Raw genomic sequence first — 72,089 nt, forward strand, 5'->3', positions numbered from 1 at the left:
GTGTTATAATCTACTGCACATATAACTGTACATACTCAGTGTTACAATCTACTGCACATATAACTGTACATACTCAGTGTTATAATCTACTGCTCATATAACTGTACATACTCAGTGTTACAATCTACTGCACATATAACTGTACATACTCAGTGTTATAATCTACTGCTCATATAACTGTATATACTCAGTGTTATATTCTACTGCACATATAACTGTACATACTCAGTGTTATAATCTACTGCTCATATAACTGTACATACTCAGTGTTATAATCTACTGCTCATATAACTGTATATACTCAGTGTTACAATCTACTGCTCATGCAAGTGTACATAGTGTTATGACCAACTGCACATAAAACTCTACAAACTCAGTGTTACAGTCTACTGTTGATAAACCTGTAAATATTTAGTGTTACAGTCTACTTCTCATGGAACTGCACATACTGTTTTACAATCTACTGCTCATGTAACTGTACATACTCAGTGTTATAGTCTTATATGTTATTGTCACTTTATTCCTCCCAGAGGGAATTTCATGATGAGTTGTACATAATGATCTGTAACTGTACATACTATTTAATACCTACTGTACATAGTGTTATACTCTTAGTAAAAGCTGCCATCATTGTGTACTATTTGTTCTACAGGGTGGACTATCCGCCTCCACATAGAGCACAAGTGACACAATGAGTTTTGGCGTCTCTGTGACGTCACCGTATTGTTAAAAACCCAGAACGCGGAGCAGCAGCCCACATACTACCTTCTATTAAGTGTCAAACTTCTCCACCACGTAACTCACCGCGATCAATTTCAACTTCAAAAGTGTCAACACACCAGCGGTATTTACCTCAAAACACGTTTTGGATCCATTCCTACATGATACACGTTCACGAATCTGATCTTCAGTTTAATTGATTAATGTTCGAGGATTCATCGTTAGTCACGTGCTAGTCACGTGCTCACCCAGAACATCCGGGAAGCTCTATCTAGAATGAAAGTAGTTTAGCTTCAGTAAACTTTCTAAATCTTAACGTCACATAAACACGATAAATACCCATTAAAATTACCTTTAGCTGCTGTAGACAAAAGGATCAGTCCAGTGAGTAAAAAAGCATTCATAAAGACCGAACCGGCAAAATCCCGACATCACACAGGAGCTAAACTGCGTGCGCCACGCCCCAAAGCCACGCCCCCTTCGTAATGGAATTGTGTAGAGCAGTGGTCCCAACCCCCGGGTCAATTGGTACCGGGCCGCATAGAAAGAATACATAACTTACATTATTTTCGTTTTATTTATTATTTAATTCTGAAAGATGTTTTATTTTGGAAAACTGTCTGTCTATGACTTGATGCATGTCATGATGCCTCGGTCACATGACTTACCTCCATCCGCTACCTTCTTAAAGGGGCTCCGGCCACTAACACATAATACATTACCGCTAAATTCAAACCCCCAAGCGAGCAAAATTAACAAAAAACAACGCGTTCATTATTGTATTCAATATATTGTCAGACATTAATCCGGTCGGTGGCGCAAAAAAGTTTGGGGAAAAAAAACCAAAACACTGGTGTAGAGGACAATAGTCACCTTCAGCATAATCTGAAAAAAAAAAGAAAACACTTATTGTTAAGAGAAAGAAAAAAAACATATAAATGATTTGTAATAAAAGCTGTTCTTTTTTCCAGATTCAGCAAATTGCCTAAAAGGAAAAACTAGAAAAGACCTACAGAAATGCAAAAGTCAAGAAGAAGAAAGCTGTCGCTTCAGGACATTTATTGCGATTGGCCGGATACACTTGATTTTTATACTAACAACGAACACAGAGAATTGTATGATGGATGCTTTTTTTTTTAAATAACCACACACACACACACACACACACACACACACACACACACACACACACACACACACACACATATATATATATATATATATATATATATATATATATATATATAGTGTTGTGCTCGTTACTAAAAAATAGTAAAAAATTTGTTGATTACTTACACCGAAAAGTATTGCGTTACTGTTAAAAGTAACTTTTTAGTTACTTTTTTAAAGAACGTTCTTTAATGATCCCATTAATGCCCTTTTACGCGTTATGGTCTATACAAACACAAAACTGACCTAAACACAAAGTCATTTTTAAACACTATTTTATTGAAGTCAAAGCAGCACAAACTGAATATATCACAAGGATTTCTGAAATAAATAACAAAACAAGCTGAATCATATATTCACAATCAAAAACTAAAGTGGCTTCTGCTGTTGTGTTGAGCTCTTAAAAATGTTCCTTTCACAGCTGAAGTATGAAAACTATCAACAATGTAGAACACCGGGTTAGCTTCTAGCTACTAGCTCCTCAGGCATGGAGGTCCTGAAGCAGCTTCAACAGATTGGAGTTGCTGTTTATCGCAGTAGATACGAGCTTCGAACCAGAGAGACACAGCTTACATTTAACTTAAAAGTTTTTGTCTTTATGCTTAACTAAAGTGAAATAATGATCATATTTCCACTTTGAGAAACTCGTCTTGCTCTCGCCTCGAATCTCGCCATTACTGCCGCACAGACCTGAATAAATGGAGACACGCCCACAGCGCGTCTGCTTCGTGTATACAGAGGGTAATCCACCAATCCTACAATGCGTCTTCTTCGTGTTTACAGTGGTTTATCCACCAATCCTACAATGTAAGCAAGTTAGGATGTAGTCTACACTTCAGCCGAAATTAATTAATTTAAAAAAGTAACGGGTAACGCACCATACAGTAACGGAAACGGAGTTACTTTATTTTTAAAAGTAACGCGTTACAGTATTAGTTACTGTAAAAAGTTTTTAAAAGAATAACAATACAACGTACAAGATCCAGGTACAAAAACTGAATTATACAATTAACTATCCACAGTTAACAGAATAAAAAATAATTAGAAGATATACAGTATAAGCAAACAACAAAATATAAGTAATTAAATAACACTAGACAGACCAACAAACAAACAAACAAATAAATAAATAAGTACATAAAGGGAGGGAAAAAATTGTTGGGACAATAACAGGATATTTGTGGTTTTCTATTAGATTCAACGAGTTCAAAAGGTTTTGTATTTCACAGAGAAAAAGCTATATTTTTGAAAGAGATTTAGAAAATTTACATTTGTGAATGTAGAACTTGGCCAATTAATATTAAAGTTGACATTGTATTTAAGTGGATTGTTATTGTGGCTACAAAAGATAATTATATCCTTTTAACGTGAAATTAAATGAATACTGAATAAAATTATAAATGTAATTTTCCAAGTACCACACTACAAGTAAAAAAAATAAGGAATACATTTTTTTACTGTTGGTTGCAAGTTGTACAAAGAACTGCAATGGCCACATATTTGCAATTTTGGAATTGACAGGATAAATACAGTGTAATATTTATAATATTCCTGACCTTGTTTGAAATAGGATATTTGTATGAATTTTTTTTTTTTTTCCCAATTTATGTTATCAATTACTGAAACCCAAAATAATTTACATATTGGTGTATATATATATATATATATATATATATATATATATATATATATATATATATATATATATATATATATATATTTGAGTTTGATGTTCTATGTAAATGTTTCTTTTTCTTTTTCACAGAAATGGCAGTGTTGAAAACCAGCTTCTGGCATATGAAGGTGTGTTTAGTTTTGATGGTTCTGCCTGCAGTGTTAAAGCCAGTACAATCACATTACTGCATTATACATTTCTATTAAATAAACATATAATGTGATTAGTGGATCTGAGCACCTTTTAATTTTATTTAGTTAATTATTTTACAGAAACCGACACCAGACAAAATCTGGAAATCCGAGGCCTAGAGGGCAAAGTCAGTAGCCCCAAGAAACTCATGCCCATAGTTGAGGTACATTCTACTTATTTCACATGCAGACATCATTCAACTCTTAGTGAGAATTGTGACTAAATAAAACTAAATGCAATTAAATTGGATTTGTCAGTTTACTTTTTTTTATGAACCTAAACAGAAAGAACTCTTCAAAAGGGAGAGCGAGATGAACAAAGGTAATACTGAAATCTCTGTTTGAGTTTCTGTATATTTTGATTGTAGAGAAAAGTGTTTCTCTATGCAGACTGAGAATGAGTGAGTGTGTGTGTCTGTGTGTGTAGTTGTTATATTAAATATCAGAATCAATTATAAAAATCAGGGCTGTCAAAATGAACGCAGTAATAACGTGTTAGCAGAAATTCAGTTTATCTGCACCAATTTTATTAATTGCAGGATTAATGCAGCGTGCATTTCTGTGAATATTTTTATAAAAAATATAAATACAAAAATATAAAAAAGGCAGAAATTAAAACCTTCAATGCAACACATTTATTTACTTTATTCATCTATTTCTTTACTTAGATATATAAAATAAATAAATAAACTCCACCGGAAAGCAAGGTTTCATTTGGTGATTTGCAAAAATCTTTTGTCTTTATTTCCTCTATATTGAGTTTGGTTTCACTAATAATAACCATACATTTGCATAAAGCATTAATATATTTGTCTATGCCCTTGTTGATTAGAGTATTAAAAACTTGGAGTATTAATTTGAGGTACATTTAGAACAGATAAAAATGTGCACTTAAGTTGTGATTAATTGTAAGTTAACTCATGAAAATCATTCGCTTAATCACAATTAAATATTTAAATTAATTGACAGCCTAAATATTAATCTGAAGCAAGGTCCAGTTTCCAGCACTAAAACAGGTAGTGGTATGGCTACTCTTCACTTAAATGTCAGAGCCCAAACATCTTTAACTTGAGTAAAGAATAGAGTCAGAACTTTTACCAGAGTATTTTAAAACATGAGTATCTGTACTTTTACTTAAGTAAAGAATTTGTGTACTTTTGCCACCTCTGTTTTCTATAAAATATTCTCGTATGGCCGCCTCATGACCCTCTGTTCTTTTGAACATGTATTACTCTTGACAAATCTCCCTTCAAAAAAAGATATGTTGTGCTCATTACTGCTTCATTACTGCTAATTTTATTCACACCTTAAACACTTCCTTCTATATACTGTCTTTGTTGTGTACCATTTTTACAGACGCTAAAACCAGTCAAATTCTTGAAATCAAAGACCTGAATTTCAAAGTCACAAGCCTCGAGAAAAGCATCTGTTTAATGAAGGTCCATTTTTTAAATCTTATTTATTAAACTTTTAGTGAAAATTGTGACTAAATAAAACTACATGCACGTGTGTTGGATTTGTCAGTTGATGTTTGTTTTTGATCTTTACCAGGAAAAACTCTCCAAACTGGAGAACGAGTTAAACAAGGGTAATACTGAAATCTCTGAAAGTGAAAGTTTCTGTATATTTTGATGTATAAAGTATTTGCATCGACTCTGAATGAACTGGTTATTGTCATTACAGAGAAAAAGAGTTCCTCCAATGAGCAGAGAAGTATGCAATGAAGAAAGAGTCGACAATGCAAAGATTTTAACCATCCTAATGAACCTAAATTTGTAACAATCATTTTTTGTTGTTTATTTTATTGTACATGTTTTAATTTATATTTAATGCAGGCCTTCAAAATGAAGAAAAGTCTTTGACTCATCTGACCCACATCTCAGCATTCCATCCAGTTCCTTTTGCTGTTTTGGAGTTTGGATCAGATCCTCCCAGGCATGCCATTCGTGTTCCAGCAATTTTGCCCTCCAAGCAGGAGAGCTCTGAACAGAGGCACAAATATTCCATCTTAAGAAATAAAACCATTAACATCTCTGGCCAAGCTTTTACCAAGACAAACCCAACAGCAAAGAGAACTGGCTCAGACAGGATTGCTAAAAAGCCTCGACTTGATGCTGCTTCAGCTGATCCTGCAAACACAGCACACATGACACAATCTCTCATCTCCAGTGCATTAGAAACAGTGCAAAAGTTTTGTTATGATGTTTTACCTAAAGACAGGATTCATGCACTTCTCAAAGGTACAAGTGACCTTCCTTTTTTGAGAGATGAAGAGAAAGCAATCATTTTTCAGTTTTGTGTAAACCAGGTCAGTTTGTATCTTCTGTTTTATTTAGTGTGCGTGCAATTCAAATTACTTTATTCGTTAGCTGTGGATTTGAGTTTTATAATTTTTTAAAGTGAATCCAATGTTCTTAGTTGATGTTTTTAAACTAAACAGTAGATATGATTTATCATGTAAAATTTGTATTCCCTAATATTTGTTTTAAATACATGATTTGAATACATGTTTAATTAAGTTGGATTTTAGATGATCATTTTCTTCCATTTCATTTAGTCCTCAGCAGAGACGTTTCTCTCAGTGATTTTAAACAAGATCAAGGCAAAGAGAGAGTCTATAGGACCTGATCTCCTGCAGTCTCTCTGTAGGGTTTATGTAGGTGTGTGTCAAAAGAGAAGAGACCATCACAAAGCACATGCCCTCGCCTACAGATTTCTTAAAGAAGGTGAGATTATATTGACATTTCATTACATATCTACTAAAAATGATCTGGACAATGATACAGAGAAGCCAATTGTTGTTGGTGATGTATTTTTTTCTATACAGTGTATTTTCAGTCTGTGATAATGTTTTGTTTTCTTCAACAGAATTTCCTGATTCCACCAAACTGATTATGGCGATGGTGACAGCATGGCCAAGTCTTTTTACCTATGACAGCCCTTTATGCCGAGCCATTCACATAGTCAGCAAACTAAAAGCCAGAGGAAACATATTAGATTTGCTCAGCAAGTATCTGCACTGGGATGAGGTAAGTAGATGAATCTCAGTGTTCCTTTAAGTGTCGTTTTGAATTACTGGCAAACCAGAACAGTCATCAAACATCTTTTTTCAACTGGACTTTTTATGTATTTTGCTGCATTAATCTACTTTTGATTTCCAAGTGTAAGTGTAATCTAGTGGTACAAATTCCTTATAAATCCATGTTGAACTAAATCAACAAGTAATTAGTTATTTTCTTTATAGTTCAAGAGAAAAGTGTTACTGGACTTCACCATTGTAGGATATTTTACTAGCCCTACATACATGCAGAGTAGAGACGATATAGAACCATGTGACACTGTGCCTGCTACTGAATAAACAAACTAAGTACTCGCACACGCACCACTCTAGAGAATTATTGAGTTCACCACCACAAGGGTCTTTAATAAAGGGTGCTACTTTACATGTCTATTTTATATATCCTGAGGTCATCTGGAAGTAATTTTCTACGACTCTTCTTATATTAGGGTTAATAAATCGAGGTTATAAAAGGAGCAGAATGCACTTTTACAGGACAACCTCAGTATTTAAAGGATCTGCAATTGTGATTGTCAGCTTTCAGTTACCACCACATTGATGCAAACGTTGTTTTATTGAACTTTTTATTAAAGAAAAGATGTGTATTCTACCAGGAGCCTCCAGAACCCATCTACAGCACCATCGCTAGCACACTGAAGGCTCTTCTTGAAGACAGCAGTCTGACCTTTCAGAAGAACAGCTGGTTTGGTGATGATCTCTGCCCTGCTGCCTGGGACTACATATTTAGCCTGGATCTTCTATGTGCACAACTGGGCTGGACATGGACTTTTACCAATATTATACGGTACTGAATGCAAAATGTCTTCATTATATTTCATTCTCATCTTCCTAGGTTCATTTATAAAATGTTATATAAATTGGAAACCTGCAAATATGACAGACTCAAATGAGAGTGCATGATAATGAGGCTAAAATATTGCAAATTTTCGATTCTTGTTCCATAAACTCACAATTGATCGTAGAACCACAATAGCCATTTTTATTACTGTCACAAAAAGACTTAATATATAATTAATTTTTTTTTTACTAGAAATGAAATTTGGCTGATCCTGGACACTTTGCTGTTGCAAACAAGATCAGAGAAAACACCGTACCGAGACGTCTCTAAAGCAGCTGTTTTCAGGCTACTTGGTAAGTTTTCTGTGAATCCTGCTTTGGAGCATCATCTCACATAATTTCTGGATTCTTCAGTTTTTTGCTTGTGGTCTTTGTCCATGTCAAACAGGGCGACTTGGACAACTAGGCCTTAAGGAGAATCAGACAGTGTCAGTGCGAAATCTTTTAAAAGGCATACATACGTTTTTAAACCAAAAACTCTCAAAAGGTATTATTTATCTTTATTCTCTGCTTTTTAGTTTTCTTTCAACAGGAAAGTGCTTTAGCAAGTCCTAATTTTATGATGGATTTCAGATATGCCATGGGAGGTGCAGCTCGCAGTGGTCTATGCCACTCATGATCTGGCACCCTGCAACCCCAAAGACACTCTAAAGACTTTAGAATCATGGCGGCAAAAAATCAGACAGCCTGTTCCTCCAGCCATCACCAAGTGCTTTAAACAAATAGGCTTCCTCTGTCACCAAAACTATTAAAAGACCAAATGAGGATGGGTTCCCATTTTGAGTCTGGTTTCTCTCAAGGTTTCTTCCTCATAACATCTAAGGGAGTTTTTCCTTGCCACAGTCGCCATGCTCATCAGGGATAATTGCACACCATTTACCTTAACTGTTGATTTCTGTAAAGCTGCTTTGAGACAATGTCTGTTGTAAAAAGCACAAGTTGACTTAACTTGATCACTTTTTAGATTTATTTTATAGAATAATCTTATAGCAATTCATTTCTAAAACCTTCTATACAAATAAATAAAATACATTTTCAGTACAGCATTGGCTGTTGTCAAAGATTATATTAGTTTATATCTATGTGGAAAAAGTCTGTATGCTACTGTATAGACCTGATGGAAGAAGTCAGTCAGTTTGGATCAGGAACAGCAGATGTGTATTTCGGTCACCAGCTGTTCAGACTGTAAATTATGTCTGTGCAGCAATGCACAGCTCCAATCATCAAGTTTACTAGTGACATGACCGTGTTGAGTCTCACAGCAGGAACGACAAGACGGCTTTTAGACAGGAAATGCAGTGAATAATGGACTGGTGCTGACTCAACAATCTTGGTGTTTACCTGTGGAGAACCTCACCTGGTCTCTCAAATCCTCCACCATTTCTCAGATTTCTCAGTACACACACAAACACACATACACAAACACACACAAAATGAAAACATTCTATACAACTTTGCACTTTTCTTTCTTTTTAACCTGCTGCTAAAGAAACAAAAATGTTTGTTTACATATGCAGTATTTATTATTATATGCACAATAATTTATACACATGCACTTCAGTCCTGTAGTCCTGCATAGTCTTGATTATTAGTTTTGTGTTGTTTTGTGTAGTTCTGTCTTGTTTAATGTAACACCCTGGTCCTGGAGCAGGATTGTTTCCTTTAACTGTGTAATGTACCAACTGTATATATATGTAATTTAAAAAAGCCACTTGACTTCAGTGGCATTTTTCTTATTCTGCTACATTTTGCACTAAATGTATTTGTAGGGTTTCCACCCAATGGCCCAATGACGGAATCCACTGGTGTGGGTGAAGGTATGCTGCTTGTTAGTCCTTCTCGTGCGGCTGTAAAAGATTACTCAAATAGATTGCACTTTTTTTACATTAATCCAATTTTAACCTCTAATCTGACTCCAATTTATAATAAAGATTTAACTTGAATATCTCTAATTCAAGCTGATCACCCTATTGGTTGTACTTCTTCTTTAATTTTAATAGATTAATCTAAGCATTCCGTCTTTTCAATTAATAATTTATTATGGTCCTGGAGTCGCTTAGAACCTTGTGCTCAGCTAACGATACCTGCTCACAGAGGCACATTGGCCAGTCTGAATCTTAGTCAGAGGATATAACGGTAAACTAATATTCTTTAAGTAGGCTGCTCACTGCTTGCTCATTCATAAAGAACTATTGATTTAGTTACTTGGTCATAACTTGCTAAGTCAGTGATAGCCGCTAAACATGCTCACGGACACAAACTCCCCAGACTGTCCCTTAGTCAGAGGATATAACGGTGAGCTAATATTCTTTAAGTTGGAAGCCAATGCTTGCTCATGCATAAAGAATACTGTATTTAGTCATAACTTGCTAAAGTCAGAGATGGTCAGAAATCAGAAGGTCCCAGACGTTGTGCTCTATGCTCCATCCGTTCATAAGCCTTCAGTTTGTACTATCCTGGTCACAGATTTGCGGTAACGCCAGACTACATAATCCACTAGATATAAATTATTTCAGGAAATTTCAGAGTTAATCAATAATTTTACATTTATATGCCACACTGTAAATTATTTGACTGTAAATTCACAGTAAATTACTGGCTTACAAGTTGCATTACTTTCACAGGAAGGCACTGTCAGGAATCCCCCTGCCACGCCCCCTTCGGAGGCTGTCTTTCCCGGGGATTCCCTGACGCACCGCTTCTGTTCTCGTGCGTGCCCCGCCCGCATGCAGCTGCTCGCAATCGGGCTTCACGACGAGCAGCTGAGACTCATCTCTGTTTCCCCTTACGCCACCCATATAAACCCCACGCTGACCATCACGAACTGTCGGTTATTGAATGTACATGTGTGTTGTTTCGTTTTGGTCTGTGCAGGTTCCCTGTGGCTCGCTGCTCCGCGTATGCTTCCCATGCTGCGCAGTGTCTACTTCCTGATTCCTCGTTCTCTCCACGGCGGCGTGTGCGTTTCCCGTCGCTCCTAGAACTTCTGACACTTCTTCTCTGCCGCCGCGCCGCACCCTGCACCGTGGATGTTATTGTGTTTGTTTCTTTTGTATTTCGGACTGCACTCTGCGGGTGCTTTATGTTGGCTCTGCCTTTTTGTATGAATAAAACGCCGGCTTATATTTCTGCCTCTGCCTCCATCTACGCCGCGTGACAGAATGACCGACCCCTGAAAAGGAATAAAGGACTGGAGAAAAGAGGAAAGAAAAGGAAAGGACATGATCGGATTAACGCCGTGTTCCCACCGCAAATCGCACCTCGGTAAGCGGGTTCGCTCGGCCGCGATTCCGAAACAGCCAAGCCCCGCCCCCAGGAAAACCCGGAAGCTCGCGGGCGGCTCTCGGTCATGTTCGGCAGTGCCACACCCCTACGATGACGTCATGGGATTCCCAAAGCGCTTCTCTGGCCACAGAGCAGAATAGGGCAATTTTTTACGGAGCGTACTTGACTTTATGGAGTTGAATGCGTTCCGCTACCCAACGGAGAGAACCAGGGTCGCTTCAGTCGTGGGACGTGTATAAGGGGTGAGTTTGGCACGTGCACCCGGTTCCTACAGCTTCTCACCAGGGGACTCGGGTTGGTCACGGCTGATCTTCAGCTCCTCTCACCCACCTCTGATAACACGGTCCCATCCCAGGACCTCCCAGAAAGCTCTGCTCCGTCCCAGGACCTCCAAGAAAGCTCTGCTCCGCCCCAGGACCTCCAAGAAAGCTTGGCTCCGCCCTAGGACCTCCAAGAAAGCTTGGCTCCGCCCCAGGACCTCCAAGAAAGCTCGGCTCCGCCCCAGGACCTCCCGGAAAGCTCGGCTCCACCCAGCTTCAGGTCCCTCTAGAAAACTCCGCCCGGCTCCAGGTCCCGCCAGAGAGCTCCGCCCAGTTCGAGGTCCCGTCAGAGAGCTCCGCCCAGTTCCAGGTCCCGCCAGAGAGCTCCGCCCAGTTCCAGGCTCCGCCAGAGAGCTCAGCCTCGCTCCAGGCTCCGCCAGAGAGCTCAGCCTCGCTCCAGGCTCCGCCAGAGAGCTCAGCCTCGCTCCAGGCTCCTCCCGAGAGCTCAGCCGCTCCCCTCCAGGTTCCTCCCGAGAGCTCCGCCTCTCCGCTCCAGGTTCCTCCCGAGAGCTCCGCCTCTCCGTTCCAGGTTCCTCCCGAGAGCTCCGCCTCTCCACTCCAGGTTCTCCAAGAGAGCTCCGCCTCTCCGCTCCAGGTTCTCCAAGGGAGCTCCTCTCCGCCTCCGAGCGACCCCGTGGGCTCCTCTCCGCCTCCGAGCGACCCCTAGAGCTCGGTTCAGCTCCAGTGTCCCGAGGAGTGCTCCGCTCAGCTCCAGTGTCCCGAGGAGTGCTCCGCTCAGCTCCAGTGTCCCGAGGAGTGCTCCGCTCCGCTCCAGCGTGCCGGGGAGGGCTCGGTTCCGTCTCAAGACCCCCGTAAGGGCTTGGCTCCGCTCATGGATCTCCAGGCGAGCTCCTCTTCGCTCCCAGGCTGCGCAGCAGGCTCCGATCCGCCCCTGAGGGTCCCAAAGAGCGCCTCTTCACCCAGGGGTTTCCCTGTGTGCTCACCTCGACTCCAGAACTGCGAAAGGGAAGTCGAACCGCTGCCCCTGGGCTCCACCGAAGGCGACGGCTCACCCCACAGTCCTGCAGAAGGCGAAGTGATGCCACAGAGCTCCTCTCCGGACTCCTCTCCGGCGACGTCTAGCTCCCGAGCTCCTCCCCCGGCGACGTCTCGCTCCCGAGCTCCTCCCACATGGCACTCCAGGGGTCGTCTAAGGGCATCGCTCCGCCTCTGAAGACCACCGAGGGCTTCGCTCCATCTCCGGCCTCCGTCCAGGGGGTCTACCAGCCGGTAAGCCTCGCTGTCTACTCACCCCTGCCTCCGGCGGTCTGTCCCTTCCAGGTCCCCGTGGGTGGGAAGGCTCCGGTCCAGACCTCCGGCAAAGGGCGTCTCACAGCTGCCGGCCTCCAATGAGGGCGTTGCTCCACCTCCAGTCTTCCCCGTGGGCATCGTGCAGCTCCTGGTCCCCGTAGGTGTCGTCTCTTCATCTCCAGTCGACACCTGGGGTTTTGCTCCGTTTCTGGCCGCAGCGCTGGATGGTACTCCGCTCCTGGTCCCCGTAGGTGACGTCTCTCCATCTCCGGTCAACGCCAGGGGTTTTGCTCCATTCCTGGCCGCAGCGTTGGGATGTGCTCCGCTCCTGGGTCCCGCGGTGTCCATGGTCCCCTTCCGGCTCTTCTTGCAGGGGGTCGCTCCGCTTCAGGTCCTTCCCGGCTCTCCCCGGCTCCGTGGCAGTCCCTACCTGGTCCCTTTCGGCCCTGGATGATCAGGGGGGCCATCCTCCGAGTGCCCCGGCCCTCCGGGCTTTCTGTGGGTTGGGGGGGTGTCAGGAATCCCCCTGCCACGCCCCCTTCGGAGGCTGTCTTTCCCGGGGATTCCCTGACGCACCGCGCTCCTGTTGCAATCGGGCTTCACGAGGAGCAGTGTACACTGTAATAGTACTGGCTATACCAATAACTTAACATTAAAACAATAATAAACACAAAATCAAAAATGTCATACATTTATTTCATACATTTATTACATACATACATTTATTTATTATTCAATCTCGAAAAAGATTTTTCAGAACTGCTTACTACTTTACACTGTAAAAACCTGCACTTACATTTTTAAATTTAATTAACTTAAATTTACTATTAAATTTCACCTTCTTGACCAATGAGGAGTTGCTATAAATTATAAAAATGAATTTTAATTAGCTTAAGTTATTTTAAGTTTATTTTTATACTTATTAGCAACTCCTCACCTGTCAAGAAAGTTTAAATAAATTGTAATTTCAAGTTGATTTAACTTCATTAAAATGTAATTGCAACAAGGCTTTTTACAGCGTAAAACAATATAGAACATAGTAAGTTTATAAAGTGCATAACTGCCTCTAGCTAAACAAAGAACATAGTAAGTGTCAACATGCATAATTGCCTAGCTAAACAAAGAACAAATATTTTGGACCACACTAGACTGACATCCATTCAAAATCAATAAGTTTTCTTATGAGTGTACAGCCTTGCTGGTTGATGAGTCCTTTCTGCTTCTTTGACTTTGTGCCTGTCTCCGGATTAATGCCCAAAAAGCGCCTAATAACAAAAAGGCAGAGAGAAAAACTGTTAGTTTCTTTCAAGTGGGATGAAAAAGTAGCCCTCAGTTGGTCAATGCTTTTGCACTACAGGGCAAAACTAAAGTTAGCTCAGTTCGAACTTTGGTCCATTTAAACCCCAAACATTTTAATAAATAATTTTGGTATGGATTTTCTCCTCAATAAAATTTTATCAATTTGCTTGAATTTGCTCCACCCAACAGGAATAATGTGCCAATGACATGGATCACAGAGTGCCTCCTAATGTATGCTTCAGGTACCTCATTTTTACATTCTGACTTTCATAATTAGCAATGTGTAAAGTTGCATCTTTATATGGGAAGTAACAGTATCAAAAATTCACGGTACAATGGTATTTCAGTATGATGACCTCGGTACGGTATTTATTGGACCATTTACAGGAAGGAAGACCATTTACATCCTTTTATGCTAACAGTTTTTTTTAACCTTTCTTACAGCTGTTACAGTACTACATTGCACAAACAAAACAATGAAGTGAAAAGATATGTGCATATCATTTGGACACTGCTGCCACTACTGCTTTTACAAAAAGTTATAAAGTAACATGATGCACATAAAGTGTATGGATCAGCTTATTGCAGCATGTCAAAACCTTTCCGGGGCCCCAAAAGCCCGATTTATAGTCATGTGTAAGGTCTACGCCGTAGGCTATCCGTAGCCTGACGTGCACCTTGCCAGATTTTTTACAGCACGTCAAATCTACGCGGACCACAAGCGCTGTGATTGGTCCACTAGAACCCCTCCCGTCAGGTAAAAAAAACTGCGTCATAGGTATTTCCGTTTGTGACGGTGAAAACAAAGATGAGGAGTGATTTAACTATATTATATTCTATTACAAGACTTTCATGGGAAATCTGATGTAAACACTAGACTATATATTTCACGGATTATACGCATTTGTGGACAAAAATGGTCATTGGATGTATTTTATTAGACGGTTTTCATGGGTTATTCACTCATCTGAAACAGACTGGATTCGACTTGCGATCGTTATATCAACACAAAGGTAAGAAGTCCTGTTTATTTTTTGCATGCTGTCATCCGGACTTCTGTCACAAAATACATTTAAGATGCTAGAGCATCTGTATTTTAAAACAGCTTTACAGGGGGTATAGCTTATCTAAATGAGATGTAAATGAGACATATTATCACTCCCAGCAGAATCTGTGAATAACTCAAAATGCCCCAGATCCGACTTGTGTCCCAACTTTCCATGATCGGTCACATATATGTCATATGTATAAAGGATTTAAGTCTGTGGAGCAAAACAAGAGCTTATTGCTTTAGTTAAGTCAGTCTGCCATTTAATTCCAACCGTTCTTTTGTAAATATTTAGTGTGTACGTTACGCTCTAATGAAGTTTAATGGTGCAACACCAAAATTAGTAGTGCTTAAGTTATAAATTAGTGTCCCTTTGCATGGCAACTAGGTTAAGTTGTAACTTACGCACAGCTGGTGCAACTGGCCCCAGAGGATTAATGTAGACATTACCTTTGAATTAATTCCAGAGTGCAAGAACCGCTGTCAGCATACTTTAAATAAAAATTATAGTAGCTGGCAAAAGTGGCCGCCAGACCAGTTGTAAAGTCAGGGTCAGGTCCCATGACCACTTGACCCTCCAGCGACAGCATCCATGCCCTCGGCTTCAATGTGTCACCTGAAACAAAACCATATATACTCATAATGCCATACTCTTGAGAAAAGGATAAAAAATAATTTCAGAGAATTGTTTCTAAACACATTATAAATTATTTGCTGAAACACATTACAAAGACTGAACTATGCATTACTGAATTGTGGAGTTACACCGTTAAACAGTTTTTCCACATTTCTGTGTTCAGGATTTTTTTGGGTGGGGCTCTTTGATGCACTGGAGCCATCGACACATTTACTGACATATAAAGCACTTAATGGTCTCGCACCACCGTATCTGAGTGAACTTCTGTACCAGTATGATCCTCCACGCCTACTTAGATCAAAAGGTGCAGGCTATCTGTTGGTTCCTCCAATAATGAACATTACAGCAGGGGGCAGATCTTTCTCTTATAAAGCCCCGCAGTTATGGAACAGCCTTCCAACCAGTGTTCGGGACTCAGACGTGTCCCGAACAGTGTTCAAGTCGTGTTCAAGTCAGTGTTCAAGTCGAGGTTGAAAACATATTTATTCAGTCAAGCCTTTAATCAGTAGATTTTTTCTCAGGTAAAGGCTCAGATCTGGAGGGAACATTGATATAGAGTGTTTGGTGAACTGGGATATTTGTACGCTGTCGTCCCCTCACATTCACGTGTTCACTCAGGTTTGTTGATGGTGGTGTGGTGGGCCGTCTCTTATCCCAGAGATCCCTCATGTCTGTGTTGCCTTCTGGTTCTCCCTTTTAGTTATGCTGCCATAGCGAGTTTTGCCGGAGTCCAAACTGCACAGTGACTTTAACTCTCATGCAACAATAGGTACACTTAATAATCCATATCCTTCTCTTCCTGTCACCCTCTTCTCTCTCTCTCTCTCTCTCTCTCTCTCTCTCTCTCTCTCTCTCTCTCTCTCTCTCTCTCTCTCTCTCTCGGTCGAGTTAAACATGCTCCTGAGGCTCCAGTGACCACTGTTCCTGCCCCTCTCCCCCCCGTGGATCTTCCCACTTCATCCAGGCCTGCCTGGATTGGACTGTAGTTGATGTCAACAGTCTCCTACACTGACTCAGAAATACACTTCGCTTTTGATCATCATCACTGCACCCCGCAACATTGTATACCCGCCACAAATGGACATTCGGTGTAACCCAGATGAGGATGGGTTCCCTCTTGAGTCTGGTTCCTCTCAAGGTTTCTTCCTTATGCCATCTCGGGGAGTTTTTCCTTGCCACAGTCGCCAGTCGCCACCGGCTTGCTCATCAGGGACAAACTTACTCATAAAGAACATTCATTTTTAATCACCGCATTATCTGTGTAAAGCTGCTTTGAGACAATGTTCATTGTTAAAAGCGCTATACAAATAAAAATGAATTGAATTGAATTGAATCGAGCATGGCCCCGCCTGTAACATTTGCGATCATCTATTCAGGTTGTAGCGGTATTTGATAGTTGAGAGAGAGACTCTCCAGAGTTTGAGAGCAGAGAATCCTGCATATTTATCCAAGATTTTGATAACTTATTTTATTATTTTGCCTGTTTTTAAATTTGTCTGGGTGTTTAATAACACATTTTTCTGGTGTCACAAACTGAGAACATATTTAATAATGGACTTTACATGGACTGTAAACACAAAGGAAACATAATCAACATGGACAATCAAGCAAGGGGTGTTTGGAAGCGTCACAGTCCTTTCAATATCAGTCGCTGTGGCACAAGGCTGCAAATAAATCAATAGAATAATAGTTAAATAAGACTTAAGTGTTAATAATCTGAACATATGGCAGCACTCAATTAAAATCTTTAATTGGCCCCATCGATTTCTCTTAGATTAGGCAGTAAACAATTGGAAAAATGTAGATTGCGATCATGACTTTGGGTTACATATGATATAAGATACTCAGTGTGTACAGTGTACACTCACCAAGCACTTCAGCTGTAACTTTCAGTAACACCTGTTCATCATTTTATTCATGCAATTATCAAATCAGCCAATTATGGGGCAGCAGTGCAATGTAAATCATGCACTTACAGGTCAGGAACATGTATATAAAGATGGACAAAATAGCAGTTCCTCAAAGTGAAACAAAAAACAAAAAGTTTTGATGATTGTGTGAATGGGGTAAAGTGTGTTCAGAAGACTAGAAAGGCAATATACAAGCACAGTGCATTTATCCAAAAATAATAGACCTAATGCTAATTTGAGAGTGAAAATATACTTACATCAACATCAAGCAAAATAGAATCCTTTGGCTCTTTGAAGTAAGCCATCAGAAGAAGTAAAACTATTGTAGTCTTATCTAATGCCTCTGGTTCAAAAGTAGCCAAAACATCTTTCACTCCTTGGTAGTTGACTCCTTGGAAGAACTTCAGGATGGTGTTGTAGTTCTTATCCAGGGCCTCTCGCAACTTCATAAGGATGGGGACATCCGTTAGAAGAGTGAAGTGTGAAAATATACCTGTAAACATTGAAGAAGAAACCTTTACTTTTCATGTTGTTCACGTTTATGCAGTCTATAGTTGGACTTCATTAGTGATATTGCAGTATCTTAATGTTGCGTTACAGTGAGAGAATGGTATGCCAAGCCAATTGGTCAAGAAACTAGGTACTGATGAAAAGATTCCTTAAGTAACTTCCACATTTGATAACTGAAAATCAAAGCTTCATTTATACCATGTAAAGAGCAACTATTGTCCGATTCACAATTTTACATTTCCTTTGGTGTGTAAGTGTGTATTAGTACATGTTAACAATATGCAAAAGGTACGAACCCAAAAGTAAACGATGACGCAAATTATTGTCTCCAACGTAAATCTCTTTTCTTGGACTACAACAAACACAGATTGTAGGCAACAGTTTACTTCCTGGGACCGTTGATGTAGTAAAGACCGACATCATCATAATTCCTCCTGCTTTTACTCACAGCCTGTAAGTTAACTCCTGTTAGCATTACATTGTAAGCGAATCTTTCAAACATGTTAAGGAGCATCACATTTCCGGCTGACGTCAGAGGTATTCAGACCAATCACAACGTACTGGTTAGCTGACCAATCGGATGACACAGCGGTTTTCAGATCGATAAACTTTGTACAAAATCAGAGCGTTTGAGAGGGGCAAGGATATCTGGAGCTACAAACATTTATTGTATGTGGAACATAATGTGTTTTAAGATCTTCTCCATCAGAGGTTTAGCTCTCTCTGCACCACCTATGCCTTCCTCTGAGTAGATGTCAAGGAGATAACTTTTTATGGCATGTAATGATGCCTTAGTTTCACCAGGAGGAAATTCTACAGGACTCTACCTTACACAGCCATACTGATCTACAGGGCCTCCTTCATCTGCTCCCTCACTTTGTGGCCTTCTCTCTCTGCGTAGTCTCACAAGAGTATTGTTCCTGTTTTTGTATTCCACCCGAGTTTTAATTTGTTGCAAAAGAGAGTAACAACCATCTCCAAGAATGTCTCCATTTTTTGCTACATCCTTACAATGCTTCGAACAATATTGTGACAGATTGCTCTGGATGGGTTAGAGTCATGTTCCAGCATCTGATCAACCACTGCCTTCACCATATCTTTTCTATCGCTGGGGAATGGTCTTGTTTTATTTGCTAATGCTCTTTCAATTGCTGCTGGCATCCTATCCCAGTTAACCTGGAAGTCTGCATGCCATGGTTTGCCAAGTTGTGAAGATGAAGACGAAATGGTGTCTTGAGTTCTGACAGGTATGGTGCAAGGAGTGTACAAGGTGCTGGCTGCAAAAGTTGGAGAGGTAACAGGAAATAGTTCCAACTGAACTATTTTAAGTCCTAAAAATAAAAGACCAGATTATTACATGAAGGGGGAAAGAACCTATCTTACCTGGGAAAAAAATAACAACTATAATTTGCTGGTGAATGCCATATAAAGACAGGCAGACAAATTTGGAAAGCATAAAACGGCTTCATCTTTAAAAGAACTCTAGATTTCTCAAATAGTCTACCTTTATGAGTTTATGTTAAAGAAAAATTGTCATGTTAATGTTTTTCCGCAAGTTATGTATATGTAAATCTGCACAGCATTAATTTTTGTTCCACTTTTTTTGGGTTGAGCACGGCCCTATAAAACTTTATTTTGATCTCATAATTATATTTAATACAATACAACATAGGGTAATATTAGAGCTGGACGATTAATTGAAAAGTAATCGAAACCGAAATTCATACATTCATGAATTCATTTTATCATGTTGATCTTTTTCGGTTTTTAATCCTGTTAATACTTTCCCTTTTAAAGACCCCCTATTGTCTGATTCATGTTTTTACATTTTCTTTTGGTATGTATGTGTGTATTAGTAAATGTTAACGATATGCAAAATGTACAAACCCCAAAGTAAACGATGACGCGAGTTATCGTCTCCAACGTAAATCTCTTTTCTTGGACTACAACAAACACATGGATTGTAGGCAACAGTTTACTTCCTGGGATTGGTGATGTAGTAAAGACCAACATTATAATTCCTCTTGCTTGGACTCACAGCCTGTAAGTTAACTCCTGTTAGTATTGCATTGTGAGCGAACCGTTCAAACGTGGTAAGGAGCTTAGCCCAGATGGCCCTGGCTAGGGTTGTGCCGATGGACGATATCTGACCGATGGCTGACCGACATCATGATAGTAATGACAGTAATAAATGAAATCTGACACCTGCTGCTCTGTGATGTGACGTGCATCCAGCTCCGCTGAATTCACACATTTAGTTTTTAGTGTCTGCTCTCTCTAACAAAACTAAATGATTAAATTACAAGAAAAAAAATCAAAACAACGGTGGAAGACAGTGCCGCGATGGGCAAGTGATCTAACCGGTGAGACATAAAAATAACTAAAATTATAGTAAAATAAATTATAAATTATAGTGAAATAACAAAATTATAGCTTTTAAGTACAAAATAGTATTTATGTAAAGAGATATATTAAAATAAAAAGTGCACAATTCGTCTTAAGTGGAAGTAATAAAGAACAGAACTAAAAGTAATAAAAATTATTTTTTCCAAAGAACCCAGCATTATGGGAACAATGGATGTAGTTTGTTTATCTGTCACTGTTTAAAAACATGTTATTATAAAGTACACCCAATAAATTTACAATATCTTGTGTATGCATTTTTACCAAAGTAGCTTGCTCCACTTGTCCTGCCTTTTCCCGCTACCTCTGCCACATTTAGCTTAAACTGCCTCTGGAAAATAATGGTGAAGAGCAATAAGTGATACATCACACATTTTGTATGATGGAAGAGGATAGTAGTCCAGCAAATCTTCTTGTTTGATGCAAATATAATCCTCTTGGGCTACTCCTAATTTGCAATAGACACCAATGTCACTTAGCTTCACAAAAGTATATTTTTGAGTCACAAACTGCACAGACTTAATAATAACAATGATAAGATGAATCTTTCCAACATAAAGTTCTACATTATTACTCTCAAGCAAAACATACATTCCCTTTTGGTATACTGTGCCTTTCACTGTCACTTCATTGCAAGCTACTGCAGATTGTGACTCAAAATTTTGACCAGCAACTGATGCCCTGATCCTGTCATTATAATCACTTACATAAAACTCTGTACCCTTTTCAACATGCACAACCAAAGGAAACAGACTGCCTGCACTTAAGTAGGCTTGAAGTAGTTGATGTCTCTCTGCAAGCGTTTTGCAAAGATCCTTGAAGTTGTGCAATTTTCGGGCACACTGCTTGAAGAAGGTGTGTTTGCTCTCAAAGCGTAATGTCCACAGACGGCTTGGGCTTTACCAGACTGGAAGGGTTATTCTGCAATGGTGACATTCCTGGAGAGGCCAAAGTTAATTACTGAACCGCCTGGACAGATGGTTCTCTGTAAACAAAAGTGTAGGGGTGGATTTAATGTTATCTTAAGACTGGTGAGAGATACGGGCTCTCACCAGTGTTGAGATAATGTTCTTAAAACAAATATGGAATGTGGTCCAGGATGTATATCTTCTTGGGAGGCGACCTCTGACCCGTTCGCCATATACATATACAGGAAAACGGGATGCGCTTTATGTTTTATGATCTGGGAATGTGAGCCCTGGAAACATCTGGACACTTCAGTCAGGGCAAAGGCAGGCTTCTCTTTACGTTCAACATTATTGCACAGTAAGCTCATATGCATCTCATTTACATTAAGAGGTGGACCCAGGAAACGGGCAAGCATTTAATGTGTGTGTAAGCATGGATCTGGAGTCAGACTTTAAATCAGAGCGTGCTGACTCCAGGCTTGACCGGAAGGCCTGTAAAGATGCTATATTTCTGTGCTGAATAAAAATCATTATTTACACAAAATACTGTGTCTAAGAAGAGTCCTTCCAGCCAACAACTACACCTCATCAAGACGACGAATATACAACACCTGCTAATTTCATCAATGATGTTGCTTATGGTGGCCTCTTGGATTCCGAATTGGATTCCAGAATTTCTACATCTTGGAACTCTCAAATCAAACACACTAAAACAGAGAACTCTTTATTACATTTTCGGGTAACTCTGTATGTGTTGTTTCTCTTACTGATACAACTGTGGGGAACTCGTGAACACGACCGCCATACCTCGTTGCAGGCTATGGCGTTCGCAAAACGGGCGAGTTTGTACTCTGCTCGAGTAGGATGGTACCAGCAAATCGGACTCAAGGATATTGTGCCTTTCTCTGCACGGTTCTGCTTCTATGTGGGGATATCCATCTAAACCCCGGGCCTTTGGATTATCAAGATCGTGTGGATCATCTACAATCAGCTGTTCCCTCTTGTAGAGTGGAAGCGCAGCTGACTTATATCAAAGGCTCCGGCATGGGAAAACAAGGTAACCACCTGACAAACTCTGCCCCTAAGTTCATTCCTAAAAAAAATATTAACATCAGTGATCTACGCTAAGCCTGCAGCAATTGCAAATACTGCCGTCGTACTTAAACAGCAGCAAATGAGACTGTTTCAAACTGCGAATCATGCGAGGGTTAAAACATCCGCAGAATTGTCTCAAAGACTGAACAGATCAAACATTTGTTAACGGACTCAAATCTTGATTATCTCTGTTTAACGGAAACTTAGTTAACTCCCACTATTCCTTCTTCTATACTGAAAGTCTCGGGATATACCTTGTACAGACGCGATAGAAACAAGGGTAAAGGCGGCGGTGTGCTGATTTACATAAAAGATCACATCCAAAGTAAACAGCTGGACATCAGTGATTGTAACTTGGAGTGTGTGGGAACTACTATTACTTTATCACCTGAAATATCTTTCTGTGTATTATCAATTTATCTACCTCCTAAAGCTACTAGTGATTTTTTTATTTCTCTTGGTAATTTACTTAAACAATGTGATGGAAAAGAAGTCATTCTTTTAGGTGACTTTAACTTAAATTGGCTTGAGAAATCATGTAGAAACAAACTTGAAGAAATAACCAAATCGTTTCAAATGACACAACTACTAAGGAAACCAACTCGTATAACAAGAACTTCTCAAACATTAATAGATTTAATACTAACAAATAAACCCGAGAGAATAATTAAAACTTATAATCTAGTTACAGGTATGTCCGATCCCAATTTAACCCTAGTAGCTAGAAAACTGATAAAAACGAGGTTTAAAAACAAAAACTCAATGAACAGTAAAATTTGTATCACATTCATTACAAAGAAAGATTTACAACTGGTTGAAAAAGATTTAAAACAAATAAAGTGGACAGACATCCTGGAGAAAAAATCTTGTGAACAGGGCTGTCATGATCTTATGCTAGCTGTAAATGACATCTTAACGTCTTAACACAAATATACAAAAAATAAGCAGAGAAAGCGACATACAAAACGAAATTTGCAATGGTTCAATAAAGTTATTTGGGATATGATGAAAAAACGAGATGTGGCGCTGAAAACATTTCTAAAATCAGGACTAACAACGGATCGATTTTCTTTTACAAATCTAAGAAATAAAGTTAAAGCCGAGCTTAGAAAGGCCAAAACCAGTTTTTTCCTTGAAATTCCTTGCTGATGATACGGTGATCTTCACTTATGGGGAAAACAAGCTGGAGGTTGTGGACAAATTATCAAAAGGAATGCAAAAAGTTGCAGCCGTCTTGTCTTACCTAAATTTTGATAAAACGGTCTCAATGTTTTTCTCAAATAAACGTAAGTTACATCTAACTCAAAATATTCAAGTAAATGGGCAAAATATTAAAAATGTAAAGGAAACAAAATATTTAGGTCCAATTATTGATTCGAATCTAGGTTTTAAAAGTCATATCAAAAAACTTGGTAATAAATTGAAATTTTATTTGATGAATTATAAACATATTAGAAATTCATTAACTACGGAAGCCTTGAATATTTATTATAATGCTATGATTGTTCCGCATCTACTGTATTGCATGTCTAGTTGGTCTCAGGCGTGTAAAACATCGTTAAAATTACTAGAATTATTATATAAAAGGGCAATAAATATTCATGATAAAAAAGCCTCCTCATTACCATCATTTTAATGTACTGAGTAAATATAATATTTTGAGTTTTAATAACCTCATTAAACACAACCAAATTTTTGCTTTATTTAAAATTATCCATAATATCGCTGCTCCCCCATTGAGAAAATTTGTCACAATAAATTTAGATAGACTTAATAGAGCCACACAGTCGACAGTCAGAGTGTCGGAACTCAGAGCCCGTCTCTGAGGCGACACATCGAGGGTGGATTCTTTTGTTCAGAAGATTCCCAATAATGCTCAGCCAACTCTAGAAAAACTTAAATATAATAGACACAAACTGCCAATGAAGGATCCTCAGTCTCAGATGAGTAAAAGCAAAGTTCTTTATTCCATACACGTTCCAATGAGCTCAATAGAAGATGGGTACCTCACATCAAAATGAACAGCACATCAAAAATGATAGAGCACGCCAAAGTGAGGAAGTACAAGTACTGTCTGTTTCATGCTTGTATTTATACTCTGTAGCCACCGTATCTTTCTATTTTTTCTAATTTCTTCACCTTGAGTAATTCCCCTTATTTTCCGATCTTGCCCTCTTTTTTTCAATTCCCCTTATCTTTGACCTTGGTGCTTATTCCTCCAAACAACACCATATTTGGAGTTCCTGTTTTTTCCCAATTCCCCTTATATTCGGCCTTTTCCTTGATTTTATATAAAAAAAAATAAGTGAGTATAAAGCCCTTATTTTTCTGGATCCAACCATACGCTGTTTTCAGTCCTCCAAGTGTGAACACCATTTTTGCGGCCTATTTTGTCTTCCTGCACCTGCAATGGGTAAGTGTTATGCTTTACTCTTTTTATAATGCTGTTTGCTATTCTACATTTATTGAATTGAGTTATCTCAGTGTATTAGATTGTCTGTATACATGTGCTTGATTATATTATTTTATTTGATAGCTGCAAGTGCCCAGGTTATATTTTAATTGTGCATTCTGAACCGATTGTTGCATAGTATATAGAATTTTCTCTTGAATGTGTGTTATCCTTTGCCTACACCTAGCAGTCACCGTGATGTTACCCTGTCTAACATCTTATCTCTGTTGGTCTCTTTTGCTCAGCTCCGCCACGCAAACGTTCTGGAATATCTCCAATGGGTCTTCTTCGCAGACAATACCGCCAGTTCCAGCTCTCCTCACTTGCTGCTGAGCTTGCTCATTTCCTTGAACAACTCTCTGGCCTAACTGTTCCAGCGAATCCCTATCTGCCTCCTCGCATAGTGCAGAGCACTGCTACGCGCGACATGGGCACACAGACCTCTCCTGATCTCTCTGCTGTGAAGGCTCCTGTCCCCCACCGTTTTCTCCCTATCCCTCACACTGGTCTCCCAATGATTATTCCCCTACATCTCCTGCGCCAAACCAACGTGCTCCTGTGCCTTCACCCGGCCTTGGGCCAAGCTACTCCTTCATGTCTCCTGCAGCTGCAGCAGCCCACCCGCCTTGCTATCCCAATAAAAATGCTTAAAACTCCCTCAAGGTCGCTTTCTGTCCTTCTTTATCTATTCCACACACTTATAACATTCAGTCAGAGAAGCTATCCTACTCACACATGTAAATATCTTATTATTACTATTTTATACTTGGTGTAAATAAAGACTTGATTAACATATAGTTAAATAGGTGTAAATAAAGACTTGATTAACATATAGTTAAATAGGTGTAAATAAAGACTTGATTAACATATAGTTAAATAGGTGTTATCAAAACTACTTCTATTGTATCTAATATGTTCTATATTTGATTTAGGTTATTTTTTGTTGGATTAATGTTAGTTTGATTATAACATCCGCTAGATAAGGTTGATTAAAAATAATTCTCGACATTACTCCCCCCTCTGAGACTTCATAGTCTCACATTCCGCTTACTTCCGTGATAACCTTACCAATCATACATATCATGTAATGCAATAGTAAAACCAAAGAAAAAGTCTTTTGTGTTCTTTGGCACATGTTGTTTTCTTCTGACCCAGATACTTTACGTATCGCAGAGGGTCTTGTTGGAGCGCTGGAAGAGGTTACTAGTACTTTACCAGGTACTCGTGTGTTTATATCCACGTGAATGTGTTGGAAAAGTCCATTAAGGCTTAATATCCACGGTAATCAAAAGTAAAATGATCACAAGTACACACTTTAAACAATCCACTTACACCATTGAAACATCAACTCAATAAAAGGAACCTAGTACTCATGAATACCCAGAAGCTATCAACACCAGTGTTGTAATCAAATTGAGTGATAATATTATGAATAATATTCAGTGTAAGACTACAACATACGTTGAATCGTGTAATAAGGTGAACAAAAATCAAGCCACTTAAAATTGGAAAAATAAGCGAAAATAATAAACGTAAAGAAACGCAAAGGAAAATAATAAACAAAGATAAGCGATCGCAAACGCAAAGACAGGAAGATAAATGAACAAACAATAGATCGACATTACTCCCACCCTCTAAATGCAAGGGCCGTGCCTAATCACAACATTGATGAACTAGGAGTGGGCGAAAAACCCTGTAGACAGTCAAGTGCCAGGGAAAATTCCCACTCTGCCCGCCAGTGGCGCGACAGTGGAAGAATCATCACCAAGGTCATCCTCAGTCGTGATTGTACATGCAGCTTTCAATATGAGACATGTGAAATAGAACTAAAATGAAAACGAAACAATATAGTCCGCATAAATGTGGTAGAGCTATGGGACAGGTGACAACCGCTTTATCCAATGTGGTAAGGGAGCAGTTATACGGCGACCAGTCTGTATCGCGAACCACACAGCGTAGTACCATTTTAAGCGGGAACGTCTACCCTGCATTGAGATTATTTCTGAGTCTATAGCACGCATGCGGCATCTGCGAACCAGGATAGGGCGACAGTGCCAGTTCCGATGTTTGGCTGGTTCCGTTGTCCACAGAACATAGCCTCCTAAGGTAATGGTGTAGAATGTCACAGTAGTGCGTTGCATGACGAAGGTCGTGAGCAGGAAACTATGGGTGTTTCGAGCTCTTGTTGAGAAGGAAAGAGCTCCAAATGATTCGGCCAGGGAGATAGCACGACGCATAGTGAATACACGGGTGACCAGCTGGAGTCCACCAGGAAGATCATAAACAGAGTTCTGAATGGAGTCTAACCACATTCCCTCCGGAGAGAACATGTTAGCGTGGCGCATAATGGCGGTCACTGGTCTACGCTGGTCCTCATCTGTTTCCCAAACAAAATCATCCCTTTGTGGAGGAAAACCGAACCAATCACGGGGTCCATCATAGCACCGGTCTCCCAAAGGACAGTCGTCACAGCCCTGGCACCACAAGCAATGTGTCTGACGGTCAAAGGCGAGGGCATCACACGCTTCACAGGGACCCCTGAATGTGTCGAAGGCGAAGCGATATCCCTCATAACACGTGTCAGTGAATGCGCACACACCAGGAAACAGCCGCAGATTCGGCTGTAGCCACCTGGGTTCACCAGCGGCCATGTTCCTGCACACAACATGGAGAACTCACAACAACAACATGGTGCATACAACAGAATTAAGACAGCAAGCATCCGAAGCAGTTTTCCTAAAAGTGGAAATATAGAAGGAAGACTCAGTGAGCATGTCATTATTATCGAGAGCAGTAATCAAACACGGATAAATAGATGGTTAGTTATATATATATATATATATATATATATATATATATATATATATATATATATATATATATATATATATATACATAGTAAAAAGGATATGTCTGGGGAAAGTTATTTGTGTCCTTCGCACAGGGCAAAAAGCCTTGCATTCATGTCCACATAGACATCATGGTCCATGGCAGCATAGATGTGATCTACAGGAAATTCCTGCTCTGTGACAGCAGACATTGGGAACTGTACATATTGTCCGAACAGTGAGTGCACAGTCTTGCTGATAAGAGCACGAAGACAAGGAATTCCACAGCAAACAAAACATGCCACGGCTGCAAGAATAATGGCAAGTGTAGTTCCAATGCGCACCAGTCCCGCCAACCAGCTCGAAGAAAAAAGCCAACTTAGCCAGCTGGACAGAGCAGATTCCTTCGCATTATTGGAGACCATCTCATCACGAGCTTTCACCATACGGTCCAGTAGAGCGTGTAGCGGACCTGCAGAGCCAGTGTGGAGAGGAATAACCGCGCAACAGTCCTCCCCAATAAGATGGCATACACCTTGGTCTGGGCCAAGCATTTTGTCAATCGCGAACCTATTCTGCACAGCCATTAGTGTAGTGGCATGAAGTTGTTCCGATATCAGTTTCAAGGCTTCAATTGTGTGATTGATAAAACGTTGTTGGTTGTACCAAATATAATTTATCCAGGCCATATTGCGATCTATCTGGATCCAAGGGAGAAACATTGTCAATGCCTTGGAGGCACCCTTGTCTAGAGCGGCAAATTCAGCTGGAACACCTACTGGTGTGCCCTTCCAACTTATATAGATCTCAGGATCCGGGCCCCATAAGGGTAACCTAGATTTATTAGTGACCGTGAGATATTTATCCCTATAGTCGTTCACGATACTAGATAAAATGGTCTGTGCAATGTTACCCTGAGGAGCATCCCGACGTCGTCTTGACCTAAACAGGTCATTTAAGCGGGTCTCATTTACCGCCATAACAATGAGACGTCCTTCTAGAACTACTGGAGCGCAAAGACCATGCCACAGGCTAGGTAGAACCTGCAGCACTTCACTTCCTCCGCAGAACCAAAATATGTCCGCTAAGGGCAGTGTGCCCATCCTCAAGTTCGGGACATGAAACTGTCTACGTGCATTAATGTCACATTTTTGTGTGGAGGAATTACAAGACTGTCTTAAGTTAAGTATGTGGAACGTTGCGTCAATCTGTTGTACACATGCCTTGTCAGGTAATTAACCTACAGTAATTACTCCTTTTGCGCGAAGGCACAATGGGAAAGTTAGTTCTGGGTGCACAATCACCCGCAAGTCATCATTACTGAGTGTGGCTAGGGGCTGATATTCGCATGAAGCACTACGGGAGCGCATCCATGTGGCTCCATAATTTTCAGCGGCTGAACCCAATAAACATATTGCTGGACAGAGATGAGTGGTATCATAGGGTTCTTTGTCGCATGCCTCTAACCCTACTGTTGGCATAACACGAGGTGGGCGACGAGATCTTCTGTCGCATACAATACATGTAGAGTTAGGCACTGCTGCACGTCCTGACTCTTCCAGCCATTGTCTGTACAGGTTAAGGTTTGGCTGAATATTTGTAGTTTCTGCATATTGCTTTACTGATGTTACGTTGATCCTTTCAGTGCATCTAACACAAATTGGGGCTTTTGAATTGGAGGGATAGGTGGGGTTCTTGTATCTAAAACTAAGTTGTATTCTAGGTAGGTTCATCCCTTCTTGCCAGTTAGGGACATATACAAAAATCTTATATAGATCAGTCCCATACACTAGAGACTCTACTGAGGTTCTTTCGAACGTGCCATGTGGGAGACCTACTTGGGGAAAACCGTAGAACCATAAAAGCGTGATAGCAACACAACTGCGGGAGCCTGCCATACGAGAGACAACTCTGAGAGGTACTCCTGTGACCACTATAATGTCTGTTCCTTTATCTGTGTCGGTCATTCGAGCCTCAAGTCTCATCTCGTATTCGGGAGTGTCTGTTGTTTCTGTTGAGTTACAAGGATGAGCTAGGGATATAGTATATGTTACAAATATATGTTGTGCAGTTGCAGGAAAGAATGGTAGGACCTTGGTGTTATTCAAAACACCCAGTGCACACCGGAATTGGTCTGCAAGCACGTTTCTTGCCAAATATACAGAAACTCTAGCAGCTTCTGCTGAAGTGAGACTGGTTTTAGCGTGGTGATCTAGGGACCATAGAGGTTTAGATCTCTTGTATCTGTGTGTGGACATGTTGCGACTTTCTGGGCATGCTGCGGGCTGAGAGCAGTTATTTAGAGAAATGTTAGACAAAGGGACTGATACATCTGCTGGATGATGTAGATATCGGTCAAGGGAAATGTAAGTGCAAATGAACCATACTACTAAAGCCATGACAAGTACCGCCCAGTCTCTTTTGGTGGGGTGAGTCTGTTTGGGTTTTGGGGAACTCTCCATCATGGTTCCACAGGTAGATTGATATCTAGGTCTACTAGATCTTGTAGATTAAGGGTGCCAAACTGTTCAGGTGGAATGAGAGTGTTTTCGTCACTGTCTAGTAGTCTATGAACAGTCTCTTCCAGTTTGTCAGAATCTATTGTCTCGTGCTGTGGTTGTGAATCAACCTGATATTAGCACCCTGCCTTCGGTTCCCCTTCAACTGGTCGTGGCTGTTTGGTTTTGGCACGTGTTCTGTAGGCTGGCCCTCTGTCTTGAGCTGGGCCAGCGCTGTCGTCGTCGCTTTCTGAGTCGTCAGAGTGGGCACAGTGTGCCAACTCAGCCTGAGATTTCCTCCACTTTGGTCCTTTCACTGCAGCTCTGCAACAATGGTTAAGGTGATACCAGTGTTCCTTACCTTCGACCTTGACTGCGGTAGGAGTCGCTAATACCACCTTGAATGGGCCTTCACGTCGTGGCTCACTCCAGTGTTTTCTTTTGAACACTTTGATGTACACGTAATCAGCTGGTTGCACCTGCTGCAGTGGCTCATCAACATGTGCTCCGTGTGTGGCTTCACAGACCTGTGAATATAAAGTTCTGTGTATTTGCGTCAGATGTTTGCAATAACTAGACATGTCTGCTTCAAGTTGGTCAAGTGAGGAGCCTGTGTAAGGTCCTTGTGTAAAAGCGACTGGCATGGGTCGTCCAGTCAGCAGTTCATGTGGTGTCAGGTGTGTATTGCGATTTGTTTGAGAGCGCATTTTCATCAATGCCAGTGGAAGAGCCTGCACCCAATTCAAATCTGTGCTAGCACAAATTTTTGCTATTTTCTCCTTCAACACACCATTTGCCCGTTCAACCATTCCCTGTGATTGTGGATGGTAAACACACCCCATTCTTTGCTTGATACACAAAGCTTCTGAAAATGCCTTGATCACATTATTCACAAAATGTGGTCCATTGTCAGAGCTCAACTTATCAGGTATCCCGAACCTTGGAATTACTTCCCTGATCAAAAACTTAGCCACAGTCTTTGCGTCATTCTTGGCAGTAGCTGTTGCTTCTACCCATCTACTAAAACGATCTATTACTACCAAGATATATCTTTTCCCTTCCTTCCTGTCTGCCATGTCCACAAAGTCCATCATCAAATGTCGAAACGGTCCCCTTGGTTCAGGAATGTGACTGATTGGTGCTGTGAAATGTTTTCTGACATTACGTGCTGCACATAGCTCACAGGACCTCAGGAATTTGTCCACCATACTGGCCAGATATGGCGACCACCAATTCCTTCGGATTGTGTCTATTGTCTCCCTACGATTACAGTGATCTACCCCATGTGAATCAGCAATGAGCCTCGGTAGAAAAGCTAGCGGTGCCACCCACACTCCATCAACACTTCTCCATAACCCTGTGTTGGGGTCTTGTACTGCACCCCGTTTCTTCCACTTCTCTTTCTCTTCCCCACTTGCTAAATCCTGATATTCTCCAAGATCTTCTTCTGTTACCTGCCCTCTTACTTCCTCATGCTCTCCTTCCTGCATCATCACTTTCACACAGTCTTCGCCTACCGCTGCTTTTTTAGCTGCCTCATCTGCTGCTGCATTACCTCTACTAATCATCTCCCCATCAGATTTGTGGGCTTTACATTTCACAATGGCTAATGCTTTTGGAAGCATCATTGCTTTGAGCAAATCAGAAATTGCGGGACCATGCAAAATGGATGATCCATCAGCTCTCTGGAAACCTCTTTGTTCCCAGATGGGTCCAAATGTGTGACATACCCCATGTGCATAAATTGAATCAGTGTAAATAGTACACTTTCCCCCTGCTCCTAGTCTACATGCTGCTGCTAAAGCTTTTATTTCTGCCAATTGGGCAGAGCAAGGTTGTGGCACACTTACACTAGCTAGTACTCGAAATGAGTCATCTTCCTCATTGTGCATGACCACGGCATATCCTGCTTTATTGCCATCATTTGAGCGATAGCATGAACCATCCACAAACATGACAATTTGGGCATCTTGCAATGGTTGGTTCTCTAGGTCATCTCTGGCTTTTAGAAATTTCTCTGCCTCTGTAGTGCATTCATGGGGAATTCCCTCATCTGTCAAGACTACTTGATCAGCTGGATTATTTGTGAGGCATCTCTCAATTGTCAGTTCCGGTGCAGACAGAATTACGTCATACCCTGTTCTTCGTGCATTTGTGATTACAAACTTTTGACTTGTCAGCAGAGCATGTAATGCATGAGAAGTGTACAGGGTCACTGGATGACCCATCGTGATTGTTGATGCTTTCTGATAGGCAAATGCTGCGGCTGCCAATCCTCTGTAACAAGGTGGCATGCCTTTTTCCACATTGTCAAGAGCTGTGCTATAGTATGCAATCGGCTTCTTCCCCATACTCTGTTGCTGTTGTGCTAAAATGGCTGACGCAAAACCTCGCCTTTCTGAGACATAGAGGTGAAATGGTTTTGTGTAGTCTGGACAGGCTAGTGCTGGGGCAGATTTTAGATCACTTTTGATTATTTCAAAGGCCTTTTTGCCTTCTTCTGTCCAGACCAGTCGTGCGCTAGATTTTGTCTGATCAGCTGCTTTCATCATGTCTCTGAGAGGTTGTGTTTTTAATGCAAAATCACAAATCCACGGTCTACTAAAACCAGCTAAACCAAAGAATGACAACATCTGTTGTACTGTTTGAGGTTGTGGTGTTTTCTGAATTGCTTCTACATGTGAGGGTGAGATTTTGCGTGTAGTGCCTTCGAGCACTCTACCCAAATATTCTACCTTTTGTTGGCAGAATTGCAATTTTTCCTTACTGACCTTGTGTCCATTATGAGCTAGGGTTTCCAGGACCTTTAACGAGTCCTTCATGCACTGTTCTTTAGTTTGACTACAAATTAGTAGGTCGTCCACATATTGGAGTAAACTGCTTTGAATGTCTAGATCTGCCAGATCTCGTGCTAACACCTGGTTAAAAATTGACGGACTTTCACAATACCCTTGTGGCAGACGCGTGTAGGTGTATTGTTTTCCCCCATATGTAAATGCAAACAGGAACTGAGACTCAGGGTGCAAAGGTACACTAAAAAATGCTGAGCATAAATCAATCACAGTGTACCATTTAGTCCCTTCGGGGATGTTTGTTAACAAAGTGTGTGGATCAGGTACTACAGGATTTTCTGCTACCACCACACGATTTACTGGTCTTAAATCATGGACCAATCTCCATTTGTCTGAATTAGGTTTTCTGACCGGAAAAATGGGTGTGTTGCAAGGGCTGTTTGTTGGAATTAAGACTCCTGCTTCAACTAATCCCTCGATGGTTGGTCTTATCCCCTCTATCGCTTGTTGCGACAATGGGTACTGTTTCTGGTAAGGTAACTGCACACTGGGTTTTAATTGAATTTTCGCCAACCCTGATGACTTAACTAACCCTACATCTGTCTGATGTTTAGTCCATAACTTTTCCGGAATCTGTTTCAGTACCTGTTCTTTTTCTAGTCCAGTCTGTTCTACCTTCTGCTGCCATTGTCCAATTTGTCCTACTTGCGTTCTCACCTGCACCTGTTTGTTGATCAAAACGGTGTGAGCTACCACACTGTCTTCAGCTGTTAGTTTTATTTTGAGATATTTCCTGTCCAATGACACGCTCATATTTTCTCCTATTGGTATCCATTCAGTTTTCTGACTTGCTTCTCTGACCATTGGCCCTAAGTCTTTTGATTAAAAATTTTGCCTGATCATTAGGGAGACATGTGGAACAGAGTTCTCGACTGAATACCACTGTGCAATGTGGTCTGGTAGCTGTACTGTTGCAGCTATTCCTTGGGGACCAATGATCACGTTTTCTGCTTTGAGACTATACTGGTTTCCTTCTACATGTTCTCCCCACAAAGTCTCGTATTCTTCATCTTGTCCCCCATCATCATACCTTATTGTGCAATGCCATGGTTTCCTGGTTTCCACACATTCTGGACGCATGTTCGTGAACCATGTTTTCCAGTGGTCATACAGCTTGTGAATTTCTGAGGATGTCACATCGAGTTCCAGCCAATAGACTTTATCCAGTGTCTGTTGTTCTATTTTTCTTTCCACCATCACATACTGTTGAGCTAGGCATTCGGGAAGTTCGACCCACACTCCTGTAGGTCCACAGAAGATTTTTGCTCCTAGCTTGCATAATACATCTCTGCCTAATAGATTTGCTGGGGTATCAGGGGAATACAACAATGGTGCTTGTATTGTGATTCCTTCTACTGTTATGTCTTGTGGCTCTGTAAAATGCAAAGTTTGAGTTTTACCCGAGAAGCCTACTGTCTTTACTGCTTTGCGTGAGAGGGGGAGCTTAGAGCCTTCTTTTCCAATGCTTGTGAATGTTGCTCCTGTGTCAATCAAAAACGATGCTTGGAGCTGGTTACTTACATCCACCATTATGGTTGGTTCTTGTGCAGGGTACAGTGAGGTGGGGCACTGTACCAGCTCCCCCTCTGGCTTCTCTGGGCATCTTCACATGTTACCTTGAGGTGGCCCCGGAGGGCCGCCTCTAAAGTTTGCTTGAGTCTGTTGATTCTGCTGACTCTGGCCCATCCATGGTCCTGCCCAATTTCCGGGGTCTTGCCAACTTTGATTTTGTTGTTGGTTACCTTGCTGTTGTCTTATTGGATATGGGCAGTCTCTCATCATGTGGTTGGGATCTTGGCAGTTCCAGCATCTTCCTCCTCTCGGTGGTTGATAATTCCTTGGTCTTGGTTGAAACATTCCTCCTCTTCCTCTGCCTCTTCCTTGCCCCCACCCTCTGTTTTGTGGTGGATATTGTTGATATGTTGGATAGGCCATCATTGGTTGTCCCACGGGCATTAGTTGCTGATTTCCTTGATCTGGTATGTTTTGACCAGCTGAATCCTTCTGTGTATTTGTTGGTACCATCATGACTGCTGCTTGTTTAGCTGAACTTTTCTCTTCTTTGCGTTTTTCTTGTTTGCTCCGTGTTATCTCTCCAAGCTGTGCTTTGTGCAGCAATGTTATTAAATCTTCTGCTGCCTGTTTATTTGCTTCTTTCTTTTTCCTATACATTTCCACAGCATGTGTGACATTTGCCTGGAAAGCTGCCCAGGGCAAGGCGTTAAGTCCCACAACTGACTCAAGTTTTTCTTGTACTTCGCTTGGAAGTGCCCTCTTTAACATTATCTTGAACAATGTGATGTTAGCCGTTGTCTCATCCCATGCTGACCCCATCTCTTCGGCCCATGCTTTCTGTAATTTAAGAATAAAGGCAACAGCCCCCTCTTTTTCGTCCATTTTTAGGTTTTCTACCTTGGTTAAATCAGATTGAGTTGGGTATGCAGAGCGAAGTGCATTCCATACGTCATTTCTTTTCACTCCGAATGTCCAACGATCATACTTTTGATCCTTCCCCACTTCTCCTAGGTGTGCCTGATCCAATATTTCTATCATTTTAGCTTTTCCCAATGACTGTGTCAAAATTGCCTTGATATCTCCCATAGCCAGCATTTGTCCCATAGTCTGTTCTTCAAAGCGTGTTATCCATCTTTGTGCTCCTTCACATATGTTAGGCAGTCTGCTTATTAGTCCCGTAAGATCCATAAATGACCATGGTGTGTATACTGAGTCTGTGCCTTTTATAATGACTGGCATCATGCAAGGATTTTCGGTATTTAGTACTTATCCTTTCTTCTTCTTCCATGCTTTCCTCTTCATCATCATGATTCTTTCTTTGTACTTGTGACCTTGTCATTCTGTGTTCTTGTGGAAAGTTCGTTGTTGTTTCTCTTGTTTTCTTCTGACTTTCCTTTCTTCCGGCCTTGACGTTGGTTTTTGGCTGATTCATTGACAGTTGAAGTTGTAGCTCATCAATATATTGTTGGCACTGGTCCATTCTTTCTGAGCTTTTCTGTTCTGCTCTCTGTATTTCTGCCTCGAGTTGGGCATTTTCGTGTTGGTATAGCTTCACCTTTAATTGATGATTTTCACCTGTCACTTTCGTTATAATCTCCTTTGTCTGGCTCATTTCCCTTTGAGTGTCTTTTAGGATTTCTTCCATTTTTTCCATCCTCTTTTGGGTGTCTGCCAGTTCTTGTCTGTTTGCTGCATTTTCTTTTTCATGAAATGTCATTTCTTCCTGCAGAGTTTTTACCTCTGTGTGCAGTGGATCACTTTTCTGTGGCATTCTTGGCGTCATTTCCAATATTCCGTGAACATGCACTTTTTCCCCTCTTTCTGGGTTCAGAATAATAAACTCTTCTTCTTCCTTGCATTCTTCTCCTGAGTTTGAATCTTCTTTGCTTTCTTTTTTGTTTCTGAGGTCTGAAAGAGAGGTGGCTTTGCTTAGTCTTTCTTGTACTTTAGGGGTGCTTTCACCCCTTGTATGTCTTAGTGGCTGCTTTTTCTGGCAATGTCTTTGATTCTGGTCATACTCAGGCGGTTCCAATTCCTCTCGCTCTCTCTCCCATTCTTCAGGTGGGATATCTAGATCATAATCGTGTTCATAGTCATATCTCCCTTCGTTGCCGCTTTCTTCATCATTCCCCTCCTCTTCATCAGGAGTCTGAAATAACACTCTATTTGTTTGTCTTGCTCTTTCCTTGTTTATCTTGTTGTCTGGAGCTGGAAGTTCCATCCTCCCTTTAATCCGTCCTCCTGTTATGTCTAGTTGTATGTCATGATACTCTTTCTTTAGTACTGGGTAGAAGCTAATCACCTCATGCTTCTTTGCTTCAGCATATGGAGGTGGTTTTTTCTGTTCCTCAAACTCCTCCAATGGTGGGGCTGAGGCCTTCTCTGACCCTTTTCCCTCTTTACTTCCTGTTCCTTTCTCTGTCTTTTCCTTGTGTACTTTTAGCATTTCCCCCTCATGCTCAAACCACTCAATGATGTCTAATTTCCGTTTTGTCTTTTCCTTCTTTTCTTTCTTTATTTCTCCCCAATTTCTTATTCTGGTCTTCATTACATCACACTTTTCTTTATTAAATGTTCCCTCTTCTGGCCATTGCAAATCCCCAGTTGTCAGGTCTTTCCATTTTTTCATGTATTTTTTTATCTCCTTTTCAGCCCCTTTATGCCTTATAATTATCACATCCACAGGTGTGATTGGAGATTCCTCCGTACTCATGATGCACCCTTGTCTCGCTCTGTGTGCTTCTCTACGGTGGCCTGGGTTTCTATTTTGAGCAGACCACTTTAGGTAGACGTTTATTCGTCTCACTGTTTTACAAGGTCGTGTTGGATTTTTCCGGCTTTGTCCACTTAACGAGTTGATTTTATCAACTAGAATTGAGGTGGCTGCACCTCTTTCCCACACTACCTCTTTAGGCTCTACTACAACAGTTGCTGTCAGTCCCGAGCAATAATTAGATTGTTCAGGTACTTCTGCATTTAATTCTATCAATGGTTCTTCGTCTTCACTGTTTGGGTCTGCTATGAAATCAAACAGGTGTATCACTGCTTTACTAGGTGTAGGGGCTTCCACTAGGGTGCGCAATACTGGGCTTAACAGTTGGGGTTTCCAGATGCTTCTTATTTTTTCATACCAGTTTTCCTCTGGAAATATCTGGTGTAATACCTCTATACCATGTAAACGTGTAATAGCCCACAATTTGTCTTGTATCTGCTTCTCTGTCTGTCTCCTCTCTATACCGTTTCTATCTTTGTATGTCCTTTCGTCCCAAAAATGGGTTCTAAGTCCGTTCGTTTCTATCTCTATGTCCATCAAGTTCACGCATTTATTTTGCTATATTCCCTTTATTTTATTTACTTGTTTATTTATTTATTTATTCTTTATTCAATCGCGCTGCGTGTGTGTGTGTGTGTGTGTACTATGCTCCGTGCGCCTATGCGCATGCGCACCCTCCCTCGTGCGCTCCGTGTCTGTATGCGCGTGCCCGCGCCCCCTCCTTTTGTGCTCCTTCTCTCGTCCACGCGCAGCTCTCCTGTACTTCTAATGTGTGCGCGTATATATCATACTATTTTATTAATAATACAGATATGACAATAATACAAGTATAATCACAATTTCATCTACAGACAGCACACAAGCATTCATAGAAATACACTCTTCAATCCGGCTTTCACAAACACACTCTTTACAAATACTATGACAACAAAATATTTACACACTGCAGTTAACACAACGTACATGTACCCATGGCCATCACTTCATATCCTCGGGTCCCACCCCGTACTCATTACAGTGACTCTCCGAGCCTTTTTACTCTTATACTAACAACTCACAACCTTTTAAATGTACCCTTTCCACACCAGTTTGCGAATCTGGATCCCCTAGTAAAGACCTATGGTATCTTATCCTGTTTTTAGACCATATGAGAAGTGTTATCTTCTCACACCGGGACTTGAACCCGAATCACCAAGGCTTCACCTTTGGGTCTACGCGATTTCGGTCTGCATAGTCTGCAACCTATTAGACCATATGGAAAGTCTAACAGACTAAGGTACAAATAATTAGCCGTAGTTCTACGTGGGTCCCACCCTGCGCCTCTTATACGCAGTGACTCTCCACCTTTTCAACTTTATTTCATGTGGGTCCCACCCTGCGCCTCTTATACGCAGTGACTCTCCACCTTTTCAACTTTATTTCATGTTTGCTTTTTCTCATCCAACACTAAATTTTTTTCCACCCAATAGTTCTTGGACCCTAGGTCAGCAGTCTATACCCTCCCCGGGGCCGACAACCCTATGGGCATACAGTTACTAATCACAGACTTTGAGTATAACAGGTGTCTGCTTACCTTTTTCTCTGAATCTTGTTGTCAGCGGCTGCAGCCCACAGAATGTTCGGTCCCCTGTTCAGGTTTTCGACCTTTACGCTGACCTTCAGGGCCCCACGTTGGGCGCCATTAAATATGTCGGAACTCAGAGCCCGTCTCTGAGGCGACACATCGAGGGTGGATTCTTTTGTTCAGAAGATTCCCAATAATGCTCAGCCAACTCTAGAAAAACTTAAATATAATAGACACAAACTGCCAATGAAGGATCCTCAGTCTCAGATGAGTAAAAGCAAAGTTCTTTATTCCATACACGTTCCAATGAGCTCAATAGAAGATGGGTACCTCACATCAAAATGAACAGCACATCAAAAATGATAGAGCACGCCAAAGTGAGGAAGTACAAGTACTGTCTGTTTCACGCTTGTAGCCACCGTATCTTTCTATTTTTTCTAATTTCTTCACCTTGAGTAATTCCCCTTATTTTCCGATCTTGCCCTCTTTTTTTCAATTCCCCTTATCTTTGACCTTGGTGCTTATTCCTCCAAACAACACCATATTTGGAGTTCCTGTTTTTTCCCAATTCCCCTTATATTCGGCCTTTTCCTTGATTTTATATAAAAAAAAATAAGTGAGTATAAAGCCCTTATTTTTCTGGATCCAACCATACGCTGTTTTCAGTCCTCCAAGTGTGAACACCATTTTTGCGGCCTATTTTGTCTTCCTGCACCTGCAATGGGTAAGTGTTATGCTTTACTCTTTTTATAATGCTGTTTGCTATTCTACATTTATTGAATTGAGTTATCTCAGTGTATTAGATTGTCTGTATACATGTGCTTGATTATATTATTTTATTTGATAGCTGCAAGTGCCCAGGTTATATTTTAATTGTGCATTCTGAACCGATTGTTGCATAGTATATAGAATTTTCTCTTGAATGTGTGTTATCCTTTGCCTACACCTAGCAGTCACCGTGATGTTACCCTGTCTAACATCTTATCTCTGTTGGTCTCTTTTGCTCAGCTCCGCCACGCAAACGTTCTGGAATATCTCCAATGGGTCTTCTTCGCAGACAATACCGCCAGTTCCAGCTCTCCTCACTTGCTGCTGAGCTTGCTCATTTCCTTGAACAACTCTCTGGCCTAACTGTTCCAGCGAATCCCTATCTGCCTCCTCGCATAGTGCAGAGCACTGCTACGCGTGACATGGGCACACAGACCTCTCCTGATCTCTCTGCTACCCGCTATCGAGCTTATGATGACAACTGCAGTGAAGGCTCCTGTCCCCCACCGTTTTCTCTCTATCCCTCACACTGGTCTCCCAATGATTATTCCCCTACATCTCCTGCGCCAAACCAACGTGCTCCTGTGCCTTCACCCGGCCTTGGGCCAAGCTACTCCTTCATGTCTCCTGCAGCTGCAGCAGCCCACCCGCCTTGCTATCCCAATAAAAATGCTTAAAACTCCCTCAAGGTCGCTTTCTGTCCTTCTTTATCTATTCCACACACTTATAACATTCAGTCAGAGAAGCTATCCTACTCACACATGTAAATATCTTATTATTACTATTTTATACTTGGTGTAAATAAAGACTTGATTAACATATAGTTAAATAGGTGTAAATAAAGACTTGATTAACATATAGTTAAATAGGTGTAAATAAATACTTGATTAACATATAGTTAAATAGGTGTTATCAAAACTACTTCTATTGTATCTAATAAGTTCTATATTTGATTTAGGTTATTTTTTGTTGGATTAATGTTAGTTTGATTATAACATCCGCTAGATAAGGTTGATTAAAATTATTTCTCGACAAGAGGAGAGTGCAGAGTTCCAAGATGCAGAACCACTTATGGTCAACATTCGTTCTTTTATAAAGCAGCAAGCCTTTGGAACACTCTTCCAGATGATATTATTTTATGTACAAACTATAGCACATTTACACTTCTAACCAAACAGTGGCTATTAGCAAAGCAAACGTGTAAGCACGTTTGACTGTGATATGAACAATAGACTGTAGACTGTGAGTGAGTGAGTGCTAGATTCATGAAGTGGAGAGTGTTTTTATGATGTGAGTGAAGTAAGGTTTTTCTTGTATAGATTCTGTTAAATTATGAAGTGGAGAGTGTTTTGTGATTTTATTGATGTGAGTGAAATAATGTTTCCATGTATGATACTGTATGTATTTCATGACCTTTTGCAAATGTAACATCTCTCTAGGGACTGCAGGTGGAAATTAGCATTTTTTTGCTATAACCTGGCACATGACATCTCTTCTTTCTTAGACTAATGTTCTCTGTGCATTGTCCCTGATTAAGTACAAATAAACTAATTAAAAATTTTAGTTTCTGACTTAAAATCATATAGGAATGAGACAGGCCAATTTCATGGGCATTTTGAAAGTCCTCAATGATGGTCTGTATTGTACTGGATAGCAGCAACAACTTGTCTTGTAATTTAACATACAGAAGGGCAAGGTTTTGTAAATAGATAGTTTCATCCACAGCAAATTCCCTTTCTGGCTCAGTATCTTCCACAAGGAAAGTATCAGAACATGGCTGACTACACGGACTACCAGGCTTAGTAGGATCAGACACACATAAAAAGGCGTGATCTAGATCTCTATGTTTCCTTGAAAAATGCAAGGCTAAAGAGGATGCAACGGTAAAGCTGCAATCACAACCTCTGACTGGGCATTTTATTTCTAAACCTTCCTGTATGTGTGACTTTAAATGTTTAATGAGGAAGCTTAGGTGTTACATGTAAATGTACAAAACTGAGCCACACATTTTAAGGGAGTTTCAAACCGCTTACAACGTTGCAAAGATGATCCATGCCCTGTATGCTCTCTATACATATGATATTTCAAAGCATTTGATTTGCGACATAGACGAGAGCATTCAGGCACACCGCAATGGTACAAGTCGGGAACATTACTATGCAGTTTTGAGTGTTGAATAAACTCAATTACTGTCTGAGACACATGTTCATATAAACTAAATTTACAGTTGAACATTGTGTTCGATTCAGTTTAAAAAAAAAAATAAAATACAGGGCTAACCAGATTTAAAAACTGATCTTGTTACTTAGGATATAGATGGCAGATTGCCCTAATAACTTAGTTAAGTTAATATATTTGGTTCACACACATGAAAGTTACTAAACTGAACAACCTAAAAGTTAAAAAACATCTTAAACATATTAGTTAAAGTATAAAACTAAGAGACAAGACAACTAGGGTGTCAACCCTAAAATGAACGATGGGTGTAACTTAGTTAGAAAGCTCACCACCCCCACTACTGCTCATAAATACAAACAAGATGATTTAAAGCCACTAATTATAAACATATAAATTACGTTTAGCTAAAAATCACAGTAGGCTAACGTTCGTGTACAGACACAAGAGTTTAGCTTAGTCTAACAGTGAGAACACTGCACATTTGTCAGTGAAAAAAAAAAATAATAATTTGGCAGTGGAATTTTTCTGAGACAAGACAATCGAATTATTATTCTTTCTTTTTATTAAGATTATTATTATTATTATTATTATTATTATTATTATTATTATTATTATTATTATTATTTTTAAATGTTCAAAATTGACATGCGCACTTGATTTTTTATTTAAGGAGACAGATAGCGGCTGCTCTGTACCTCTCTCACACACAGCTAAAGTAACAAGTTTAAAATGAATTTACTTTTGCCCTAATTCACGACACGACAACCTGGTTTCACTGAAACCGGGCATATAACATTCATTTTTCTATCTGATAATAACAGCCATAATGTCTAATTTATACACATTCAGGCCACAGAATACCGTTTTACCTCACAACTTTATTCCCCAGTGGTTAACTTACATCTGTGAGATGCCGTGGGAAGAACCTACAGTAAAGAAAGAGAGAATGTTGTAAGCACCAAGAAAAGCTTAACAGATAATGTTATTTTTTAAAATAAGGCTTAAAATATGGTCTCACAGTGCAGTACACTTAACACAGTACACTTAACACAGTACATGTAACACTTAACACATAACACTTAACACAAAACACTTAACACAGTACACTTAACACAGTACACTCAACACATTACACTCAACACGTTACACTTAACACAGTACACTCAACACATTACACTTAACACTTAACACAGTACACTTAACACAGTACACGTAACACATTACACTTAACACAGTACACTTAACACAGTGCACTTAACACAGTGCACTTAACACAATACACTTAACACTTAACACAGTACACTCAACACATTACACTTAACACTCAACACATTACACTTACCACTTAACACAGTACACGTAACACATTACACTTAACACATTACACTTAACACAGTACACTTAACACAGTACACTTAACACAGTGCACTTAACACAATACACTTAACATTTACCACAGTACACTTAACACAGTGCACTTACCACAATACACTTAACACAGTACACTTTACACAATACACTTAACACTTAACACAGTACACTTAACACAGTGCACTTAACACAGTGCACTTAACACAATACACTTAACACTTAACACAGTACACTTAATACAGTACACTTAACACAGTACACTTAACACAGTACACTTACCACTTAACACAGCACACTTAACACTGTACACTTAACACTTCACAGTACACTTAACACAGTACACGTAACACAGTACACTTAACAAAATTTGGCTGATACTTCATGCACTATCACATATATATATATATATAAAAAAATCTGTAATTTAATTGACAAATTTGGACATTTTAAAATTACCACTGAATCCGCTGAGATGAGAGAACTCAAAGATAGCGCCAGCGCGGAAGGAAAGTCACAGCCGCGTCCTGTGATTTCGCTGATGGCATTATTTTCACAATAAAAGCCTCAACACTGTACTATATTGTGAAATGTCACAATTAATGCCTGTGAAATGCTAATAATGTATGCTACTGTGAAATATTACTGTTACATCTTGTGAAATCCCTTAATTTTTTTACAATGCAGGCAATAATCAATAAACAAATGTCACATATAAAACAAATAATAGAAAAAGTTACATAACATGATCAGCATAAAACTGAATATTTTAGCAATACAGTTTACTAAGGAAATGTTAAATAATCACTATACCTGGCAATGGAGACACACAGAGACTGTGTGGGAAGTTCTGACTATCGAATGCTTCCCTGAGTGTTTCGCCAAATTTCCTTAAATACCCAAACACTTGTGAATTCAAAGTTATAAAAGCTTTGCACACCCTTTCTTGGGACAGGATGTGACCTAAAAAACCAAATGTCACCTAGACCACCTGGTAAGGATCTTCTCTGGGGCAACCCTTATGTCAGTAGGACAGAATTTCCCCAAACCTGGGGTCTGGTCTACTGATATGGGACTGAGATCATATTTCCAATCACACTGAGACCTTTAAAATGATACTAAACATGTGAAGGTAAAATGTATACATTCCTAAAATGTAATTACTGCATTATGTAAGTAAAGTAGCTTAAATTCCGGGACCTTCTCAGACACCTTTCCATGATCCGGCCATCTCGCCAGGAGAGAAAGAGGGGGCTCAAGGATGGGTGACTGGGCAGCTGAACAAATGGCTTTCTCTCCTCAGATAAAAGAGATCCTCTCCTCAGATTAGAAGGTTTATTGTTTTGTTGCATGTTAGTTCTCGGGGGCTGGCCTCATGAAGTTGCATGGCAGTTCTCAGGGTCTGGTACCGTGAACAGATCTGACCATCCTTACATATTTATATTGGTGCATGATGTAAAGCAAATATAGATAATAGATAATTATAACAATGCGTAGTATTACAGAGAGAGAGAGAGAGAGAGAGGCATTTCACATATGGGAGTCAATACCATTTTACTAAAGCAAGAAACCCAGCTAAGACAACTACAAACCTCTACACTAAAACGGCAACTGTGCCACCTACATTATCTGGAGCAGTTTAGAATCAATATTTGTCTATAATAAAATGACAAAAACAATAAAATACAACCTACTCACCAGAGATGCATACTAATAATTCACATAGCTCCTCAGAGGCTCTAAGCCAGTGGTACTGCTCATATTTGCTGGTCTGGAAGTGGTGAACAAACCCTTTCCTGGGCTGAGACAAGCTAGCTAGCTTCAGGGTTGGCCGACCTCTCCTCACAATGTATAACTTTTCTGGAAAATTGACTTTTAAATATGTCCAAGACTAAATAAATGTATCTTCCTCCTGAGTATAACTCAGATGTATTAATGTGTGCAGAGCGCTACGGACGTGTTTTGCCAGTTGAACTTGGCTGTAACAGATTCTGTCTGACCAAACAATCAGAGGACGGTAAAATGATGATGTTATTCTATTAGCTGTCCCTGTGAGGCGAATATCAATCTTTAGGTTACCTTCGTAACCCTTGTTTTTTGATAACAGGAGTAAGGTATCTCACTATGGGAATCACCTCGGGCATGACCAATCCTGGAAGCACCAATCACACCACGTCTGTTGGTTGACAGACCAATCACAACAGAGATGTGGGAGTCCCACCTCCCTATGCACACTGCTGCTGACTGTCCCTGCCTCATTCCCAACATATCTCAAATAGCATGGAAGGGGAGCCTCCTAATTTATAGAAAATCTCTTAGTGCTGCTAGATCAGCATATTTCTCCACCCTCATAGAAAATAACAAGCATAATCCTAGCTTTTTATTCAGCACGGTAGCAAAATTAACAGGGAATAAAAGCACTGCACTCACATGCACACCATCATTAGGTACTAATGATTTCATGAACTTTTTTAATAATAAAATTGAAAACATCAGGCAAAAAATCCAGACGGTTAATATAAAGCCAAATTATTTTACAAGTAACCCTGTAGACAGCAGTGTAATTATAACAGACAATCAATTACAAAGTTTTACTCCTATTCACGAGAATGACTTAATTTCATTAATTTCCTCATCAAAATCATCAACCTGCATTCTCGATCCCTTGCCTACAAGTTTCTTTAAACAGATCATTCCAGAGGTAATTGAACCTGTTTTAAAAATAATAAACTCTTCCATTAGCACTGGTTTTGTACCAAAATCCTTCAAACTGGCAGTTATCCACCCCCTAATTAAGAAACCTGACCTTGACCCATGTCAGCTGTCCAACTACAGACCAATATCAAATCTCCCCTTCATAGCCAAAATTTTGGAAAAGGTTGTAGCACAGCAGTTATGCTCACACCTACTTATGAATAATATTTTTGAAATGTATCAGTCAGGATTTCGGCCTCATCATAGCACAGAGACGGCGCTAGTTAAGGTGGTAAATGACCTGTTATTGGCCTCTGATCAGGGTTTTGTCTCCTTACTTGTTTTGCTCGACCTTAGTGCAGCTTTTGACACCATTGATCACACTATACTACTTGCTAGACTTGAGAACGTTGTTGGAATAAAGGGAACGGCTCTCTCTTGGCTCAGGTCTTATTTGACTGATCGCTATCAGTTTGTTGATGTTAATGGTGAGTTCTCCACACTCTCTGAGGTAAAGTTTGGTGTTCCTCAAGGATCTGTCTTAGGCCCTCTGCTTTTCTCTTTATATATGCTGCCTCTTGGAGAAATTATTCATAAACATGGTATTAGATTCCATTGCTATGCTGATGATACACAGCTATATATTTCAGCAAAGCCAGATGAGAGAGATCAGCTTAACAATGTTAAAAAATGTGTAAAGGACATTAGACAGTGGATGCTCGATAACTTTCTTCTGCTAAACTCAGATAAGACGGAAGTACTTTTACTAGGACCACATGCAGCTAGAAGCAAACTTTCCGATTACCTAACATCTCTGGATGGTGTTTCTGTTTCAGCGTGTACGGCTGTCAAAGACCTTGGTGTGATTATTGACTCGAGTCTTTCCTTTGAGGCTCACGTGAATAATATTACCAGGATCGCCTTCTTTCACCTTAGAAATATTGCTAAAATTAGAAATATGATGTCGTTACAGGATGCAGAAAAACTAGTTCATGCTTTTGTTACTTCTAGATTAGACTACTGTAACGCTTTACTGTCTGGGTGTGCGAGTAGGTGCATAAATAAGCTTCAGTTAGTTCAGAATGCAGCAGCAAGAGTCCTCACTAGATCTAGGAAATATGACCACATCACCCCTGTATTAATCAGTCTACACTGGCTCCCAATCAAATCTCGCATTGATTATAAAATTTTACTACTGACATATAAAGCACTTAATGGTCTCGCACCACCGTATCTGAGTGAACTTCTGTACCAGTATGATCCTCCACGCCTACTTAGATCAAAAGGTGCAGGCTATCTGTTGGTTCCTCCAATAATGAAGATTACAGCAGGGGGCAGATCTTTCTCTTATAAAGCCCCGCAGTTATGGAACAGCCTTCCTATCAGTGTTCGGGACTCAGACACAGTCTCAGTGTTCAAGTCGAGGTTGAAAACATATTTATTCAGTCAAGCCTTTAATCAGTAGATTTTTTCTCAGGTAAAGGCGCAGATCTCGAGGGAACATTGATATAGAGTGTTTGGTGAACTGGGATATTTGTACGCTGTCGTCCCCTCACATTCACGTGTTCACTCAGGTTTGTTGATGGTGGTGTGGTGGGCCGTCTCTTATCCCAGAGATCCCTCATGTCTGTGTTGCCTTCTGGTTCTCCCTTTTAGTTATGCTGCTATAGCGAGTCTTGCCGGAGTCCAAACTGCACAGTGACTTTAACTCTCATGCAACAATAGGTACACTTAATAATCCATATCCTTCTCTTCCTGTCACCCTCTTCTCTCTCTCTCTCTCTCTCTCTCTCTCTCTCTCTCTCTCTCTCTCTCGGTCGAGTTAAACATGCTCCTGAGGCTCCAGTGACCACTGGTCCTGCCCCTCTCCCCCCCGTGGATCTTCCCACTTCATCCAGGCCTGCCTGGATTGGATGTCAACAGTCTCCTACACTGATGTCAACAGTCTCCTACACTGACTCAGAAATACACTTCGCTTTTGATCATCATCACTGCACCCCGCAACATTGTATACCCGCCACAAATGGACATTCGGTGTAACCCAGATGAGGATTGGTTCCCTCTTGAGTCTGGTTCCTCTCAAGGTTTCTTCCTTATGCCATCTCAGGGAGTTTTTCCTTGCCACAGTCGCCAGTCGCCACCGGCTTGCTCATCAGGGACAAACTTACTCATAAAGAACATATTCATTTTTAATCACCGCATTATCTGTGTAAAGCTGCTTTGAGACAATGTTCATTGTTAAAAGCGCTATACAAATAAAAATGAATGAGGTTCCATGATGTCCAGCCTAAAAAATCGGACAAAAGTGTGTGGCGAAGCATGCTGCTGCACAAATGTACTGAATTGAAATGCCCTTAATCAGCGCCCATGAGTTTGCCATGCCTTGGGTACTATGAGCCCTCAGCCCTTCTGGAGGGCTAAGACCCATGCTATTATAACCCAATATAATAGCTTCCACTAGCCAGTGTGACAGGCGCTTCTCGGGAAACAGGTCTTCCCTTACAAGAATCAGCCTGTGAAACAAATAACTGATTAATCCGTCTTAATCCCTTTGTCCTGTCCACATAGTGATGTAATGCACTGACCGAGCACAAACAATGAAGCCTCTCCTCCTCGGTCGAGGAAAAAAGGAGGCAAATGAATAACTAGCAAATCCACCTGCCATCGGTCGAAAGCTGACTCGCTCACCTTGGGACAAATGCCGGATTAGTCTTGAGACACTCACAAGAAATCCATAGCAAAGGGCATACAGGAGTTCTGAACTGACAAAGCAATAAGTTCACTAACCCGTTTGCGGTTGAAAGAACTAATAACAAAGCAACATCCAGCGAAAGGAGCTTCAAACCAATACTCTTTATCGGCTTAAAAGGAGGCTGAGAGAGCGCACTAAGGACCACAGACAAATCTGACGGCAGAATTAGCGGCTGTGACAACATGTTCAGGCGCTGCGACCCCTTGTGCTTGTGACCTTGGCGCCTCCTTCCCAGATGCACTGAACGACTTCAATGCTCGGTTTGAGGTACAGAACAACGTGAAGGCAAGAAGACCACCCCTCCTGCCACTGACCAGTTGCTCTGTCTAACCACAGCTGAAGTGTGAAAAACTCTATGCAGAGTTAACCCACGGAAGCCTGCTGGACCAGACAACATTCCTGGCAGAGTGCTCAGGGAATGTGCAGAACAGCAAGTGGATGTCTAAACAGACATCTTTAACATCTCCCTGAGCAGCAACGTGGTTCCTACGTGCCTCAAGACAACGACCATCCTTCCCGTGCCGAAGAAGTCTACTATCTCCTGCCTCAATGACTATCATCCCGTCATGCTCACACCCATCGTGATGAAGTGCTTCGAGAGGCTCATCATAAGGCACATTAAGACCCAGCTTCCACCCTTCCTGGACCCCATGCAGTTTGCGTATCGTCCAAACAGCTCCATGGACGATGCCATCTCTACAACCCTCCATTTGGCACTCACCCACCTGGACAACAAGGACTTATATGTACGAATCCTGTTTATAGACAAAGTTAGTCTTGAGAAGTTCCAGGAAGTGTTTAAGCTCAGAATTTAACACAATAATCCCTCAGCACCTGATTGAAAAGTTGAGCCTACTGGGCCTAAACACCTTCCTCTGCAACTGGATCCTGGACTTCCTGACTGAGAGACCTCAGTCAGTCCAGATCAGGAACAGCATCTCCAGCACCACCACACTGAGCACTGGGGCCCCTCAGGGCTTTGTGCTTAGCCCACTGCTGTTCACTTTGCTGACTCACGACTGTGTAGCAATGCACAGCTCGAACCACATCGTCAAGTTTGCCGATGACACAACCGTGGTGGGTCTCATCAGCAAGAACGGTGAGTCAGCATACAAAGAGGAGGTGCAACGGTTGACAACCTGGTGTGGAGCCCAACCGTTGACAAAACCAAAGAGATGGTTGTGGACTTCAGGAGAGCACAGAGCGCCCATTCTTCAATGATCATCGATGGATCCTCAATGGAGATTGTTAGAGCACCAAATTCCTTGGTATTCATCTGGCGGATAACCTCACCTGGTCACTCAACACCAGCTCCATCACGACGAAAGCCCAGCAGCGTCTTTACTTCCTGAGAAGGCTAAGGAAAGCTCATCTCCCTCCCCCCATCCTGACCATGTTCTTCAGAGGGACCATTGAGAGCATACTATGCAGCTGCATCACTGCCTGGTTTGGGAACTGCACCGTCTCGGATCGCAAGAGGATCGTAAGGACAGATGAGAAGATTATCGGAGTCTCTCTTCCCTCTATCATAGACATTTACACCACATGCTGCATCAGCAAAGCCAACAGCATTGTGGACGACCACACACCAGGCACACACACATTTCACCCTCCTGCCATCAGGAAAGCGGTTCTGAAGAATGGAACTCACAAACACACACACACACACACACACTCACTTACTCACTCAAATGTGTGCTACCGAACTGTACAACCTGAACTCAACACACACTCATTACTCATCTCAATCCATTCCACCATAATTTATTTATTATTTATACTTGACCGTATTACACTGTTTACATGCTGTTTTTTGTATTTCTCGGCTGCTGCTACTGCTGTTTTTTGCACTTCATTGTGTTTGTTTATATATACTCTCAGTATAGTTTTTTTTTATAGTTCTCTTTGCACAGAACTGTATATATTTAAAGTATACAGTAGGTTTATTGGTCGGCGCTATATCTTGGGTTATGTGTTTTGTCTTGTGTTGTCTGTCTGTCTGTCTGTACTGTTTTTCGTCTGCACTTCTGCACTAGGTTGCATTTGATGCACTTTATGTAGCTTTGTGTTGGTGTTGTAGCTCTATGTTGTTTAGTGTAGCACCAGGGTTCTGGAGGAATGTTGTCTTGTTTTTACTGTGTACAATAAATGCCTCTTGACTCTTGGCTTGATATGTCACCGCAGTCTTGTTGTCCGATCTTACCTAGACGTGGTGACACCTGCATGAAATGTTTCAAAGAGTTCCAGGAAGTGTATGTGCACTATCCTGCCCTCGCACACCACACCCCAACCTGTGAGCAACGCATCCGTCATCACTACTTTGCTCAGGGAAACAGATCCCAGTGTGGTTCTGATTCGAGAAAAGTGTAAATTCTCCAGTGGCGAAGAGCTATCACCTTGCAGTTGAGTTGGCGCTACCCAGCACTGAAACTGTCTCATTTGCAACAGTCCCAATTGGATGACAGACACTGCTGAAGCCATCAGCCCTATAAGGCGTAAACAGAGTCTGAATGGGACTCTCTTCCCTCTCTGAAAGTGGGGGAGACAACCACAAATCGACCTGATGCGCTCCTCTGATAGAGTTCATCCTGATACCCAGGTAGATTATTTCCTGTGTGGGCAACAAGCAGCTTTTTGTCTCGTTTATTCTGAAGCCTAAGCCTTTCAGGTGAGACACAAGCATATTCATATCCACCTCCGCCTGCCGTCGTGACAGAGCATAGAGGAGGAGATTGTCCAAATATGCTGACACTCTGAGACCTGATGTTCTCAGTGGTGATAGTGCAGCTTCGGCACATTTCGTAAAGACTCTTGGGGCTAGTGCCAGCCAGAAGTCAAATGTTTTTAGGCTGTGCCCCGATATGCCAGCGGCATATGGGCCCTGAATCCTGTCTGTCCCCCTCTGGAAGTAGAGGCAAAACTCGGACACATAGGTTGGAGGTAGCGAGCAGTAGGCTTTCTGGGGAGGCATGTTTCAAACGCTTCCCCAACCTTCTGCAATGACACAGATCGCTTTTGTAAGATGAAATTTTTACATTAATATTATAATATTGTTTAATTATATGTATTTTGTTATAATCAGTGCATGTATGAAGTTTTTCTTTTCAAAGCTGAACTGCAAATAATCCATAAAGCTTGCAATGTAGAGCGTGATCAAGGTTGCATGTCTGAACACAATGCTCTTGACCGGGCACTGTGTTCTCAGCTAAGCAAAACAGAGAAAGATAAAGGATTATCTTTGTACAGAATGGGAAAACATCTGTGTGCAAAGTGCGTCACTAGGGCGAAGTGACCTAAAAAAGCGCGAGAAACAAATGATTAGTTTTATTATGGAACAAACCAATCAGTATAATATTGCAAGGTCGTAATAAGAGAATTAATAATATTGTCTTAAACAGCGAGAGAAAACAATTGATTATATTGCAATGTCGTAATAATAATGTGGTCTCGAAGGTTGAATAACAGCATAAAAGCATGGTGAGAAGCGTTTATCGATGCGCTTCTCGGTGCAGCATTGTCTGACTGATGAACGTCTGTTTGCTCTCTGCAGAGGGCAAATAAAGTTGTCTTATTTTATTCTCATGTCGACTCTTTGTCTCTTTTCTGATTAATAGGACTAGAAAGCTAATTTTTGAACTACACTTTCCACAAGGCTGTGTTGGGTGACCCAGCATCATTCTGCCTCCCCATCTCTTCTATGAGCTCTGTTTCGTATGCCGTGAGCAGTGAGGTGGCATTCAAAGCTCTAGCCACCAGGGCAGAGGAGCAGTATAACGTTTGGAAAATATAGGTAGAGTCTCTCTGTCCCCAAACTCTCCATATTGTGCACCTCCAATCTAAAGAAACCCTTAACATGTACTCTATGTGAGAAGGGTTTGTCCAGAAAATGCAGCATTTCTGCGAAGCATGCAGGGATGGCTGGAATCAGCTGCTTAATCAGCTGGCAGCCTATTCCCATCATATAAATCCCTCTTAGCACCCTATCGCACTTTTTGATAGGGCCAGTAGATAGAGAGCTTTTTGGCTGCTCTCCTACACATCTCAATGAGGTCCAGCTCACCTGGCTTGGGGGAAGGGCCCATACCATCTCTAGGCTTGGAAAGAAGACTGGGAGGGAGGATAGCATCCTCCTTGTCTTCCTCCAAATCTTCCTCCAAAAGAAGAGCAACTTCATTTTCTTCTTCCACCTTTTTCTATTCCCCCACCATAGGGTTTGAATCAAAGAGCAGAGGAAGGTCAGGAGACACTTCATCCATCAACTCTCCCCAGCTACACCGTGCCTGAGAAGCAGCCTCGTCTTTCTCTGCGGGTGGTGGATAGAGACATTAGTCTCCTTTATTCGCAGGCTGCGACTCGCATTCGGCACTCTAAAACCCTTTACAGGAAATGAGAGAAATGCAGGCATCACTCGGGATTAGCGAGCACAGCCTGTGCGTGTCTAACTCCCAAAAACACTCTATGCACAGGGGATGTGAGTCTTTGGATAAAATCATAGATCCGCATGCACACGGTTGTGAGGGATCTTTCCCCACCGCTGTGCAATTGGATGGGCTCACAGTCGCCATAACAGAGATGTGCACACCCGGAGATAAACAAGATCCCCACAACGTGCATCTCGAAATCAGGTCTTGTAGCGATTATCCTTCCTTACCCCACTTAACACGAGGTGAAAAAAAGGAACAGCAGAAGAAAAATATTCACCTTAACAGTGAATATCTCCCTCAAAAAGAAGCAGCTGCGCTTGGGGACGTACCTCAATGGCTCGTCCGTGAACTGTTTAGCGGCCACCCTTAAGAGGATCTGCTCAGGATAGCTTCCTAAAAAGATCTTTATGGGAAAGAGAAGAGAATGAGGCAGGTACCATCAGCAACGGTGTATATAGAGAGGCGTGACTCTTGCACCACTGTTTTAATTGGTCTGTCAACCGACAGACGGGGTGTGATTGGTGCTTACAGGATTGGTCAGGCCTGAGGCAATTCCCATAGTGAGATACCAAACTGATGCTTAAATAAACTGATTGGTTAAAAAAACAAAGCCAATTCTGAACTATGGTAAAAACACCTGCAGAACAGACTTTGAAGGCCCTGGGCAGATTAGAAGCATTAGAAGAAACATCCCTTTTGGTCCTCCCATATGTGGCATCTTGGTGACACATTGTTGTGGACACATGTCAGTCTAAGCCCTCTAACAATGTCTGTTTATTTATATCAGTCATCATCCCCAGCTTTCCTGTTTGTCTTCTTTCTCTTTCTGTACATATTTCCTCACAAATGTTGTGTTGAGACTGTACTGGGATCCTGTGGGTGACTCAACCGGTATTTTCTTTCCAGCTTTTCTGACCATCATGTGAGGTGTTGCACAGAATGGTTTTTAACGCGGGAAGTGTTAGGCTCCAACCTACACGTTCTTACCCCACGTGCGTGTCTGTGGGTTTTTGGTTCGTTCTGCCTATCAGATCATCCACACTGAAATCAGAGCACTGATAAGGAGCTGAAGATCACGTTACTTGTTTTATTGACAATCAAGTCATGAATCGGCCACAGTGGATTACACAATGCATCTCATTTTATCCTCTCTCTCTCTTGCTGACTTCTTTTTCCCATGACTTGAATCGTGGGGCGCTATTCTCGTGGTATTATCTCTGACTCCCATTCAAAGCTGCAGTACATCCACTATGGCCTTAAACTTAACTCCCTACAGTGTGGTGAACTTATCGGACTTGTCCTGCCCGATCAAAACACGATCGCCAACATATACATTTGAGCATTCTGCTTTGCAATGACCGGCATACAGTTTATATATCCATTTTTTCTCTGCATTGTAGTCGTAAACTTCGAGATCTGTGAGTTCAGGTAACTTGCAGTTTCATTTTTCTTTTAAACAGAAGTTCAGCTAGGCTTTTGCCTGCTGTGTTATGCACAATTCCTCTGTACACTGTTACATACTTCCTGAGTTTTTTCACCTATCAAGTGCTTCTGACTGTGCCATACAAATACGTTTCATGATAGAGGCATAATGTCATTTAACTTCACTATTTGCTAGAGCGTTGTTTTTAGGTGTTTAATTCAATATTGATGTGGCCCGCAGGCCTTGAGTTTGACACATATGCTCTAGACTGACAATCACGTTTAAATTTGTAGTGGAGGTCAGTATTTCATACGTATAGTTCCTGCCGTGATAATACACCACAACTAAGATCAAGTGTTTCAAAGGCAAAGGTACCAGTAAATCCACTTCTAGCTCTTGTCATGGTCTAACAGGCAATGGTAAAGGTTGCAGTGGCTTTGGAGCATCAGGTCGAGAAACAATTTGACAGTCATGACATGATTTACAGTGTCTTTCAGCAGCTCTGTCCATGCCAGGCCACCATACTTTCGTATGAGATGCTGCTTGGTTCCAGCTATGCTTAGATGTCCTTCATGAACTAGTGCTTGTCACAGGCTGGCTACTTGTTCTTGTATTTGCCTTTGAAAGAAAGAAAGGCCTCCAGCACAACCGATATCCCATTGCTCTCAGGTGTTAATATGAATATGTTAATATGTGAGAAGAGTAACCGTGACTAACTATAAATCATTCTAAAGGTAAGCCTTAAGCAGCGATTTCAGAACACTGTTTTTCAATGAAAAATGTATAACGAATGTATTTGCTCAATGTGTGTAAGCAGTACACACAAACTACATGCATAAAAAAATGCAGTACATACACATTGTTTGTAATAATAATGAGAATCCACTGCTGCTAATCCCGATTTATTAGGAAGGATAAGGCTCGAACATGCTGTAAAGCATTAGTGTTGTAATTTAGAGTTTATGTTTATGTTTATGTCACAATCAAACAATAGTGTTGTAATTTAGAGTTTATGTTTATGTTTATGTCACAGAACTTTGGCTGGTGTTTAAAAAAAAACATATATGGCTGGTAGAATATAATGTTACAAAAGGCTTGAGACCACATAATAAATAATAATAATAATAATAATAAAAAAAAGTCAAAGAGGCTGGAATCTTGGGTTGTCAGGGTGCGAGTGAAACAAAAGGCGGAAGCCGAAGTACAGCTCGCTTGGTCTTTATTAACAAGAGTGAGCGAGAGAGATATACACAAGCACACACGTCGGCACGACGTTTCCTTCGCGGCCAGGCGACAGCACAAAGTCCCTTTTGAGCTGAGTGTTCTGAGGAGCTCCGGGGCAGAACGGAGCTGTCCTGGAGGTCCTGGAGCGGAACTGAGCTCGTCTGGAGACCTTGGAGCGGAACTGAGCTCGGCTGGAGACCTTGAAGCTGAGAGGAGCTCTCGGAGACATGCTGGAGCTGAGAGAAGCTCTTGGAGACATGCTGAAGCTGAGATGAGCTCTCGGAGACTCTGTGGAGCGGAGAGGAGCTCTCAGGGACTCTGTGGAGCAGAGATGAGTTCCTGGAGCGGAGCTGAGCTCTCATGAAGGTCCAGGAGCGGAGCTGAGCTCTCATAGAGGTCCTGGGGCGGAGCAGAGCTCTCATGGAGGTCCTGGGGCAGAGCGGAGCTCTCATGGAGGTCCTGGGGCAAAATGTGAGCCAATAAGTGCAGGATTCTAACAATATATGGGAGGATTTTATTCCCCACGTGTGTGTGAGTTTTAGTTTTATTACTCTTTACAAACTCCCAATGGTCGAAGCAGCACGTGGCATGACGAACCAGGAAGTGATGCTGCTCTCAGTTCGGCACAAACAGCTGTTATAAGCGTGTGCTTAATGGACTTTTAAGAAAACAAAAGAAAAAATGGACAGTCAAAAAAGTTGTGTTTTATCGGAGATTTGAACAAAGCAGTGATGTGGAAAATATTGTTGGGGCAGAGGAAGCAGAGACTTGGAGATCTGCATGGTGATGCTATTTTACATCTGTAAGTTACAAATATATCTCCCTTCACAGTTTTATAGGATTTTATAGGTTTTATTGCCCATTTGTTTTAATAAGAAAAATGCTTGAAAAGTATGTGTGTGTGTGTGTGTGTGTGTGTGTGTGTGTGTGTGTGTGTGTGTGTGTGTGTGTGTGTGTGTGTGTGTGTGTGTGTGTGTGAAATGTTGAGATTAAAATGGCCGCACATCAATATGAATGGCCATGACTTGTAAAACAATAGCTTGTCTGGCTACCTTGTCATCAATATGAATGCCAAATCAATATCAATAGCCAAACATGTATAACAAAAGGCTTTATTGGTCAGCCATTCATTTATATGAAGACTGTATGAATAGAGTATGAATGGCCACCTGAGTGTAGCAGGTGGCTCTCAAACAGCGGGAGGGAGAAAAGGATCAGATATAGTTTCAGATATACTGTATGTTTGCAGGAATCTCTAAATTTAAAATCTTCCATTTAAAATATAAACTTATGAGACATGTGGCTTTCAACCAAGTACTTTTTTGGATTGCTCCAGGACTGATTTCATGTATTTATATATGAACATTATCTTTTTGAGCAATATCAACTTTACAATAAGTCACTTTTATCAGGAACTGTTAAAATTTTAAATTAGATAGGGCATTTTCAGCTCTGAGTCCCAAAATCTGTGCCAAAGGCTAACAGGTTAACTAGAATATATAGTTTCAAATGATTTCTGTTAAATTTAATTTAAAGGCGTTTTTATTTTATTTTATTTTTTTATGAATTTAACATTGCCAAGTGCGAATATAAAAAAGACCATATCAGAAGGCTAATAAATGCCTACATGGTTTGTAGAGATCTGGATACAGCTGGGGATCGAGTGGAACAAACTGAGTGAAGAACAGAAGAAACCTTACTGCACAGATTTATGGAGGCTTAAACTGGAACACGAACAATTTTCAGACAATAAGGAAAATATCAAGACAAATGCATCAAGCCTGACACTTTTCCTTGTTTTTATGTCCTCTTTTACTCTTTAAGTCCCTCTTTTCTATCATATAGATTTTTTAATTTTTTATATAAAACAAAACAAAACAAAGAACAATTAAATCCTTAGTCATAAACATAATAAATAAATACAATAAAATAATTGAACATTAAAATTAAAATAAAATTCAATTCAATTCATTTTTATTTGTATAGCGCTTTTAACAATGAACATTGTCTCAAAGCAGCTTAACACCGATAATGTGGTGATTAAAAATGAATATGTTCTTTATGAGTAAGTTTGTCCCTGATGAGCAAGCCGGTGGCGACTGTGGCAAGGAAAAACTCCCTGAGATGGCATAAGAAAAAAACCTTGAGAGGAACCAGACTCAAGAGGGAACCCATCCTCATCTGGGTTACACCAATTTGTCCATTTTTGGCAGATATACAATGTTGCGGTGTACAGTGATGATGATCAAAAGCGAAATGTATTCCTAAGTCAGTGTAGGAGACTGTTGACATCAACTACAGTCCAATCCATCCTCAAAGCTCCCGTTCTTACTCCGGAATTTCATGAAACCACCCAAGGCGTTGATGACAAACCTACCCCAGATGCACAGAGTGGCCTCCAGTCAAAGAGAACACTATCCAGAGGCAGGCCTGGATGAAGTGGGAAGATCCACGGAGGGGAGAGGGGCAGGAACAGTGGTCACTGGAGCCTCAGGAGCATGTTTAACTCGAACCGAGAGAGAGAGAGAGAGAGAGAGAGAGAGAGAGAGAGAGAGAGAGAGAGAGAGAGAGAGAGAGAGAGAAGAGGGTGACAGGAAGAGAAGGATATGGATTATTAAGTGTACTATTGTTGCATGAGAGTTAAAGTCACTGTGCAGTTTGGACTCCGGCAAGACTCGCTATGGCAGCATAACTAAAAGGGAGAACCAGAAGGCAACACAGACATGAGGGATCTCTGGGATAAGAGACGACCCACCACACCACCATCAACAAACCTGAGTGAACGTGTGAATGTGAGGGGACGACAGCATACAAATATCCCAGTTCACCAAACACTCTATATCCATGTTCCCTCCAGATCTGAGCCTTTACCTGAGAAAAAATCTACTGATTAAAGGCTTGACTGAATAAATATGTTTTCAACCTCGACTTAAACACTGAGACTGTGTCTGAGTCCCGAACACTGATAGGAAGGCTGTTCCATAACTGCGGGGCTTTATAAGAGAAAGATCTGCCCCCTGCTGTAATCTTCATTATTGGAGGAACCAACAGATAGCCAGCACCTTTTGATCTAAGTAGGCGTGGAGGATCATACTGGTACAGAAGTTCACTCAGATACGGCGGTGCGAGACCGTTAAGTGCTTTATATGTCAGTAGTAGTATTTCATAATCAATGCGAGATTTGATTGGGAGCCAGTGTAGACTGATTATTACAGGGGTGATGTGGTCATATTTCCTAGATCTAGTGAGGAGTCTTGCTGCTGCATTCTGAACTAACTGAAGCTTATTTATGCACCTACTCGCACACCCAGACAGTAAAGCGTTACAGTAGTCTAATCTAGAAGTAACAAAAGCATGAACTAGTTTTTCTGCATCCTGTAACGACATCATATTTCTAATTTTAGCAATATTTCTAAGGTGAAAGAAGGCGATCCTGGTAATATTATTCACGTGAGCCTCAAAGGAAAGACTCGGGTCAATAATCACACCAAGGTCTTTGACAGCCTTACATGCTGAAACAGAAACACCATCCAGAGATGCTACGTAATCGGAAAGTTTGCTTCTAGCTGCATGTGGTCCTAGTAAAAGTACTTCCGTCTTATCTGAGTTTAGCAGAAGAAAGTTATCGAGCATCCACTGTCTAATGTCCTTTACACATTTTTCAACATTATTAAGCTGATCTCTCTCATCTGGCTTTGCTGAAATATACAGCTGTGTATCATCAGCATAGCAATGAAATCTAATACCATGTTTATGAATAATTTCTCCAAGAGGCAGCATATATAAAGAGGAAAGCAGAGGGCCTAAGACAGATCCTTGAGGAACACCAAACTTTACCTCAGAGAGTGTGGAGAACTCACCATTTACATCAACAAACTGATAGCGATCAGTCAAATAAGACCTGAGCCAAGAGAGAGCTGTTCCCTTTATTCCAACAACGTTCTCAAGTCTAGCAAGTAGTATAGTGTGATCAATGGTGTCAAAAGCTGCACTAAGGTCGAGCAAAACAAGTAAGGAGACAAAACCCTGATCAGAGGCCAATAACAGGTCATTTACCACCTTAACTAGCGCCGTCTCTGTGCTATGATGAGGCCGAAATCCTGACTGATACATTTCAAAAATGTTATTCATAAGTAGGTGTGAGCATAACTGCTGTGCTACAACCTTTTCTAAAATTTTGGCTATGAAGGGGAGATTTGATATTGGTCTGTAGTTGGACAGCTGACATGAGTCAAGGTCAGGTTTCTTAATTAGGGGTGGATAACTGCCAGTTTGAATGATTTTGGTACAAAACCAGTGCTAATGGAAAAGTTTATTATTTTTAAAACAGGTTCAATTACCTCTGGAATGATCTGTTTAAAGAAACTTGTAGGCAAGGGATCGAGAATGCAGGTTGATGATTTTGATGAGGAAATTAATGAAATTAAGTCATTCTCATGAATAGGAGTAAAACTTTGTAATTGATTGTCTGTTATAATTACACTGCTGTCTACAAGGTTACTTGTAAAATAATTTGGATTTATATTTACCGTCTGGATTTTTTGCCTGATGTTTTCAATTTTATTATTTAAAAAGTTCATGTAATCATTACTACCTATTGATGGTGTGCATGTGAGTGCAGTGCTTTTATTCCCTGTTAATTTTGCTACCGTGCTGAATAGAAATCTAGGATTATGCTTGTTATTTTCTATGAGGGTGGAGAAATATGCTGATCTAGCAGCACTAAGAGATTTTCTATAAATTAGGAGGCTCTCCTTCCATGCTATTTGAAATACTGTTAATTTTGTTTGACGCCATTTACATTCTAATTTTCGAGTGGTCTGTTTTAAGGTGCGTTTATGATCATTATACCACTGTGCAAATTTTTTCTCCCTGATCATTTTGGTCTTAAGGGGAGCTACATCATTTAGGGTATAATGTAATGTTGATTCTAGGTGTTCAGTGGCCCAGTCGAGCTCTGCAGGGTCAGACGGAGATCTATCTAATATCGTAATTTCTGGAAGATTGTTAATAAAACGCGCTGCTGTAGCTGACGTGAAAGTACGCTTAACACGATAACGTGGTAAAGTAGTAATGCAATGACTGAGGCAAATTTTAAAAGAGATGAGATAATGGTCTGAAATAGCTTCAGACTGTGGAATTATGACTACGTTTTTTTATTTTTAATCCAAATGTTAACAACAAATCGAGAGTGTGTCCACCACTATGAGTGGGTCCTATAACATTCTGATTAATTCCAACTAAATCTAGAATGGACACAACAGCTGCTCTTAAGGAGTCTTCCTGATTATCAAAATGAATGTTAAAATCACCAACAATTAATGCTTTGTCTAGAGAAGTAGCTAAATTTGTGATGAAATCTGCAAATTCTATGAGAAAATCAGAGTAGGGCCCTGGGGGTCTATAAATAATAATTAGTGGAATTGACTGACTGGACCTGCTTTCGGACACTGAATATTTTATGCTGGTGTAAAGAACTTCAAATGTTTTACATTTGTGTTTAGTCTTTTGTGTGACGCTTAGATTATTATTATAAATAGCTGCGACTCCGCCTCCTCTGCCATTTAGACGGGGTTGGTGTATGTAGCTATACCCAGGAGGACTCGCTTTATGTTTAAATAAAACCATTTAAATATAAAAAATAAATAATCTTAACCATAATAAATAACTGAATGAGAACAGCGCCCCCTGCACCTCCACACTGGTTTGGGAATGGCACCATCAAATAAATACAGTGTATATTAAAGGCTGCGGAGAGGATCATCAGAGTCTCTGTTAGCTCCATGGTCATTTACCACATGCTGCATCAAGGCCTCCAGGCTTTACAGCCAAACTGTTATATAAAACAGTTGGCTTCTAGGAGGAAACTGTTACACAGTTTGGCATTACATTTCAGTATCGATTATTATATGGACAGTTTATTTGAGACTAACACACATTTACTGTACTGGTCGGTGCTTCACTGTCACTGGTCACTGTGTTTGTTGTCTCATTGTGTTTTTTTTGCACTAAATCAAGCACACTCAAAAATCGAATGAACATTTTTTTAGAAGAGCTAATAATATTATAACACCAAATGGGGACTAAATAGGCATTTCATTATATATGAAATAAACATTTTTGAGAATGGATTTTATCATTTAGCTCCTTTGGAGAATACTTGTTAAATAATTGAGGATTTATTTTGTATTTTTGTTGGCTAAATTTAAAAACATGACACGTTGTAATGAGCAAACACAAATAGTCGATAAAAAAAACTCAGTCCTCAGTCCTCAGTGTTGTGAGTATGTTGTTTGATCTGTTATGCTAAGGAGGTTCATCACATCTCTCACCCAATACCAGAAGAAAATCCTAAAGATTGAATATTCCTGCACACTCCTTTCAAACAATTAAGATTGAGAAATAAATAAATCCTTTCAGGAAGTGTCGTATTCTTAGATTGACTGTAAGCCACTCAACTGTGAGGAGTCTGTGTATGCTTACTCCTATTGGTTATACCAACCTGTCAAGATGGTTTGCAAATAAGATTCTCCATCCAAGAAACATGCAGTGTTTCTGTATGATGGTTAAGATCTGTGTGTTTATAGCATACCAACTTTCTAATCATTACATCACAATTACATTACAGCCAGTGTCATTTCAGTGTAATTAGGCAGGCAGTTAATAATTTTAGTGCTCATGAGGTACATGCAAATGGCAAAGAAGAACTGTAAAGTAAAATTGTATAAAGGAACAAATACAAGTGGATTTGAATTACGTGTTGTTTAACACAAAACAACACAGAACTAATAACTAAGACTACACAAGACTACAGGACTGCGTATGTAAACAAACATTTTAGTGTCTTTTTTGTGTGTGTGGGGGGGGGGGGTGGGGGGGGTGTGTGTGTGTGTCTGTGTCTGTGTCTGTGTCTGTGTACTGAGAAATCTTGAGAGGAGAAACTGTTACACAGTCTGGTCATGAGCAACCGAATGCTTTGGTACCATTTGCCAGATGGCATGAAAGTGTGTATAAAGATGTGTGTGATCATCCACAATGCGGGAGGATTTGAAAGACCAGGTGAGGTTCTCCACAGGTAAACACCAAGATTGTTGAGTCAGCACAAGTCTAATATCCATTTTCACAGTGTGAACAGCTGGTGACTGAAAATACACATCTGCTGTTCCTGATCCAAACTGACTGAGGTCTTTCATCAGGAAGTCTATAGCATACAGACTTTTTCACATAGATATAAACTATATTAGACAATAATAGAAATATTATTGAAAATGAATTTATAAAATTATTTTAAAAAGTGGAGGAAGCCATTTTGCTTAAAGCACCTGGTGACGGCTGGGGGGGATGGGCGGTCTGATTTTTTTTAATTCTAAAGCCTTCAGAGTGACTTAAAAAAAAAAAATTAGGACTTGCTGAAGCACTTTTCTGTTGATAGAGAAATAAAAATTCAGAGAATAAAGATAAACAATACATTTTGAGAGTTTTTGGCCAAGTCGCTCTGTTTGAGATTGACAAAGACCACAAGCGAAAAACTGAAAAATCCAGAAATAATGTAAGATGATACTCCAAAACAGGATTTACAGTAAACTTATTGAGCAGCCTAAAAACAGCTGCAACAGAGACGTCTTGATACGGTGTTTGCTCTGTTCTTGTTTGCAACTGCCAAGTGTTCAGGATCAGCCAAATGTAATTTCTAGTAAATAAAAAATATATGGATATGGATATATTAAGTGTTTTTGTGACAGTAATAAAAATGCGTATTGTGGTTCTATGATCAATTGTGAGTTTATGCAACAAGAATGGGAAATTTGCAATATTTCAGACTCATTATCGAGACATGCACTGTCTCATTTGAGTCTGTCACATTTGTAGGTTTCCAACTTATATAATGTTTTATAAATGAACCAAGGAAGATGAAAATAAAATGCATTGAAGACATTTTGCAAGATATTGCAAAATTGTAAGATATTGGTAAAAGTCCATCTCAGTTGTGCACACAGAAGATCAAGGCTGAATACGTAGTCCCAGGCAGCAGGATAGAGATCATCACCAAACCAGCTGTTCTTCTGAAAGGTCAGACTGCTGTCTTCAAGAAGAGCCTTCAGTGTGCTGGTGATGGTGTTGTAGATCTTTTCTTTAATACCCAGTTCAATAAAATGATGTTTACAATCATCATCGTCATCTTTCTTTCGGCTTCTTCCATTAGGGGGCGCCACGGCGGATCATCCGGATGTTTGAATTGGCACATGATTTTACGCTGGATGCCCTTCCTAACGCAACCCTCCCCATTTATTCGGGCTTGGGACCGGCACTAAGAGTGGCTGGGGTTGGTTCCCTGACCAGGGATAGAACCCAGGGCACAGCATTGAGAGCGCCGCATCCTAACCACTAGACCACCAGGGAAAATTATGTTTCCAATAATATGATGATAACTGAAAAATTAGTTCAACATGGTTTTTTAAGGAATTTGTCTCACTAAATTACACTGACACATGGAAATCAAAAGTAGAAATATTCTGTTTTGTGATTGTTCTGGGCTACTAGTAATAAACAGTGAAACTGAAATGAAAAGAGAATCAGTTACTTAACTCATTCCAGCGAAGATACTTGCTGAGCAAATCTAATATCTTTCCCTTTGCCTTAATTTTGCCCTGTAAAGCTGCTTTGAGACAATGTTTGTTGTGAAAAGCGCTATAGAAATAAACTTGACTTGACTTGACTTGAGTCTATAGAACTTTCTCTCTGTCTTCATCTTGTCCAAAACCACTTTCAGAAACGTCTCCACTAAGCACTAAATAAGATCGAAGAAAATTATCATCCATCATCCTAATAAATTAAACCTGAATTTAAATTACTTTTTTGAAACAATATTAGGGGGTTAAGACTTGACTGTAAACTAAGTTTAGAAAACTATTAGACATTTCAAAAACCAAAACCTGGAGAAAACATTTTACATGACAAATCATATCTACTGTTCAATTTCAAAACATTAGGACCAGTGAATTATGGATTGACTTTGAAAAAGAACAGGAAATTCACTTGTTCCATTTGTCCCAAAAAGTGCATGAATCCTGTTTGTAGGAAATAAATCAGAACAGACTTTTCTAATGCACTGGAGATAAAGGATTGTGTCATGTTTTTTGTGCCTCTGATCGGAGCTCTTCTGCTTAGAGGGCAGGATTCCTGAAACATGAATAACATGCTTGGGAGGAGCAGATCTAAACTTTATAATAGCAAAGGGAACTCGACCAGATGACCTGATCGACAGATGAAGACCTCGCTTAATTTTAAAGGCCTGCATGAATATAAAATAAAACATATACAATCAAATAAATAATAGAACAAAGCTGCATGTTTTATTTCTGCTTAATAAAAATAACACTATAATAAAATATTACTCATGCAAAAAAAAAAAAAAGAAACAATCACAGAATTTCTAATGGTTTCCACTACAAATATTCTACCAGCATCAGACTTTGGGATGCCTGTGCCAGTAGCAAATGATACACAGGCAGGTTTCACTGTGGATCAGTGAATAACCAAAACTTTCTTTCGGCTTCTCCCATTATGGGTCGCCACAGCGGACCATCCGCTTGTTTGATTTGGCACATGGCTTTACGCTGGATGCCCTTCCTATCACAACCCTCCCCATTTATCCTGGTTGGGACCGGCACTAAGTCTTGTGCAACCCTAATGGCTGGGGTCGGTTCCCTGACCGGGGATCAAACTCAGGCCACAGCGGTGAGATCAGTGGATCAGTGAATAAACTGTGAAAAACATAAAGAGCCAAAGAAGTGTTATCTTGCCATCATGACAGGCAGTTTATTACTGATATCGTTTCTGTTTCAATTCTGAAAATACAATATTTCATAATTTAGCAATATTCTCAAAATCCATTTCTCAAAATAGTTTCAGCCAACATATCCATTTAACCATTTGACAAATGTGTACATCAATTATCAAGGTACCAGAAAAACTAAAAATAAGATTTTACAAAAAATATATATAAATTTTATTATACTTAATTCATTAATTCAGTGTCATCTGTCACCTCACATCATATCAGTTATTTACTCTTATGGTTTTTATGCACAAACACACCCCGAAAACACATGTGCTGAACACTTAGTATATGGCTGCAAATTGTAGAGTATAACATGTGCTTGGAAATGGACAACCTACATACTACCTACCTACATACTTTAATCTATTAAAACATCTCTTTCATGCAACACGAAACACCTGGATTAACTCACATTTCAGTGGTTTTAATAATCTTTGTAAATTAAAATTGAATGTGTATTATGCACTGGTACAATATGTGTTGGCTCCTGTCCCTAGTCTAACACATTTTCCTTAGATTGCTGTCTCTATTCGGTAAAATGGATTGGTTTTCTGTATCATTACCATGTTATACTAACACTCTCTACTACTTTCATCTCTTTCTATATCTGTAGTTATGACTCAACAATAGCATGCAAAAATATTCTTCTATTTCTTCTAGAATTATGAAATTTCAGTGTTCGTTTAATAACACTATCCCATGTGTCTGCAATTAGGAGAATCTCTCAAGTTTTATTCCTTGAAAAAACACTTCCACTATGCTGTACTCTGGTGGTTGATAACAAAGTGCTGCTTCTCCCCTTAGGATATTCTGCTCCCATTTCAGTAGGAGGAAACTTGTAAGAAAGTTGCTCGCCTTGCTTGCTTTTTCATGTTCATGTACAGCAGTTGGTAATTCTACTGACTGCATGTGTTGTGCAGCAGTAGTAGGTAACCGACTCCCTGCTCTACTTCACCTGGGTAGTTGTGAGCACCAGTGGGAATCTCTACTCTCTGCTCTCTCTGAGCTCTGGAACACACTTACAGTGACTGCCGTGTCTCTGTGACCTGCAATACCGACTTCGTTATCAGGAGAACTTGGAATGGTCTGAGCCACCTCTTCTCTCTCCAGCTCTTCCGTCCCAGATCTCTCTGCAGCACCCAGTCTCCTGTTTCAGATTATGCAGCTGTCCGCTGTCTGCATGACAGTTGTGCACAATTACACAATATTTCATGGTCACATTTGGAGGTAGTCATTCTTGGTTGTAGTTTTTAACCCACTCCGGTTTTAGGTCGTCTGCCAGACAGGTGCCTGATTAACAAAAAGTGTGCATTTATTCCTGCTATTTTTTATTTTTTTTTAAAACCCCATCTAGGAATTATTAGTTGTTCTTATTTCTAAGTGTTAATACTAGGGCTGCAACTAACCATTATGGTGTGTGAGTTTCTGTTTGTTTTACTCTCATATTGCCAGATATCGACATCTAAATAACACAATGCACACTACAAATCCACAAATCTAGGAGACAGTAACATGAGAAGTGATGCAGAACAAACACCATAACCTAATGCCTAACATTTTAAAGATATATAAATCTTTTGTTGTTTATGTCATTGATGTAGTACGTAATAAGTAATAGTAGCATGAAAAGTGATGCAATGTAGAACTAGCACACAAAAAAAACCCACCTTAATTAATACACAATAACATACACAAAAAGTTAGAAAAATTTTATTTATGTTCTTTCCAATGATCTGTTCTTTATGTTAACGCAGTTAGATCATAACAACACCCATAACAATACCATCATAGACCATAAAATACAGGAAAATATATACATACAGTCAATTGTGGTTATTGTGGGTTGTCCATTTAATACATTTTAGATTTAGATTTAAAACAGAGTTTTCTTGAAATTTAATTTCAGATAATATATGTGCCACGGACTGCAGCTGAGAATAAAAAAAACTCCCTGCCTGCAACTGGATGAGCAAAACACAAAACAGCATTGGCTGAGCAAATATGGACAAACTTGTGTGATTGGCTGAGGTAGGACCAGGTAATTTTAGTCTTTTAAAAAAGCCATGTCTGTGCGTTCTCACCCGCTCATGCCCCGCCAACTCGGAGCTCCTCGCCTGATTACTAACTCGGCGCACCTGACTTCCATCAGACTCCCTCCTATTTAAGCAGCTCCGCTTCCCACTCACGCCGTCTGTTATTGTGTTTATGGACTCGCGCTGTCAGCGTCTCGATTCCCCGGTTCCGCTGCCAGCTCTCCGTACTATCGCTTCATGCGCACGTACTTTCATATCAGACTTTTTGCTTCACCTGCTGATTTCACTCTGGTTGTGTGTGTGTGTGTGCTCTTGGGATTAGTTTCGCACCATCCATTAAAACTCTGTGTTTGCTCAACTCCGCTTCCGTGCCTGACACAGTGAAATGCTTTATACGACCGATTTAAGCATTTAAGCATGAAAAAAGGAATATAAGAATAAAAAAATAAGGATAAATAGAAAAAAAAGAATAGGTAAATAAAAAAGTATAAAATATTGAACATTTTGAAAATATATTTATATACACAAATGAATGGCAGATATTGACAGTACAAATTGATTTAGTGATGTGACAGGACCAAGACAGGTCCTGTGTTATGTGAACACCTAGGTATCGAAAACAGTCCACTCTCGCCACTGGGGTCCCATGTGTAGCGGTTGGTATGACTACTCCCGCTTCGTGCTGAAGTCCACTATCAACTCCTTATTCTTCCTGACATCCAGGAGAGGATTGTTTTCTTGGCACCATCGATCTAGGTTTTTTAATTTCCTGTAGGTAGGCCATCTCGCCGTTGTTGGCGATCAAGCCCGCCACAACAGTGTCGTCAGCAAAATTTATGATGGTGGTGGAGTTGGAAGTGGCCACACAGTCATATGTGTATGTGTTTGCCTACCCGTACAGCTTGTGGTCTGTCTGTCAGGAAGTTGAAGATCCATTGACACAGCGGCAGGCTGAGTCCCAGGACCTCCAACTTAGTGGTGAGCATGAATGGAATTTTGGTGTTGAACACTGAACTGTAGTCCACAAACAGCATTTTTGCATAATTCTGTAGTCTAGGTGGCTCATCGTTGTCTGAAGAAAATTAGCAATGGCATTCTCAGTAGAGTGGTTCCATCGGTACGCGAACTGTTGAGGATCCTGATAGTGATGCAGTGATGAAGTCTCTGACCAGTCTTTCAAAGCACTTCATCACTACTGAGGTAAGGGCTACAGGGCGGTAATCGTTGAGGCAGGCGGGCTGGGGCTTCTAAGGGACAGAAATAATGGTGGACTGTTTGAAGCATGAGGGCACAACAGACCAGGGAGAGGTTGGTGATGGTAAATGTGTTTACCTCTCAGAGTTTGCTCTCTCAGTGTCCATGCTGTTTGTGCCGCTATTGTGGTTAGCTGCAGTCTCTAAGCGAGCGTAAAAGTTGTTTAGCTCATCTGCCAGAGAAACATCTGCATTGCCCAGTCTGGAAGATGGTCTTTTATAGTCCGTGATGGTTCTAAGTCCCTGCCACAGGCTCCGAGAGTCACCATGTTGAAACTGTGACTCTAGTTTCCTCCCGTAGCACCGCAACACTTCAACACTCTGTGGACACACATAAGTGCTTTTTTAAAATTGAGGATTTAGCTGTGGGATTAAAGGGTTTAAACATGTGAAACCATAAAACACACTGTGAAATGTATTTTAAATTTCATTTATGTTGGCAAACTGTAAAAAACAGAAAGTTACAGGCTGCCAGTAGCCTACTGTAAAATCAAGAAAAAAAAACAGAAAAATACGATAATACCTAACAGTCAAATTTCTGTTGTGTGTTTTGTGGGTTACCATTGTGTAGGAAAGTAGAGCCTGTGTTTAGATAAAGGATGTAGAGGAAACTATTGATACTATGTTGCTTTACATTAAGGTGGTACCTGTGTAGGTACTAATACAGTGAGAATCACTACACTCTACCAACACACAAAACTCACACAACCACTCAACAGTGTGTTGTTGGAATGTTATAACCTGAACTCAACACACACTCAATTATTATTTAATTTCACTTTGTGCACATCCATGTTTTCAGTACCACCTATATTAATCATATTATATTGTTTAAGTGCTGTTTTGCATCTGTATAGCATATACAGTAGGTTTACTGGTCAGTGCTATTTTGTGTTTTGTGTGTAAGTCCCACTTTGTCTTGCATTGTTTGCACCAGGTTGCACATGATGCACTTTATGTGCATCATGTGCAACCTGGTGCACATGATGCACATAAAGTGCATCATGTGCAACCTGGTGCACATGATGCACTTTATGTGGCTAGGACAACTTACTTTAGTCCTTGGCTCTGTGTTCTTTTATGCAGCTCTATGTTATGTGATGTCGCTCTATGTTGTTTTATGTAGCACCATGGTTCTGGATGAACATTGTCTTATTTCACTGTGTACTGTGTCTGCTATATATGGTTAAAATGACAATAAAAGCTTCTTGACTTGAAGAATTTCAATTGCACATTAATGTGTGCTGCTATTATCTATTTGACTCTAGTGAATATTTTTGATGATTATGCAAAATTATCTAAGGTAATTTGTCATGGACTTAAATAAAATACATTCTCAGTACTAACGTGCTCATATAACTTAAACAATAAAATATTATTTTATTAACAAACAGCCTTTGGACAACTTAAGTGCCATTGATTTCAGCAAATAAAATGAGAGTTTATAACATTTTACTATTAGATCAAATAATCTTTTACATTGTAAATTTCCAACTCAATTGTATTTTCTTATAGTAGATTCTTGGCAATCACTGCAGGCTATTTTTGACTATAAATCTTATATTTAAATTTTTTTTTCAGAGTTTTCCTTTCTCTGCTAAGTAAGTATACATTTGTCTTCCTGGCTGAGATGTGCTCTGATAAGTAGTAGACAGCTGGATGAGGGTGATGAAAGCTTTAAGACAGGTCCCTTAGCTCTAGAATTACTGAGTTTTTTATTTTCTGGTGTAAGTCCCGAGGTGTTATTCGCCCATGCTGAGATTTTCACAGTTCTTCAGCTCGATTCTCCTCCTGCTTTTGTTGTGCAAACCACCCAACACCTGTAAGGCCTGGCACATTTGCAATTGTTTACTGAGACTGAGAGAGCCTAATGAGTTCAGGAGACCCACGAGAGCTTGAATTTAGAGCTTGAACTAGCAAAGTTGTCTTCAGCTTTACTGTTAAATTCTGCATATCCTTGTAAAGGACCCTAAGTTGTCAGAGTTCCTCCAGAATGGCCGCCTATTCTTCACGGAGTTATCTTCACTACCAGTGGCCATTCGACATCGTGCAACCTGTCACTCAGCACTGACCATTCAGCAGTGGTCACTCAGCAGTGGCCTTTCAGCATGCATTCTGCATCACGCAACCTACCGAACAACAGCTAAGATAGCAAGAATCACCTTATATACGATCAGTTCTATACCCATGAAAGTTAAGTGTTCTGAATCCTGTACCGTGTTTTGACTGACACGCTGGGGCGAGTACAATCCGCTGATCAGCGCACACCAGATAGTGAAAATCCTAACATTTTGTCCTTCGAGCTGGATAGGAAACCTACCTAACAATTGGTCGTGCTTCTGTCTATTGTGACTGTGTATGTAAGGGAGTGGCATTGCATGACTACAGCACAGTGCTGTGCATAAAAGCAGACCGACCCAGGCGGGACAATAATTTCTTCTTCGCATTTTTGAGAATGCACATCAGGATGGCCTCGTATCACTGCCACGCAGGAAGTGATGCTTCAGGAAATGGACGAAGCATACTCTGATGGAGGAGAGATTTAATTTGTCCAGCAGGCCACTGATACCTCCTCAGAAGAATCCTAAAAAGAGACGAAACAAGAACCCAACATGCCTCCACGAAAGATGCACCGTGGTACTGGGAAGCCCTGTCTGAGCCAGACGGCAAAAGATGGCACTGTGTGGGTAGAGGGAGGACATTGGAATGCCCAGTGCAGTAGCAAATCACTCGTGCTTCACTGCGCAAGCTGGACCCACAGAGTCTGCTAAGGTTTGTCATTGCCATAGTACATATGATATTTATATAAACCCATTTAGAGTGAGGTTCATGTAAATTTACCATTCTCTATTTGTTTATCTTCCGACAGTGTAAAATTACAAGCGTGTTCCAAAGCTTCCTTTGCCTGTTAGACGTGGGAATGCTGCAGACCATCAGGGAGTGCACGGTCCATCAAGCCCGCAAAACAGAGCCGGACTGGAATTTGGCAATTCATAAACTGATGGCATTCATTTCAATTCTGTTTGTAAGAGCAATCATGTGTCCCGTTGGTGCCATTGTGGATTGCTGGTCAGAAAGCTTTCTGGTGCCAGTAATCAAAGAGACAATTACCCGAGATAGATTAATTTCAATTATGCAACACCTTCGATTTGATGACAAGGACAGAACGGGTGAAAAGAGACAAATTTGCTGCGATCTCCGACATCTGGACACGCTTCAACAAGAACTGTGCTGTGAGTTTCACTCCAGGAGAACACATGACCATAGATGAACAGCTGTTCCCTACCAAGGTTTGTTGTCCATTCACACAG

General features: G+C 40.6%; 1 protein-coding gene and 2 long non-coding RNA genes across 5 annotated transcripts in view; 1 reads left to right on the plus strand and 2 right to left on the minus strand.

Moving 5' to 3' along the window:
* LOC310724112 overlaps positions 1–1,465 on the minus strand; it is a 12,736-nt gene extending 11,271 nt beyond the window's left edge. For both annotated transcript variants that reach the window (XR_014532948.1, XR_014532949.1), the window contains exon 1: positions 1,073–1,465. This is a non-coding gene — a long non-coding RNA (uncharacterized lncRNA). The remainder of the gene's footprint in view (positions 1–1,072) is intronic.
* A 4,201-nt stretch (positions 1,466–5,666) lies between these two features.
* On the plus strand, positions 5,667–7,626 carry LOC310724209 (little elongation complex subunit 1-like; the record flags this gene model as incomplete). The annotated part of the gene is made up of 4 exons (XM_083537952.1): positions 5,667–6,064; positions 6,314–6,482; positions 6,625–6,785; positions 7,429–7,626. Exons 1-4 carry the CDS (start codon positions 5,903–5,905, stop codon positions 7,624–7,626), a joined length of 690 nt encoding a protein of 229 aa, XP_083394078.1. The 5' UTR covers positions 5,667–5,902.
* A 5,926-nt stretch (positions 7,627–13,552) lies between these two features.
* Positions 13,553–43,816, minus strand: LOC310724085. Of its 2 annotated transcripts, XR_014532913.1 has the most exons (4): positions 43,594–43,816; positions 42,636–42,692; positions 13,639–13,793; positions 13,553–13,592 (listed from the first exon to the last, which is right to left on the minus strand). It is a non-coding gene; the product is annotated as an uncharacterized lncRNA (long non-coding RNA). The 2 variants fall into 2 exon arrangements; XR_014532914.1 differs by lacking the exon at positions 13,553–13,592 and having other exon boundaries at positions 13,618–13,793.
* Between the last annotated feature and the right edge of the window lie 28,273 nt (positions 43,817–72,089).

This window comes from Silurus aristotelis, assembly GCF_946808225.1.
Source record: "Silurus aristotelis genome assembly, chromosome: 3".
Lineage (NCBI taxonomy): Eukaryota > Metazoa > Chordata > Actinopteri > Siluriformes > Siluridae > Silurus > Silurus aristotelis.